Source organism: Castanea sativa, chromosome 5, assembly GCF_040712315.1.
Source record: "Castanea sativa cultivar Marrone di Chiusa Pesio chromosome 5, ASM4071231v1".
NCBI classification, from domain to species: Eukaryota; Viridiplantae; Streptophyta; class Magnoliopsida; order Fagales; family Fagaceae; genus Castanea; species Castanea sativa.
Genome location: NC_134017.1, coordinates 72,822,936 through 72,895,024, shown reverse-complemented (window position 1 = coordinate 72,895,024; position 72,089 = coordinate 72,822,936). Strand labels below are relative to the sequence as shown.

Below are 72,089 nucleotides of genomic sequence, written 5' to 3'. Positions count from 1 at the left end.
TACTTTTAATTTACGAGGAATCTTCAAGCCCCACTGCTGTCCCTCTGCACTACTTGAACTCTCTACCCAAGACTCATTTGTCATCACCTTCCTAGCCTTATGATAACTTGATCGGACGGAATATACTCCATTTTTTGTGTGCAACCAAACCATAGAATCCATTCCCCTTCTTCTGCTTAATGGGATTTTACAGACTGCCTTGGCATCATTTATGTGAAACGTCTCCATTAAAAAATCACGCCTCCAACAGTGTAAGTCCGGGTCAATGAGATCAGCCACCATACATTCCTCTACATCTTCAACCACCGGGTGTAGCACCATATTAGAGGGATAATTGGGGATCCATTTGTCCTTCTTAATCCGAACCTGATCACCACTACCCACCCTCCAACCCTCCAACAACAGCCACTCTTTAAAATTGGCATGGCAGCCCAAACAAGTTGTTTTAAAATTGGTGGGTGGTAGATCCCACACTTGAATTTATTGTTTTGCTATATGTTCTAAATACAAATTTTTTTTTTTTTTAAATCCTATTTTCCTAGTTTAGAATAGGATTTTGAAAACAGCTAAGAGGGTGTTTTCAGGATATAGAAAATGTTTTTAATGACATAGTTAGAAATAACTTAAAAACTAGATTCCACATATTTGTCCAAACTCTTTTGTCTCTTAAATTAAGAGACTTATCTTTATTACAAAAAGAATTCCCACACATGCTTCAAATTTGAAACTTATCATTAAAAAAAAAAAAAAAAAAAGTACATGATGAGCTCTATTTCCTTATCATTATCCACAAGAAAAAAAAAAGTAATCTATACATTCTATACGTTACTTTTTGTAAATTTTTTTTTTTAAATCTCAAAAATAAAAAGGGTCTCCCAAACAAGTATTTTTTGTTTTAGTATTTTGAAAATTTTTCTTAAAAGTGGGAGCCAAACATGTAGAATATAAAAATCAGTATCTGAAAACTAGTTTCAAGTTCAATTTTTTCAAAATTATTTTTACACTATTTTGAAAACAAAAATAAAAATCTTCCTACCAATCAAGCCCTAAAGCGCCACTCTTCTTGGAGAAATGTACTTATATGCCATTGCAACAAAAGATTGACTTCCTCGGAATCTACTTTACAGACTACACTATCATTTTCTTGTAGAAACCTAGTATGTAAAATCATATAATACATCATTGCGAAAAAGAAGAAACTGTATAATACGACACTAAAGTTCCTATCAAGTGCTTTGAAAATTAATACACCAAGAATTAAATGCGTATGAATGTGGATAACTTCATTGGTTTTCCAAACAAGATGTCCAAAGAAGAAAAACACAAGCGAAATCTATCAGGCTTTAGAAAAGGAACACTAACTGCATAATGTACAAGTAAATTTTAATTTGGATTTTAAGGTGTTATAATCAAAATGGAATAATTATCTTTTGAATTGTGCTATTAGATGTTAGATATATTAGCCTAATATAATAGGCCCAAATCCATACCTACTTGTACTAGTAGTCTAGGATTCAATCGCCTATATATACTCATGTCGTTATCCATTGTAATACAAGTTATTGTACTATACTCTTACATAATAAAAATGTAACCCTTAAAGGTTTCCTCTATGGACGTAGGCCGACAAAGCTAAATCATGTAATCCTTGTATTCTCAGTGTTTCTATTTTATGCTACCTCCACATCCACTCTAGCATATATAACATGATATGCACATCACATTGCTAATATATTTAACGTGCAAAGTCTATTGGCATGCTCTGCCTCCTGCATGACTGATACGTAACTTAAAAAATAACACCTAAACAAAATTAGCAAAAAAGTTAGAACGACAATATATAACTCAAGGGTAGGTCATCCTTGTATTGCATGATAAAGTGTGAGAGAAATAGGTAAAAATAGTTTTAATAATTTCATTTTGAGAAATGCTAGTACCACAAAATACTTTACAACTTTTGCCTCAATTTGCTACGTGACGAGTTGTGAGTAGTTAAAATGTGGATTTACATGAATCCATTATTTTATCTCCACTACTCACAACTTGCCACATAGAAAATTACGGCAAAAGTTGTGAAGTATTTTATGGTACTGGCATATCTCTTTCATCTTTTTTGCTTAGAAGGTACAATTCTACTTTTGCGGTCAATTATTTGTGTGGGCCTAAGCACAAATTAATTGTTTGGATTTATAATTTAATTTGGTGTGAGGTGGAGTGTAAGCCTCAATTCACAGATTCATGATAGGTGGATATCTTTTTTTTTTTATATATATAAATGTTGATTCTCTTGTTCAATTTAACTAATCGTTAACCTGTACAATGTACTTGAAAGTAGTAAACGCTACAATTTTAGCAAATCAAGTGATTTTATGCCAAGTTGGTGAGAAAATTAATGTCACTATTAAGTATTAACAAAGCTTTATTAAGAATTTATTAGATATGCACAAAATGCTTGGGAGTTAGGATGGGAGAGGTTTGAGTTGTATGGTTAGTAGCATATTAAATTATATACTTCTAATTATCTCAAAAAATTAATGAATTGGATTTTAGAAACTCTATGATAGACTTAACTATGAACTTGCATATTTATTATCCCAAACAATATAGTAACATACTCAAGAAATACATATATCCCCAAAAGCAAGAATTTTTAAAACTATTGGGTTATGAACTTGTGATCTTGTCTTCATGTCACATGTGCATGTTCAAAGTGGTAGTTGTTGTTTGAGAGTTCATGTTTAAGTGATAGGCAACCACTCATTATCTATTATGTTAGAATTATGACAAAAAATTGTGAAACAGTTTGTTGTTTTTAAAACCATTCTATTGTTCACATGTTTTTTGGACATCTTTTGGATACGTCACTATTATCTGGTTCTTCTCGTCTGTTCCCTTTTACGATAGAGAGATGATTTTATTATGATGTAGCTGTATGAACCATGGGCAAAGGATGGAAAATCAGCTTCAAAATTTAGCCACATGGCATATAATTAGTATTATGATTAAATCTTTCACGTTAGATAATTTGATTAATTTCAGATATTCTTGTGATTCCACCTCCTCTAACCTACAACATATAAAGTAACCAATAAGAATGTTGATTTTTTATGATTTTTTTTTCTAGAGTTAATTTTTGTAATTCTCTAGCCATAGAGCATTAGTATTGGTGGAGGCATTTAGCTAAAATGCTAAATTTATCATCAAAATATAGCAAAAGTCAAGTACATCAATGGAACTAAAGGCATAATATTTTGCTGTTGAGCTATAGTACGTGCACAACCATTCACTATAGCTAAGAAGGTGAAATATATATATATATATATATATATATATATATATATATATATATATATATATATATATATAATATTTTATCAAAAGATATATTATTTTATTATGTTATTTATATTATTTTATTGTATTGAACATTAAAATATAACCACTAATGTTAAGTGTTTTATAAAGTAAAATGATAAAATAAATAAAGCAACTTTTTGTAAAGTCAAATTGCTAAGTTTTTAGCACCACCAATGTTAATGCTCATAAGTAATTCGCCACACAACTAATAGTGTAATTTGGAAGTACTTAAAAAAGAGTGTTTTGGAAATTTGAAGGAAGAAAATAGCTAAAAGTTAGGAAAAGATGGAGAGAAAAGTAAATGGTGAACCATTTCTCTTATCTAGATATTTTAAAAATTAAGTATGGCGAAAGAAAATAGACATCACTCACCTGTATTTGGACATTTAAAAAATTAGTCACAGGGGGAGAGGAGGGGATTTGTCATACAATTTGGTAATTATGACCCTCTTTTGTAAAATTTAAATAAATAAATATATATATATATATATATATATATATATATATATATATATATATATAAAAATTGGCATCATAAAGACAAAATTGATAATTTAAATTCCTTTGGATTCTTCCTCCCCTAAAAAAAATATCCAAACAATATTTACTAAACCTTCCCTCTACTCCCCCTTATAGGCCTCCCCCATCCAAACATAGAGTAAGTTGTGCCTTTCACAAATTTTTTTTTTCTTTTTTTTTTTTTCTTTTTTTTTATTGTTGCTTCATGAATGGGTCTGCTTTTAATTTGTTAGATTTTTCTGTTAAACAGAAAGTAAATATTCTGTAAGAGGCTTATAAATTTTTTTTTTTTCTTTAAAAAACACTATTTTGTAAGAGTTGATTTATGAATAACATCTCATGAGCTTTACAATTATAATATAGGACTTCGTTTAGAAAATTGACAATTTATTTACAAGATTCTTACCTGGTTGATACAATCAAATGAGAACATTAGAGAAGTCACGTTGCAGAAAACATCCGTAAACAACAAACTCCATCAAAGGAAACAAAGTAAACACCAAACTTTCATTGATTTTTACAAAAACTAGTTGCAGCCATTTGACATTTCTTAAGGCAACGTTGAAATCACAATTTCCAACCATTGAAAAGATGCGAAACAAATGTGTTAATGAAGCAAGAAAGATTGAATGACATACCAACCCATAACCCCCCAGCACACAATCTTTTGACCACAATGGCCTACTATAGTACTACGGTTGAGAGTCGTAAACTATAGCAAGTTTGGAGACTCAAATTTATCAATAACTAAAGTTGAACAGTCAACACGTTTGACAAAAAAAATGTATAATATATATTATCGATGTTAAATGCTTCATTTCATTTTCGGTTGTGCTAAAACTAGATGAATGACTAAAAAAAAAAAGCCAAAACTGGTAACCACAAGGTAAAAAAGATTTTAAAAAAAAAAAAAAACACAAAAATAAGGAGAAATGGGGGTTAACCATGTCTATTTATAAGGAGCTTCCTTAAATCAAGAAAATCATCACTAAAGCAGTAGTGATAGCCTGCTCACACTGTAGTGAGATGTCAAAGTTGTAAACATGGCACCTTTGACATCAGCAAATTAAGCCCCTACACAAAAACCTACTTCTAAGTTCTATCCAAAAGACTTCTGGTGGTACAGAACACAATCATCCTCCATTTATATCAAGCAACATTGAAATCAATTTTGAACCATTCTAAAGATAAGGAGTTGCAAAAACATGAAAATTTGAACTTAACTAGCTATGATTCCAATACCAACCAATAACCCTTACCTTGCAGTTGTAAGCTATTAATTCCACTGGATGATTAAGTGTCACATTTGGTGACAGAGAAGAACAAACTCCATCAAAGGAAACAAAGACTGTAAAGACTTGTCAATACTTGCCATATTATAGGCATACAATTGATAGCCATTCTCACTCCTCCACCAGCATACTCTCTAGCAAGTTCTTTATAAAACAAAAGATTTTATCCAGCATGCTGTACAAATATCAGAGAGAGTTGGAGAATGAAACACCAACCAAAAAAATTGAAAATTAATGAACATCCACCCATAGAAGCATAAGACCCATGCTGCAATAAGGAGGTATTTCAAGAAAAATATTGTAAAATGCAACCAAGGACATTAACAGAGCTCCTCTTACTTGTTTAGCCCGAAAATTTTATTCAAATGTGGACACATTTTTTATCATTGATTGCTAGGGTCCTCATATGCATACCAAAAAATATATAATTGAAATGTCATAAAAGAACAGAGCATATATACAAGCTAATAACTCCGATGATAAATACACAAAAGAATTAATTAAAGAAATCCGATGCATTGAATTGAATGAAAAGTATCAACAACACTATGTTACATTCTCTTCAATAATTCACCAATAAATTTTAAAAAAATATAACAAACTTAAGAGAAACCAGAAGGTTTATTTTGCATGACCATATGTCAGCACCATTATTATGACTAAGACAACTAATAGTCATTAAATTACTCTTAAAAAGTTATCAGAAAATATCACTAGATTTGATAACTAATGTTAGGAATGCATGGGAAGGCACATAATGCAGCAAAAACAAAACAAAAAAACCTAGTTTAGGGGAGGTACCAATCAGCATTCCATTGTCAGATTGGTCCGAAATTCGCGTGGTGGTTCCCTCTCACTCCCATGCATGTGATCCAATCCTAAGCTGGCAGCATGGAGCTCAGTTGGATGAGAATCAAGGGTTGCAGATGATAAGGCTGGTTAGTTTCAAGTCAGTTATTACGAGATACGCTAGCTTGAGTTAGTTAATGTTAAGAACATATATCACATTAATCACATGTTTAAAACCATAGGATCACCCGCAGAATTAGTAAGAGCACATGGGGAATTAGTAATCCAATAATGTGGAGCCATGTGGGCCAATTAGATTAGGGCTATTGTTGTATAAGTAACAGCTTGTAACTCTCATTAAATAAAGAATACTCATTTGTGTGATTAGACTTTTACATAATCTTGCTTGGAGGTAGAGGCTCTCTCAAAGTAGTCTCAATTGGAGAATTTGACTCTGTCTCAAAGTCACAACTTTCAATCATTCAGCAACTTCATACTTTCTATTCTCTAAATCTTTCATCTAGCAAATTCCATCTTCCAATCTCAAACCCTAGTTACATTCCCAATGTAGAACCAATATTAATCACTACCATTCCTAATGCCAAACCTTCAACTCACCATAATCTCACATCCAACATCAATTCTCTCTCATTTACAAGCCAAATCCAAAACCCCAAGTCTTCAAAACCCTAATTTTCCCATCTTTCCTCATCAAAATTAACTTAAAAGTAAAATCACTTAAAAACACCAAACCACAATTGTGTTCTTATTAACTTAGAGACCAGCAAAATCAAAGTTGAAAAACTAAGGCATAACCTTTAAAGGAGAAACAGAATGTAGGAAAAAATTCTTAAGACACCACCTTTGATTGTTTTGATTTGGCAAGAAACTAGCACACATATTCCCTCAAACCAAGACATCACCCACCACTCCCATTCTTGGGAAAGAATAAATTATGTCCATAAAAGACAACAAAGAGTCCAACTCCCAATCATTCACAGGTCATGAAAAATTCAATTGCCAATATTTAAAGCAGCCCACATACACTTTCTGTGTACATGGGTTGCGATGTTTCTCCTTTTTCTTTTTTTGATAAAAGTCATTCACATCCCTAGTTTAGAAAACAAATACAGCAGGATTTTAAGAAAGCAAACCAATCATACTTCTCAAAAAAAGCAAATGATAAATCTCAAGGCATTAGCTACAAACTCATTTCCATAAAGATGATGGCCTAACAGTTGTTTCCTATCAATATCAACATTCAAATTTAAAAAGTCTAGATTGCAAGCAATCATGAGCCCCAAAGGATGGTTAATAATTACCACAACAATTAATATGAACCATATTCCAACACCAAAAAAGCATTGTCATATTATAGCATTGTCATATTATATGCATCAATACAGGAACTATCAAGTATAACAACATGGCATGATGAGAAAACAGCTAAATATTACAGAAGACACAAATAATGCAGCTTCTCTTATATGTAGGTAGAAATGATCATACTTCACTATTTAACGGAACAAGCTCAAAATCAAAGAACGGTATCCATTCATTTTGAAAGATACAGTAGACTCAACAATCACCTCTTTGTCGTTCTTCTGTTTCATTTATTAATCAATCACTCCTTTCACCAACGGATTAAGACCCTCTGATGGACTTTGATTCCTGGCAAAGACCAAGACAAAGACGTGTTAGCAATTGAGTCAGCTAGATGATTTATTTTATCATTAAAAATAAATTCCCATATTTTTTTTTTTTTTTTGGTAATGAAATTAGTATCTTTTTCCATGAGTAGTCTTTTCTCAATAAAAGTTTTCTTACGTATCCAAAAAGAAAAGAAAAATCCCAAAAAATTACATAATCTAAGAATTATAGAGGAAAAGAGAGAGAGCAAATAAAATCTACAACAAAATGCATACCACTGAAACAATGATCTCAAGCCCTACATAAAATTACATAGAATTCTCCCCTATCATTCACAACCACCACTTTACTAATACTTTAATAGAACCCATGACTGGTCTTCAAGAGACTTGTGCAACCAAAAATTATGACACAATACTAAGACAGACAATTAAGCAAACAAAAACAAATTCACTAAACTATAATTGTTTTACCTATTGTTCTTTTGTGTTGGATCAATCACATTATCACCATCAAGCAAAATAAGACTCCCTATACAAGTTGCCGTATCTGAAACACCGCCGGAAGCTTACGAATCTTAACCCTCTTGCTTGTTTTCTTTTCTATGTCATACCAAATAAAATAAGAATATTCTTATCAGAATATTCTTCCCATTATTCTTGGAACACATTATGCTAAACTGATAGGCCAAGAATTTGAAAAACCAGAAGGTTTCTCAATTGGCTCGCGAGGCAATTTCCTATACTTCCTTATCAATGGATTCCAAATCGCGATCACTTCGCCCCATTGATTATAAATGCAAACCAAACCATTGCAACAGCTCAAGGTGTCGGTGGACGTATTTGAACAATGCAGTGGTTGGTAAATTTCCAAACGCTTGCCGAAGCGATTCTCGTCATGGAAACTGACTGAGAAGAAATCAAAGGGAATACCGGCATTTTGTTCCTGGACGATGAGGGTGCGATCTGTGTTGGACTTGAAGGAGCGGTGGAGGTGCAGCTTGATGAAATCTTGACCGTTGATTTTGAGGGCGTGCCATCCCTTGGAAACGCAGTGAAATCTTACTAGGGATTTCACTGGTAATCGGGAGAGTATGTCGGTGATTATCTCTAGCGGAAGATAACACATCACGGTGGTTGGACTAGTCAGCATAGAGGTTAGGGCTAGGGTTAGGGATTTGGGACGGGTTTGGATACGGATGAAAAAAGGGGCGTCTGCGACTTCAGCGTTTTTTTTTTTTTCCTTCTGCTGCACGCGTTTCATAGGAGACAGGAGTTAGTGTTCATGTAGGGTTTGTTACTGTTCACGTACTGTTTGGCATGGTTCATGAAACTCACAACTACTTTATTAAGAAAAATATTAAAAATGAGTCTTACTGTACTATTTACACATTTAAAATTATTTTCTTATAGTATTTTCAATATTTTCCTTTCTCTGAACTTTTTTTTTTTTTTTGATAAACCTTTCCCTGGACATTGGAAATGAAGTTACAGTAGACTGGTAGAGAGTATTAGCCAATTTCACTTTTTGCCTTTTTTGTTTATGAAACGTTGATGAGCTTAGAGCAACACATCACTTCGTATAAATTTTCTGTCTATTTTGCAAGGAAAAACCTATTTTTTCTATTTTACACATTCATTTTTACAAACACACTAACATCAGTTTATTTATTTTACACATTTATTCAATAAAATATTCATTCTTTTTTACATTTTTTATTATTTCCTTTCCTTTCCTCTTTGGAACAAACTCACAAACTCGTCTTCTCCGTCAAGCCACACCCACACTCATCCTTCAACAAAATCACCCACACCTAACCAGCCACCGTCTTCTCCGTCGAGCTACAGACCCAACACAAACCCAAAATCACCCACACCCAGCCACCATTAACAATCAAATAGAACAAATCCATCGGAATCACCGGCATTCACTGAGTCAAGGCCTTGGATCGCAGGATCATGGTTCACCGAGAAAGCCAGTTGTTTTAATGTGATCGGAATCAAGGCTGATCGTTTTCATGATCCATCAGAATCACCACTGTATTTGATCGGAGAGGCTGATCGGCTTTAAGAGAGAGTTGATCGGTGAGAGTGAGGTGAGAAAGGAAATGAGAAAAAGAGAGTGAGGTGAGTCAAAGGTAGAGAGAGGAGAGAGAAAAAAAGAATAAAAAAGTCATTTACACAGTGAACAATAACAGTGCATATATGCACAGTTACTGTTCATTTACATGACCATGGTGTATATTTGCATATTTTTACAAAGACCGATATGAGTGTTTTTTGGGTTAGAATGTGTAAAATTAGTACTTTTTTTTTCCTATTTTAGGAGATTATAGATGAGCTGATGTGGTTGCTCTTAGAAGTTAAGAGCCCATTTTGATAGATTAGTTTCAATAATGTTGTTTGTATTTTTTGAAATACGTGTGTTGATGCCCATTTTTGCAAATCCATGAGGAAGAAAGCCCAATGAAAAGCAAGGCCCAAATGGCCACTAAGAAGACCAAAGAGCAAGAGAGGCCCAAAGAAAGAAATGCATGGGAAAGTGAGCTGCAGCAATACAAATCTACCTCAGAATACGAATCTGCCGCAGAATACGAATATGCCGCAGAATACAGCTCTACCGCAGAATACAGTTTTTTGACAGAATGGCTTTGGCAGATGAAGATAAATTGGGCCCAAGACCCTTTTGATCCATTCAATATTATTTGGCCCACAAAGACCCAAATCCTTTTGTGAAAAAGAGATAGGCGTGAAAGTTAATATGAAGAAGCACTATGAAAAGAAATGAGGAACGGCAGGATTTGTCAGCAGCAGGAATCATGTGAAGAAAAGAAAAGTCAAACCAAAGAAAATGACAAATGCAGTAGGAATGCATGAAGAAATAAGACAAAAAATACGCAGCAGGCTGAAACAGGACTCATCTGCTATGGCAGAAACAACGTGGGATTGAAAGGAGACAAAAGCAGTAGCACAGAAGGGCCAGAGCACCACCAACCTATACCCAGCCAATACAAGGGAGGTGGGCCCGTGGTCAAAAGGATTCAGAGGGTGTGGTTTGGTGGTTGAGGGAAAAGGGGGTCTATATTTGGTTTCCTGCCATAACTTCTTTTGGAAAAATGCCTTGCTGGGATGGTATCTTACCCAAAAGAAGTAGTGGATGGTTGGGACCATTTGATGCATGCCATATAGCTAGGTAGTGAGGTAGCCCAATCCCTATCCGTTTGAACCTAGAGTAGAAGTATACAGCAAGAACAAACAAAAAGGAATTTTGTCGTGAAATGAGGAATGGTGCAGAAAGCACAGTAGTTGAGGCAACCAATGGGTTAGTGGCTGGTCTCGAATGGATACCCACAAGGAACCAAAAATAATTGGTGAAGCCCTAAGGGTAAAAGGGAGAAATCTCATTGAATTAGCTCACTATAAAAGGAGATAGTCATGGATGAAAGAGGGGGGACCCAGGAGAGGGAGGCAGTAAGCACAGGTTACCCAATGGGAAGGGGACCCAATAGAGGAAACACCTAAAGGAAAAGACCCAAGTGAGAAAAACAACTTACGGCAAGAGAGTAGTAAGAAAACTAAAAGTAAAAAAAAAAAAAAAAGGAACGGAGAGTGGTAAAAAGAAGAGAGAAAACACGGCATAAAGAGGGGCATGCATCAATAAACCATCTTCTCCCTCCCTCTTAGCAAACTCACTCTTTAAAGTCTCCAAAAAATGATAGCTAGTAGCCATTTAGGCCTATTCTCCAAAATGCACAACTTTAATGGCAAAAGCTTATGGCAGGAGTCTATAACAAGGTTGTTCAATTTGGGGTTTGGGTTCCTTCTTGGCTTACTTATTTTATGGGAAGACTCCATATTTGATTTTAATCACAAATATATTTGATTTCACTCATTAAAACTTATATCTGCTATATTTAGTTATCCTGCTATAACACGTTTTTTATCATGTCTGCCGCATTTGTTGTCCCGCTGTGGTATTTTTACTTGTTGTACTAGTTATTCTGTTATAACACCTTTTTATTGTATTTACTGTGTTATCTAAACCTTTTTGGCTGAAACTTTCTTCTTTATTTGTTGCTACGTGTTTTAATTTTGACCCATTATCCTGCCATAAGTATATATATATATATATATACATATATTTTGTTTCTCACGTTCTGTGCACCTGTATAAGTATATTTATGAATATGTTTATGTCTATATTTGAGAATATGCTAACCCATGTAACCTACCATTTGCTCGATTGGTATTTTCCTTGGGTTTTAAATTTGTTTATGTGTAGGAAGTAGAAAAGCTTTTCTGCAGCAAAAATGAAGAGTAGTCATTCATATTTTATAAGGCTTTACTGCACGACAGAAGGCTTAAATGCACAACAGACAGCTTTATTAGTACGGCAAAAAGCTTAACTTTCTTACAGCAGACAACTTTAATGCACAACAGACAACTTTAATGCATAGCAGACAGCCTCTGCAGCAAATAGTTTTACTGCACGGTGGACAGTTTTACTGCACAGCAGAAATGTTAGACCTACGGCAGAAACTGGAGAAAAGTTCCTTCTGCGGCAGAAATAAGGAATAATCCCACTTTGTAGCGTCTTCTCTTGGGCTTGGACTCATCATTTGTGCACAAGCTGGACCAAAGAGGATTGCTCTTGGACCAGTCCCAACTCCCTGATCCAGAAATCTTTGGACTTAGTGTAGCGGCAGGCGGCCCAGCCCAACATTTGCAAAAAAGGCCCACACATTTAAATTGGTGACTTCACTGGGGAGTTGGGATCAAGATGGGGAGAATGAGATATTTCTCCCTCGCAAACATGTTTCCAAGTCCTTACCAAAGCAAGACATGCAGATGTTCTTAAATCTTCCAAGTTATACTCTCAGAAAAGTTTCCAAAACATCACAGCAGTATCATAGTAGAATTCTATGGTGGAGTATCACGACAGCATTACAGCAAAATGGTGTTGCGGAATTTTATGGTAGAATATTGTAGCAACGTTACGGCAGGATAGTGCTGTAGCAGAATTCTATGGCAAAATATTGCAGCAATGTTACGGCAGGATAATACCGTAGCAGAAATCTGTAGTAGAACACAACAATGCTAAAACAGAGCAGTATCATGAGCAAAATGCTATGGTGAAATATTGCAGCAAGATGTTCAATGGTGTTGCCTCAAAATGTGGTAGCAAAATATCACTACAAATACTTAGTCCTATCCTTTAAGTGCCACTTGTCCTTGTCATGCATGTAAGACATGTGGCAAGCCACTTATTCAAACATGAAACTCTCCTAAATGGCCACCTATCACTTTTTGCTCTCATTTCTTTAAAGGAAACACTAGAAGCTTTCTAAACTCTCTTCATGTCCACCTTTGGGTCCAGCACTTACAGGAGATAAATCATTTCATTCCCTCACAAGGTTTCAATCATTTTTTTTATGCTAGTGATTCTAGCTCTACTTCCCCTCAAGAGCCAAAAGCTAGAAGAAAAAAATGAAGCTATAGAAGTTAAAGGAAAACCTTCATCATTATTACACTGTGGCGAATAAATTTTTTCCTCTGTGAAGTATCCTTCAGCAGACTTGTGCCAAATGTCCTGCCACAAAAATTTTGTAGTAGGAAGTGCAGATCCTTCAGCAAAAAGTACAAATCTTTCGGCAGACTGTTTACAACAGGATCTACTAAATTTCAAAAGTGCAAAATGTTTCCTCCAGCAGACTTTTTCAGAAGTGCAAAATGTCCTGCCGTAGAAATTTCATAGCAAAAAGTATAGATCCTTCGGCAGACTATTTATAGCAGGATCTGCTAAATTTCAGAAGTATAGAATGTTTCCCCTAGCAGACTTTTTTAGAAGTGCAAAATGTCCTGCCGTAGAAATTTCGTAGTAGAAAGTACAGATCCTTCGATAGAATGTTTATAGCAGAATCTGCTGAATTTCAGAAGTGCAAAATGTTTTCTCCAGCAGACCTTTTCAGAAGTGCATTAATGTCCCTCCGCAGAAATTTTGTAGCAAAAAGTACAGATCCTTTGGCATACTGTTCACAGCAGAATTTTTTGCCGCAAAATATTCAGCAGCTGAATTTTTTATTGAATTTTAGCAAGTCTTTTCGTAGACTATCCTACCACAAAATTATTGGATTCTTGAACTCTTTAAGTGCAATCACAAATCCAACGTGATTTTTCGTCTACAACAAAAGTAACCATTGCCCCATAAAGAATTCATGGGAACACCAACAGTGTGAAGATGTGAAGATGTGTAAAAGGCAAATATATCAGTATCAATGAAGGGAGGAGGGAAAAGTAATCGATTAAGCAATATCGAAACATCCGCTTTCAACCAAAGAATACATTGAAGGCATGTGACAGGGTAGTGAAGTGTCCAAATTAAATCCAGACCTTGGGATGAAGCCAAACACTCAGTTGTTGCGTACCCTCCATAAAGAAGCCCACATCTACAAGCTGTTTGGAAATTGCTCTTTGTCCATTATCTGGTCTAGCAAACCGATTCAACAACCTTGAAGAGTTGAGAAGTTTTCTTTGAAGCACCTTGGAGGATTTATGCCTAGAGTGGCATTAATGATCATGATCTTTATGATATTTCTAAGAAAGAATGTATCAGATCACTTGTACTACAAACTATGCAACTCCACCAGCACTCTTCAAGTCATGAAGCTCATTGATGCCCATGTCTCATCCTAGAAGAACTTTGCAACAGTGACAAACTCAAAGCTCCTTCTTTGAGCTTATGTACAAGAGGGAAGTAACAGAAAAAATTGCTCACATTCTACCGTAGATAGAGTTGCTTATCTTATTGCTGCAGAAAATTATTATGTAGTTTATTGAAGACATTCTACCACAAGGGCATTCTGCCACAGGAATAAAGAAGCATGTTGTCCCAGGAAGACGTTGGCACGTCATGGGAAAATTCTACATTAGAAGCCTCTACTCTTGGCTATTACTAGCCAACCATGAAGCAAGAGACGTAGTAAGCTCCATCTAAATATGCCCATACTCAAAGTAGACGAAGAAGAAATCCAAGGAATGTGGATCTTAGTAGCAAAAGCCAGCAAAAAGGTCGTGGTCATGAATTCTTGGCCGGAGGCCAGCAAAGGAACTATGGTTGTGAGTTCTTGGCAAAAGCCCATAATGAGGGCTACACTCAATTAAACCCGCAAAGGAGTCATGATCACAAATCTTTGGAAAGAATCTGCAAGAAAACTATAGCCACAATCATATGTAGCAGAAAATACATGGGAAGAAATTGTGCTTGCGGTGGAACGAAGCCAAAGCATGCTTGGGAAGTAACTCTTTCCCAAATTCTCCAGCAACAAAGAATTTCTACAATATGGCAACTCGTAGATCTATGGCATCTAACTTTTTTACTGAAGAATGCCTGAACCACATGATGGAGCATCAACACCAAGAGAGGGTGATATCAAGCTTATCCAGTTGTCTCACATATTAGGGGCTAAAGCTCATCCTGCAGCAAATATGGGAAGTCTTCTGCTGAAGGCTAAGGGGTTATTCTCATATGCTGGGGGCTGTCTCATTTTGCAACAAAATTTGGGAAGCCTTCTATAGAAAGCTAAGGACTCATCCAGTTGTCTCACATGTTGAGGGCTAAGGCCCATTCTGTAGCAAATTTGGAAAGGCTTCCACGAAGCGCTTAGAGTATCAATATGTAGCAGCGACATAATCTATCTTCTACAAAAGCTTGGTGTGTTGCGTAGTTTAAAAAAGCTCGAAGGAGGAGAATAATGAAGTGAAAAACAAAGAAGTTGTGGCAAAAAAGGATGTACAAGTTGTGGTAGAAGAAAAAATTGGAGGAAGTTAACCTGGGGTCGAACCCACTGGAACTAAGACCCATCTCAATTAGCTCAAGACTGTCAAAAAAAGAGAAATCATAATTGATACTGCTGCTGAGAATTCAAAGATGTCTTCGCATGGGATTACAATGAATTGCTAGGATTGGATCCATGGCCAAGCCAATGGCTGAGCTTGCTAGGGTAGTTTACGCTAAGATAGAAGGGGTAAAGCTTTGAGTAGAAAGAAGCACGGCAGGTAGCCTTCAAAAGCCTACAACAGATCATGATGAACCTTCCTACTATGCAAGCCCCAATTCGTAAAAAGCCATTGTTACTCTACCTAGCCATTGACTCATATGCCATAGGTGCACTGATTGCCCAAGAAGATGGAGGTGGCATAGAACAACTAGTTTACTACATTAGCCGTGCCTTAAAGGATACAGAAGCTTGTTACCCAATGGCGAAAAGGGCATGCCCAACCATAGTATATGCCTCGCAAAGACTACGCCATTATTTCCTGGCCTACGAAGTGTGGCTGATGACTAAGTCTCATGCAATCAAAGTTTTGTTGCGGCAACCAATTCTTTCCGGCGGAATATCCCAATGGTTGTTATAATTGTCACAATAGCATGCTTGAAAGCGGGAACGCCCAAGGCAGTAAAGAGCCAAGCTATGGCAGACTTGCTGGCTCAATTCCCAGGAGAAGAAGAATTCTAGCTAGATGATGAAGTCCCAAGAGAAGAAGCTGTGGCAGAAGAAGTCAGAGAACAGTGGGTAATGAAATTTGATGGGTCTTCTACCACTCAATCAGGGGGAGTAGGAGTGGTTTTGTATCATGAAGAAGACAAGGTCGTGGCATTTTCATTCAAATTAGAATTCCCTTGTTCAAACAACACGGCAGAATATGAGGTCTACCTGACTAGGTTAGCCAAGGCCCTGAAAATGGGGATCAAGCATTTAAAATTAATGGGTGATTTGAACCTGGGAGTCTATTGTGGAGATGTTGAAGGAAAGGTTCCAAGAGGAACAATGTGAAGAAGATTGGAGGATTCCTATAAAGAAAGCTTTGACAGAGGGAGAAGATACAACAAAAACATATGTAAAGGCGAACCAACAAGCACTACAGTAGAAAATAAATGCTCTTCATGAGACTTTAAGGGTTCAAGAGTGCTTCGTAGAAAAACTGAGTGACAAAGGAACTCACAACAGGAACAAAAGGTAGAAATCAATGATAAAGCCCAAGCATCTCTCTAGCAACGCATTCAGTGGTAGGCCACCCTCCACAAGAATTGGAAAGACACTGCCAAGCTTAGCAACATGAGAAAGAAGAATTGGGTGAAGTAAGATCTGCGTAAAACTAAAACGAAGTTAAGTGATCTAGTGCACAACAACATCTATGCCTTTTGTCAAAAGGCAGTGATATACTCACCAACAGCGGCTGTGGCAAAATGACAAGAAGAATATGTTAAAGAAGAAAAAAAGAAAAAAGAAGAAAAGCAAACACAGAGGAATCAATAGTTGCTGTGGCAGAATGACAAAGAAAATGTTTAGAAAGTGAAGATTTCTCATGAAAGCATCCTCATTTCCCTTGGAAAAATATCTATAGTGGCACCACTTGGCAGACTCAGTCACGTCTGTGGAAAGATCAATTTTGCAACAGGATCAGAATTTATGGTAGAATCAAAAACAGCCCGCAATGCAAACAGCAAAGGTACAAGAGTATTGATGATCTTGGGGGCTAAAAGGTCCTCTATTATTGCAAAAATACATTTTCCTATGTTAGTAGTAGCCCCGAATAAGGATGCCCTCCATAAATACATCATCATTGAAAGAAACTTGCCTTTCTACAAGGCCCAACATCCTTCTCCGCAAAAACTCCATCCTGGCAGAAAATATTATCAGCAAATAAAAGAGTACTCTACTATGCTGAGGGCTTGCAATGTTAGCTCTACGCTTTATTTTTAAGCCAAAAAAAAAAAATTTGAGATACGTGAATGCAAAGAGAAGAAAAAGGCACAAGAAAAGGGAGTGAAGCCACCCTTTGATCTACACACTTAGAGGAAGCTTTTCTCTTGTGAAAGAACTTTACTTGAAGAAAGTGATATGGTAGAGCTGTTTTGATGAAACTCTTTTCAGTTGTCAGCTTATACGCGAAGGTAGTGGAAGACAAGACTTTCTTTTTCTTTAGAGAATGAATGAAGCCCAAAGTGAAGCAACCTTAGGTGGCTAAAAGAAAAGAAAAAAGTGAAGACTGTAAGAAGGATCCTCGCTCCACAAAGTTCTATTCACGAAGTTGGCAAGAGAAAGAAGAGTCAAAGAATCCAAAGAGCCAATTTTAAGCGTTTTACAAAGATGTAGAACATCATAATGGAGAAAAACCCAGCAAGGAAAAATTCCATGACATCTATGTCTTCTGACCATTCTTAGAGAGCAACTACACTTATGGAAGAATAAAGAGATGATAGTAAGGAATACATGGGGAAAGTAAGATAGCTGAAGTAGTCAAGCCTAATCCTTCTGCTGCAGAATCTGCTACAACCTTCATTTCCTACAGTATAGATGCTGCTCTGGCAGAAGCAAAGTAAGAGGTGCATTAACATAGAGAAATAAGAGCATGTATTACATATTCTGCGAGAGCAGAAAAATGAAAATTTATCCCTACAGAAGCAAAGAAATGAGTACCATTATAGAGGTCCAAGATCACAAGGAATTTCTAAGAAGCAAACCAAGAAACAAGCAAAGGAATGATGAAGAAGAGAATGGTACACATCATCATCATCACCATTGACAATCCCTTAAAATGAGGGTAGTGTTGATGCCCACTTTGGCAAGGAAGCCCAATAGCAGGAAGAAGAAGCCCAACAACTTGGGTAAAAGACAATTGGATAGAAAAATCATTAAGCCCAAGAGGCAAGAATAATGGATCATAGGTCCATAAAGCAAACAAATGGACCTTGAGAAAGCAAATGGGCCTAAAAAGGCTCGGAAAGAGAGAATTAGCAAACTCATGGGCAGTATGGATGTGAAAAAGTGAGAATGGGCCACAGCTGCTATAGCAGGCCCAAAGTAATGTAAGTAAAGAAAGTAAGAGACAATGGAAAGTCCATAAGCCCCAAGGATAAAGTATAAAGTACTTGGGCCAAAGAAGCCCAAAGACTTAGTAAAAGCCCATGGGAAGCACAGAATTAGAATGGGACAAAGGAGCCCGAGTGGGATGAAGGAGCCCGAATGGGACGAAGGAGCCCAAAAGTGATGAAACAGGCCGAGGATGCCCAAAAGAATAAAATGGGACAAAGGAGCCCGAATGGGACAAAGGAGCCCAAAAGCGTTGAAACGGGCCGAGGATGCCCAAAAGAATAAAATGGGACAAAGGAGCCCGAAAGTGATGAAATGGGTCAAGGAAGCTCAAAACAACATGAGTACAAGCCTAATGATAGTACTAGGCTATTGGAATGTAGCAGAAGGAAAGCATACAGCGGGCCCAAAAGAGGCCCAGCAGGCACAAGTCAAATAATAACATATAGGCAATCAGCAGAAACAATTGAGCTAAAAAGAGGCAAAGTCTTCAGCAAACTCGTTTCAGGGTGACAGCAACAAAACCACCACCCTCATGAACAACAACGTTTTGGCTACTCTTGGAGGACTATAAATTTGCCGAAAGAAAGAGAATGATTTTCCTAAGGAGAGTAAAGATTGAAACAACAGGCACACAATGAAAAGAAAAGAAGCATTCCCATGTGAGTTGTGAAACAACCTGCGAGATAAAACCGCATGAGTTTTCGCATACGAATTGCAGGAGCAATCCATATGCTCAGGGGGCTGAATGTTGATGCCCATTTTTGCAAATCCATGAGGAGGAAACCCCAATGAAAAGCAAGGCCCAAATGGCCCACCAAGAATACCAAAGAGCAAGAGAGGTCCAAAGAAAGAAATGCATGGAAAAGTGAGCTGTAGCTATACAAATCTGCCACAGAATATAGCTCTACCGCAGAATACAGTTTTCTGATAGAATGGCTTCGGCAGATGAAGATAAATTGGGCCCAAGACCCTTTTGATCCATTCAACATTATTTGGCCCACAAAGGCCCAAATCCTTTTGTGGAAAAAAGATAGGCGTGAAAGTTAATATGAAGAAGCACTATGAAAAGAAATAAGGAACGATAGGAAGTGTCAGCAGCAGGAATCATGTGAAGGAAAGAAAAGTCAAACTAAAGAAAATGACAAATGCAACAAGAACACATGAAGAAATAAGACAAAAAATACACAGCAGGCAGAAACAAGACTCATCTGCTACGGCAGAAACAACGTGGGAACGAAAGGAGACAAAAGCAGAAGCACATAAGGGCCAAAGCACCACCAACCTGTACCCAGCCAATACAAGGGAGGTAGGCCCGTGGTCAAGAGGATTCAGAGGGTGTGGTTTGGTGGTGGGGGGAAAAGGGGGTCTATATTTGGTTTCTTGCCATAACTTCTTTTGGAAAAAAGCCTTGCTGGGATGGTATCTTATCCAAAAGAAGTAGTGGATGGTTGTGACCATCTAATGCATGCCATAGAGCTAGGTAGTGAGGTAGCCCAATCCCTATCCGTTTGAACCTAAAGTAGAAGTATACAGCAAAAACAAACAAAAAGGAATTTTGTCGTGAAATGAGGAATGGTGCAGCAAACACAGTGGTCGGGGCAACCAATAGGTTAGTGGGTGGTCTTGAATGGATGCCCACAAGGAACCAAAAACAATTGGTGAAGCCCTAAGGGTAAAAGGGAGAAATTCCATTAAATTAGCTCACTATAAAAAGAGGTAGTCATGGATGAAAGAGGGAGGACCCAGGAGAGGGAGGCAGTAAGCACGGGAGACCCAATGGAAAGGGGACCCAAGAGAGGAAACACCTAAAGGAAAAGACCCAAATGAGAAAAACAACTTAGGGCAAGAGAGTAGTAAGAAAACTAAGAGTAAAAAAAAAGGAACGGAGAGTGGTAAAAAGAAGAGAGAAAACACGGCATGAAGAGGGGCATGCATCAATAGACCATCTTTTCCCTCCCTCTTAGCAAACCCACTCTTTGAAGTTTTCAAAAAATGATAGCTAGTAGCCATTTAGGCCTATTCTCCAAAATGCACAACTTTGATGGCAAAAGCTTATGGTAGGAGCCTATAATAAGGTTGTTCAATTTGGGGTTTGGGTTCCTTCTTGGCTTACTTATTCTATGGGAAGACTCTATATTTGATTTTAATCACAAATATATTTGATTTCATTCATTAAAACTTATATCTGCTGTATTTAGTTATCCTGTTGTAACACGTTTTTTATCATGTCTGCTGCATTTGTTGTCCTGCTGTAGTATTTTTACTTGCTATACTAGTTATTCTGTTGTAGCACATTTTTATTGTATTTATCGTGTTATCTAAACCTTTTCTGCTGAAACTTTCTTCTTTATTTGTTGCTATGTGTTTTAATTTTGACCCATTATCCTGCCATAAGTATATATATACATATATTTTGTTTCTCACATTCTGTGCACATGTATAAGTATATTTATGAATATGTTTATGTATATATTTGAGAATATGCTAACCCACGTAACCTAACGTTTGCTTGATTGGTATTTTCCTTGGGTTTTAAATTTGTTTATGTGTAGGAAGTAGAAAAGCTTTTCTGCAGCAAAAATGAAGAGTAGTTATTCATATTTCATAAGGCTTTACTGCACGATAGAACGCTTAAATACACAGCAGACAACTTTATTAGCACGACAGAAAGCTTAACTTCACAACAGACAGCTTTGTTGCACAGTAGAAGGCCTTACAGCAGACAGCTTTAATGCACAGCAGACAGCCTCTGCAGCAAACAGTTTTACTGCACGACAGACAGTTTTACTGCACAACAGAAAAGTTAGACCTGCGGCAGAAACTGGAGAAAAGTTCCTTCTGCGGCAGAAATAAGGAATAATCCCACTTTGCAGCGTCTTCCCTTGGGCTTGGACTCATCATTTGCACGCAAGCTGGACCGAAGAGGGTTACTCTTGAACCGGTCCCAACTTCTTGATCCAGAATTCTTTGAGCCTAGTGTAGCGGCAGGCGGCCTAACCCAACATTTGCAAAAAAGGCCCACATAACGTGTGAGTGAAAAATGTGTAGAAATACATGTAATGTCATTTAAAAACTGAAAATATGTTGCTAAAATGCTCTACCAAATGGGGCCTAAAAGTCTTCTGTCCTATCAATCACAATGTTATTTCCTTTTCTACCAAAAAAAAAAAAAAAAAAAAAAAAAAATCCTTGTCTAAAATTAAAAAATTAAAACCATAAATTGATAAAAATTAAATTAAAAAAAAAAAAATTTAACAGGTAAAAATTCCTCATTAAGCATCCGTTTGGATACCACTTAAAAATGAAAATTATTAGTACTATTCATGAGCCCTATTATACTATTTCAACTAACTTTTACTTTTATCTACAGTACTTTCAGCAATAAGTTTTTAGTTTCAGCAAAATAAGCGGTATCCAAACAGACCCTAAATAGCATAGATAGATACAAAGTACCAGTAGAGGAAAATTCTCTCTTCTTGTTCGAGAGCACTTTACAAGAAAGAGTTAAAAGGAGTTTTAAAAGGTAATTCTAAAGTTATTTTATTTTGTAATTGCACATTGTTCTTTTTAATGGCATATTTATTTTCTTGTGTTGTTATCTTTAATAAGTGAATTAATGTTACAAAATTTTTACCAATCACAAATTTATAAAAATTTATCTTTTTTTTTTGATAAATTAGTTTATTTTAGAAAGTTAATAGGTATTTATAAAATTATTTATGGTGGGAAATTATTTGGTATTAATAGAAAATTATTAATTACTTAGTTGGATTTTTTTTTGGGTCTTATAGATTTAGTTACCTCCTAAACTAGGGGATATTGGACTTTTGCTCTTATTTTGCAAAAATAACAATAATATGTCCCTGTTTTAAAACAATTTAGGTTTGTATTCCTATTTTTAAAACTTGATATTCCTAAAATCGAGTTATATGTAAATTTTTAATTGATAATTTTTTTTTTAAAATTAAGTGGCAAAATATGCATAGAACTCGAGTTTCAAAACAGAGACATAGACCTAAATAGTTTCAAAATAGGGACATATTGTTGTTATTTTTGCAAAATAAGGGCAAAAGCCCAATATCCCCCCTAAACCATCTATTTTTTTATTAGTTTTTTTTTTCTAATTTAAAATTTACGAATTCTTAATTATTTATATTGACCTTTTTAGCTATATCAAGTCAGATAGTTTCTCTTGGAGAGATCCTAAAGATTGAAGCTTTTGTTGATATTCTTAAGTGCAAGCTATCTAATTTGGTTGTTGCCAAAAAAAAAGGAAAAGGAAAAGGAAAAAAAAGCTATCTAATTTGATTATGAAATATTTAAGACCGCTATTAGGGGCTAAATAATAAATATAAGTCCAAAGCACCGTGAGATCCAATTTCATACAGGTTGGAAGGGTGATTGGTAGGTTGGAAGGAAATTTATATATCAAAGGGAGGGGAGAATCACTTTGATCAAGAGTACTCTTTTTAGCTGAAGAACCTATTTCCTCTCTTTGGCTCCCTTACCTATTAGCATGTCACGAGATATAGCTAATTGATTTGAAAAACTATTTCATATGATACTTAAGGATGAATTTCCAAACCTATTTTATATTGCCCGAGCTAGAGGCCTTTATGGTGGATTACATTTGCTGCCACAATGGGCATGTTCACTGGGATATTGTCTTTATCAAACCCTTTCATGACTAGGAGTTGAAAATCCTTCAATCTTTAATTGATCTCCGATTTTCCTTCAATATCAAGAGTAATTTATCAAACCTACTATGTTGGAACTCCTGCTAAAAGTAACACATTTGAGTTATAATATTTTTAAAGGATTTTTCTACTAGAGATCATCCCTCTTCACAAAGATTACTTGGAATGTAAAGGTCCCCACTCAAGGAGTTTGTTTGTTTGTTTTTGTTTTTGTTTTTGTTTTTGCATTTGTTTTTTTTTCTTACACAAGAATTAAGGAGAAAATTCTTACAATGGATAATTTTATTGAGAATTTGTCCAACAAACTAGTGTTGTATATACATGTACAAGAAAACTAGAGATTTCATTGATCATCTTTCCTTTTTTATGATAGGTAACTAAGAAGTCATGTTTTATGTTGGCTTTATTTAGTGACAAAACTTTATATGTAATACATTTTATTGGTGATGCTTTGTTTTATGGGTTTCATGTAAGTTGGGGTAGTGTACTTGAGACTTTTCTTAGAGACTAGAAGTTGCATCCGAAATTTAGTGGCCTAGAAGCTACCTGCTCACGACCTAAGCTGCCTGCGAAGTCCTCGTGGCAGATGTTTTTTAGAGAGTGCAGACGTGCACCTCACGACCACCTCGCAACCTTAGGGGGTGACTAGGTCACAAGTTGCACTATCTCTATACTCTACAAATTACATCAACCATTTTTTTTCTGCTAGCACACTAACAGTTGTGAGATGTGGCAAAGGGCTTCAGATAAATATTGACCAAACCCTAGAAACCCTAAGTTTGCCAAGAGAGTGAAGCCACTCCTCTTTATGAAAAGAGAGAGTTTTTTTCTAGAGAAAAACCAAGTTCTTCATCTCCCTTTTCCATCTCTTTCATTCCATTTATAGAGGTTCTATAAACACATTCCTCATCCACAAACACATACTTGTGAGTGAGTGAACGAGTAAGGAAACTTGAGAAGCCACAACTTAAATCCAATCTTCATTGGCAGTGATTCCATTGGAGCTCCAATGGAGGGTCTCCAGTAAGCTGGGAGAAAAAAAGGCTCTGTAAAGTCGGTTGCTAGCTTGAGCTTGGAAGGCTCAAGGACATGTAGGAGATTGGACTTGGAGGGTTCATTGTATTCCTTATGTACTACAATTATCTTGTCTAGTGGAGATTTCCGACAGGTGGTTGGAGGAGAGGTTTTTATGTCTAGGGCTTGAGTTTTCCTCTTCCATAACACTTGTGGTGTTATGTGTGGTTTGCTTGCCTTCCTCTCTCTTTCTCCTTTAGCTTTCTATATTACCATGCATATGTAGTCTAGTTTGTGTTTTGAAAATTCGCTAAGTCACTTAGACTTTAACTTTTGATTAGTTTAGTGTTAAAACTAACTTAGCTGTAAAATCTCATGTTAAGGGTGGTAAATACTTGCTAGGACATATATAACATATTTTCAGTAACTATATTCATTACCAAAAAAGTGCAATCCCCATACACAAGCCGTGTACAGAAAATACAAACAAAAAGTACAACAGCAAGAATAGAGGAAAACGGAAAAACATCTAGCTAACGTACAAAGAATCCATGAAATCTAATAACCCTCAACCGAGAAGATTACAAGCGACAGAGTTCACTCTTAGAGTCTTCAAAAAGAAATACTTTAGCTTCACAATGCTAATTTCTTGGTCTCAAAGCAGTGAGCATTGTGTTTTCTCCCAAGGAGTCCATTGATCATCTGCAACTTCATTGAACCTATTCTAGTAATCCATGGTCACTGGTGTTTTATTCGTTTGGGATAAATTGGACTAAGCCTAAGCATGCTTTGGATTAGTTGGAGATGGATTTTCATAGCCATCACAGTATTGATATATGGGATGTATTTTCTGTGCAAATGCCCTCCAAATTTTTACATTCTGATGTCGTCCAAAACACATTTGCCAACAAGCCAACAGCTCTAGGACACATTTCAACATTACCCTCTATACCCTGAACAAGATGATGACTAAGGTCCAAACTCTCAAGCCAAAGATCTATGAAGTAGTAAGTGATCCGCAATCACTTGGCTTCTTCTCCACATACAACACCAATCAGTTACACTAAAGTGTCCCTTTCTCAAAATATCGATTGACAAAATATTCCCTAATGTTGCAGTCTGGGAAAATAATGCAACTCTCAGAGGCACTTTGGTCTTCAAAATACTTTTCCATGGAAAAATAATATCAAATTTTTTTGACCCCTAAACCCCTACTCATACCAGACTTCCAACAAAGCAGCCCACTCCCTCTCATTGGGATAGAATAAATTAAATCCATAAAAGACAACAAAGGCTACCAAGTCCCAATCATTCACAGGTCTTGAAAAGTTCACTTCTCAATATTCAAAGCAAACCAAGAATACTTTCCATGTACATGGATTGTGATGTTTATCTTTTCTTTTGAATAGATGTCATTCACATCACCTGTTTAGAAAACAAATACAGTTGGACTTTAAGAAAGCAAAACAATCAAAAATTCAAGGCATCAGGCACAAACTCATTTCCAAAAAGATGATGGCCTAAAAGTTGTTTCCTAACTATAATTAGTATTTACAACCTCAATAAAAAAAAATAAAAAAATAAAAACAATCAGGATTGATATTTGAAAACTCTCAAATGCATGCAGATATGGTTCCTTAAGGATGCTTAAGAACTGCCACAACAATTAATATGCCATAGAATAACACTAAGCATCTAGCTTTATGTTAAGACACCAAACCTGTGCTGTTGTGTGTGCTGTGATGTGAGTGAGATAGCTAAGTGGATAGCTTGTAGTTATCAACAGACCCAAATTCCATTACCAATGTACTTTTTAAGTCCTTAAAAAAGTTAGGATTCCCTTGGGATCTGAACACCCTAATAAGACCTGCTTAGAGCCTAAGACAACCATTCAAGTATATTCCTCCACCTAAAAAACATTGTCATATTAGATATGCAACAATATTTGGACTATTAAGCACATAAGTTTCATAATAAGATTGGCAAGATGAGAAAACAGCTAAATATTCTAAAAGACATGAATATTCCAGCTTCTATTTTATGTAGACAGAAATGATTACTTAACTAGCTATTTAAGATAACAAACTCAAAAGTATCACATTTTGAAAGATGCAGTAGATTCCACAATCATCTCTCTCTCTTTTTCTTTTTTTTTTCTTTTTTTTAAATCACCTCTTTATTCTTCTTGCCAATCACTCCTTTAACCAATTAAGACCCTCTGATGGACTTTGATTTCCTAACATAGACAAAGACTAACACGAGTTAGCAATTGAGTCTGTTACGTGAAATTCTTTTTATAAGTAAAAAGAGAAGGAGATAATAAAATCTGCAACAAAATGCATACCCCTCAAACAACGATCTCAAGTCCTGTACAAATATTCACATAATTCTCCCCTAATAATACTTTAACAGAATCCTAGACTAGTCTTCAAGAAATTGTGCAAGCAAAAAAGATGACACCAATACTGAGACCAACAATTAAGCAGACAAAAACAAATTTATTAAACTCACTTTTTAACCTATTGTCCTAATGTATTGGATCAATCACATTATCACCATCAAGTAGAAGAAGACTCCCGATTCAAGTTGTGGTATGAAACATGCCATGAAAATTTCGAAACTTTACCCTCTTGCATTTTTTTTTTTTTTTCTATGCCATACCAAATAAGATAGGTATGATCCCTATGCCACTCTTCCACGAGAATCTTCTTGTCATTTTTGGACAACATTAGAGGCTTCCAATAATCAAAACTCCAAGACACTACACGTTGCTGAATTTTATAATGCCAAGTCCAAGAACTCTCGTCCCCATGTTCTTTCATCAACCAAACATAGCTATTCCATTCTTTAACATCCTCATGCATCATCATATTCCTAACAAAACAGAGATGTCCTTTCAAATTTTCCAAATACGTCCTCCAATAAATGGGTGTTTGAGGCTGCCTTGTAAAGACCCGAAATTTCTTGGTGGCAAGATCGAAAACAACAATCCCTGCAGTATTCACCCCAGTTGCAGTTACTACAGTTACTAACCAATGGAAAGCTCCATTCAAGCACACCGAGTCAGAAAATATCCTCCACTCCTTATTTGGCCATTGATCATCAAATTTTTTCCAAGACCTTGATCTATGACTATAAACATTAACTTTGAACTCCTTGCGAGACTCACCTCTATTAGAAAATTCTACAATCCTCAACACCTTATAATCATGTTATGCAGATCATTCACAAATTCTAAAGCAATAGACGAAGAATACTCAAAACCTGAACGTTTCTCTATTGGCTCTTTAGGTATTTCCATGTACTTCCTAATCAATGGATTCCAAATTGCCATCTTTCTGCTATTACAAATAAAAACCAAACCATCAAATAATCGAAGATGGAGGTGGATTCAAATCGAGAAATTGAATGTATTGGCTGGAAAATTTTCCAGGGTTTGCCAAAGCGATTATTGTCAGGAAAACAAATGGAGAAACCAATGCCATCTTGTTCATGCTGGACGATGATCACTTGTTAGCCATATCCAAAGCCTTCATTTACACAAGAATAATAAGCTAAGGGCAGGGTGAAATGTCAAAGAACAAACTCTAAAAGCAGCAAATCCAACTCATTTCATTTCAAAACACAAATTCTCTATAATTATAAAATCTACAAATCACAAAGTGCAACAAAGCATTTCCTTGCATGTATGAACAAGCAAATGCCGACACATTATGACAAAGATATATTACCAACTAGGAATAGGACACAATGGTGCATAAAGATATTGTATAATGCAACATTAATACCTGATTTGCAGGACAGGGATAGAATTGTTTGTCAATATTTTTTCCTGTTTTTGCAACTAGAACTAGGCAATTGTTGTCAGTAGCATTGCTTAACTAGAGAGTTGCTCACCATTTAATATCTTTCTTCTTTTTCAAAAAGAAAAGAAAAGGAATGCTTAGAATTTAGTTAACCGTACAGGCATTACATAGAAGATAGACGTGCCTCTACCCCACTAATGCAAAATAGAACTGCCAGAACCTCAATAAACCATGTTGTCATACGTTTGTAAAGCATAAGCAAGAAACATGAAGAAATTTCAACAAATAGAATGGCTGCTGTTGTATTGATGTCTGAAACAACCAGCACCTTCCAATTTCAATGTTTCATCTGAACCATCCTGCAATTACATAAACAATCCATATATCAATTTAAAGAATCAGTGACTAATTTTGCAAGGATTCAAGCCCAACAAAAGATAATCCTCCAAAAATGCCAAAAAAGATCTGGAAAACCAAAAGATAACCTTTAATAGCTTGTCCTGCTCAATAGCTGCTTCTCTGGCACTCCATATGGACCAAGAGATGCGTAAGTGTTGTATTGGTCCACATGGAGTGACAGAGAAGCGGTTATTGAGCAGGACAACCAGTGGACGCAGAAGAGGGTATAGCTGCACAGACTTGCATTTCGCATTTATTGCAATTTGATTTGGTATCCTTTTCATATTTTAAAAGAGAAACATTTAATCCAGAACTCTAATGACTTGCATATCATCTTGGCAGCACTTTTCACCTCATCCAAGACACCAATTTCCTCAATATTGGTTCATTTGTATAATGAAGATTCTATCAAGATTAACTTTGCTCAAATTGATGCCATTAAGCTATGATTAAGAGAAGAAATCAGGTGCAGTGGAAGTGGAGTGGACTATTGGCTTAGAAAAAATTCACAATCCTTCCAAATGAGAGCCAGGTTTTTATGATGATATTTACAAACGGAGGTTGAAAATAGAAGCATAAGAGCTGTGCATATGAGTCTGTAAAAATAATTTGATGGCCAAATTTTCAAACAAAATCTTCTTAGGAAAAAAAAAAAAAAAAGAAGAAGAAGTAGTAGCATTAAAAATAGATTTGTATGACAAAACTTTCCATAGATATATGGAATCCATATTACTAATCTTTTCAAATTGTGAGGGTTCAAAAGCATTCTTGATGATCAAGACCCAGGACATGACCTTACCACACCGCCTAGACTCTTAATCATAGACAGACTTGCACTGAACTCAACATAAAAGGATGAACCTGGCCTATCTATTTGTATGCATTGGCTTCACTCACTCCTAACCTCATTTATCTTATACAGTCAAATATTGAAAGATACTGTCAATGAGCTAGGCCAGGGCCTGAGATTGATTCAGAAATATTAAGGGTCTGTTTGGATATAGCTGAAACTGAAAACTAAAAAACTGAAAAACATTATAGCAAAATAATTTTTTAATGTGTAAAAAACACTGTTCACACCTAAAATCACTATTCTGGGCCAATGAACAGTGAACAAAGCATGTCCCAGAGAAGGGAAAAAAAAAAAAAGGGGGAAGGGGCTGAAACACAGACACTAGGCGTTTCAGCCCTTCCCAAACGCATTCTAAGGTAGGCCAGGGCCTGAGATCTCACATCCATCATCAATTATCTCTCTTACAAGCCAAATCCAAAACCCCAAGTCTTCAAAACCCTAATTTTCCCATCTTTTATTATCAAAATTAACTTGAAATCACTTAAGAACACCAAACCATAATTGTGTTCTTATAAACTTAGAGACCAGAAAAATTAAAGTTGAAAAAATAAGGCAACACCTTTAAAGAAGAAAGACAGGGTAGGAAGAAATCTCTACGACGCCACCTTTAATTGTTTTGATTTAGTAAGCAACTCAAACACATATGGGACTCAAACCAATGACATCGCCCATCAATCCCATTCTTGGATAGAATAAATTAAGTACACAAAAGACAACAAAGATTCCAATTCCCAATCATTCATAGGTCTTAAAAAGTTTAATTTCCAATATTTAAAGCAACACACATACTCTTAAAGTAGGCTTGGGTGTTGAGATGTTTCTCTTTTCTTTTGAATAAAATAAAAATACAGTAGGATTTTAAGAAAACAAACCAATCATAAATCTCAAGGCATTAGCTACAAACTCATTTCCAAAAAGACGATGGCCTATTGTTCCTAACTATACTTGGTACTTACACCTTTAATCAAAGAAAACATCAGCATTGAAATTTGAAAACTCTAGTATGCAAGCAGCCATGAACCCCTAAGGATGCTTAATAATTACAACAACAATTAATGTCATAGTATATACTATATACACTAAGCATCTAGGCATAATAAGACCTAATCAGAAGCTAAGACACAACCGACCTACTATATTAAGTACATAAGCTTCACAACAACATTGGCATGATGAGAAAATAGCTATATATAGAGTTTCTCTTATATGTAGGTGGATATGATCATACTTGATTATTTAAAACAAGCTCAAAATCAAAGAACAGAAGGTACTACTTTTGAAAGAAGAAAACTGGTCTTAAAGAGAGCTATGCAACCAAAAATGATGACTCCAATGCTAAGTCAGACAATCAAGCAAACAAAAATGACTATCATTGTTTTACCTATTATTGTTCTGTGTTGGATCAATCACATTGTCACCATCAAGCAAAAGAAGACTTCCGATACAAATTGTGGTCTGAAATGACTTAGGAAGCTCCTGAAGCTTAACCCTCTCACGTATTTTATTTTCTATGTCATACCAAATAAGATAGGTACGATCCATATGGCACTCCTCCATGAGAATCTTCTTGCCATTCTTGGAAAACATTAGAGGCGTCCAATACTTAAAAGATCAAGCCACTGCACATTGCTCAATTTTATAAATCTGGGTCCAAGAATTCCCTTCCCCATATTCTTTCATCAACCAAACATCATGATACAATTCTTTAACATCATTATACGTCACAGTATTCATAATAAAACAAAGCTTTCCTTCCAACTTTACCAAATTCGTCATCCAGTTTTTGGGTGCTTGAGGCGGCATTGTAAAGACCCGGAATTTCTCAGTCGCAAGATCGAGAGCAAGAATATTCTCCGGACGCTGCCCTTCCTCAACTACTAACCAATGCAAAGCTCCATTTGAGGATGCCGAGTCTGAACATATCGACCATTCCTTTTTGGGCCATTGATCTTCAATTTTTTTCCAAAACTGAGACTTAAGACTATACAACTTGACTTCAAACTCAATCAAAGACTGCCCTTTTTTAGGAAATTCTACAAGACTACAGCCCTCAACACCTTATAGTCATTGTTAATATGATCATACCCAAATGCTAAAAAAACCGCGGCTAGTTTCTCTTTAGTTTGAAATTCTACAACTCTCAATACCTTATAGTCATTGTTCATCTGAACATACCCAAATGCTAAAAAAGCAGCAGCTAGTTTCTCTATGGGTTCGCTTGGCAATTTCCGAGGAAGCACTGACGCGGCTGCGAGGGTGCCGCACCAGAGTCCGACGCAGCCTGATGCGGGGTGCGGCCACCAACGTGGCTGCCCGCGCGTCAGTGCCGCGTCTGAATTTTTTTTTTTTTTTTTTTTTACAGATTCGCGCCGACTCGGCTCCGATTCACGCTGACTTGGCTTCAATTCGCGCTGAACCGGGCCGATTCGGTCAGAATCGGGTCGTATTGGCCAAATCAAATCATATTGACCGACGGCCGAAACTGACCGAAACGGTCGAAACATGCTGAAATCGGCCTTGAATCATGCCGGAACAGCCGAAATCGGCTTTGAATGAGGCCCAAACATCCTAAATCTGTCCTTCCTCAATTTTATTCTGAATATTTGTTGCTTCTTTTGTGTTTTGTTTTGTGTTTCTTGCCTTTGAAAATATATTTGAAATGAAAAGGATAACATATAGAAAATATATAGAAAAGAATGTTGTTTGCATGCTTTCCCAGCAGTGAAATATATTTGTTATCATTTGTCATTTGCATGCTTTCAAAGGATGTTTTTTGATGAACTTCAAAGGATGTTGTTTGCATGCTTTCCCAGAATAAAAATATATTGTTGCCTTTGAAATATATAGAAAATATAAATAAAAATATTTTAAATAATTTTTTAATCGCCACACCTGCACCCTATTTTTAAAAAACTTGCCGAGTCCTGCACCCGCACCCAAATCCGGAAACGCACCTGTGCTTCATAGGCAATTTCCTGAACTTATTGATAAATGGGTTCCAAATAGTGATATATTCTCCCCATTTGTTAGTATAAATGCAAAGCAAGCCAGGGAAACAATCCAAGATATTTGAAAAGTGTGACAATGGCTGGTAAATATCAGAGGGCTTACCAAAGTGATTCTTGTCATCATCAGTGAAACTGAGGGAGAAGTATTGAAAGGAAATGGCGGTGATTCATTGCTGGCCAATGAGGGTGTTGTTGGACTCCATGGAGCGGTGGAGGTGGAGCTTGATGAAATCTTGATCGCTGATCAAGGCGTACCATCGCTTGGAAATGCATTGGAAGCTTGTGAGAGACTTCAATGGTAATCTCAGGAGTATGTCGGTGATTATCTCTAGCGGAGACTTCAATGGTAATCTTGAGAGTCATCAGGACCACTACTTCAAGATCTGAATGCCTTTCTTTGAAACTGGAAAGTGAAGTAAGGTTGATTACTGTGAAGTGGGCATTTCTCTTTCCACCTTTTTACTCTTTCATTAATAGCATCAAGTCTTATTTCTAGATATATTGAAACTACTAATGGTACACAATATGTTAAACATTAGTAGTGGCTAACGAAGAGGTATATTTAAAGTCACTAGATCTCATTTACAAGTTATAGTAATCAATTAAAATGAATTTGCTGCCATTCTTTTTCCAAATGTGCACACACAAATAGGCGTGGCTAAACACAAACAGTACAATGTAAGACAACTGACTTTAATTCCCAATGCCCTATTCCATTTGACATAGTGAGGCACTTCGTTCATTCATTTCAAAACCTAATGCCCATCACCTTAGTGCTAATTTTAAACAATGTCATTGATACATCAGTAAACAAAGGCAGTTATTTAAGCAAAACATAATCATAGACCACAAAAAGACTATAGTATAGCTATCAGGTTGTATTTCACAGGTTGCCTTGGGGTTGTCATTATATGTATCTAATGAGCATGGGTTTTCCACCTTGCATTTTTTGAAGCATTATTATTCTATTGCTAGTGATTTTGCTCCAATAAAATTAAGGGTTCCTCAAACAATAAGATAAGAGAAGCCAGGGATGGCATCTAGAAGCATAAGAAAGATCACTCCCCCCACCCCTACCCATCATTGCAACAGAGTACATGCACTTGATCAGCTATACAGACGTATATATAGAAACTATTGAATTGTACCTCATGGCAAATTTTAATTTACTAAAGCGAAAACATGGAAAATTAAGTGGCCTATCTAAAGCCTTTGTTAAGTTCAGCAAATTATCCACTGAGAATTACTGCTAATTTGTATGTTCCTAATTGGCAAAGGGGATTTTCAAAAACCAAAAGTGGAGCATGGATATGATGTATACACAGTTTCTGCATAAATTTGCGTAAGGCCTAAGAATGAGGAATCAGCATTCTTATCATAGAAACAACCAGCTAAATACAACCAGCTATTGCATAGAAAGAATTCAATCAGACAATAGACTTTGAGACATTATATAATACAATAGATAGATGATAGACATACAGTTATAACCCCATCATACTAAAGTTAAAGAACACAACTTGAAAACAGAAGAATAGTTTCTGCATTTACAATAGGAACATCAGCAGATTTTTCTACATGAAAGGAAAAAGAAATTGAATAGAAGAAAAGTAATGTTTAATATCAAGGCCGTATTAGATATTGTATGCACAACGAGAAGAAGCTTAAAACTGTGGCTAGAATACTGGCTTTAATTTTAATAACAGCATTGAAGTAATATCTTACTAAGATCACTTTAAAGATTATACTTCTCAGTAATTTCGATGCCGAAGCAGGGCTACTGCAGACTCTGCAACCAAAATAAAAAGGACGAGTATGTCAAATAAGATAACATGTAAAACTAGCCAAAGTTTTGTGGAATTTAATATGCAAGTGATGAGCATGACTTGCAGAGAAACTAGTGATGCTGTGTTGGATATAATAATCATGTTATCCTGTATTGTAAATGGACTAGTTTGAGTTCCAAAAATTTCCAAGCCAGATTTAGAACATGGGCATGGATCTTCATTAGAAAAAACATTTAACTTATCCTTATCTACACCTTAGATGAAATATGGTACAATGCTGCATATTTAGTCATAAAATGGTAATTCCCTTGTCAATAACTTCATCAATTGCTTAAACTACAATTCTTTTGATAGAATTCTGTATTCTCTCATTTATAATGTCCATGTAAACAAAGCATGGATCAAGTATTCTTAGAAAATTTCTTGATTACAAGGACTCCTGTGTACCTACTTTTATAATGCACTCCTTTTGCCAACTTCTATTTGGTCAACATGCATCATTTGGACAAATTTTATATTCAAAGCAGAAAGCCAAAGCAATTCAACATAATACACACATACAATATGGCAATAATTGATTGAAAAGATCCATAACTAATACCCAAGTTCAAACGCATACAATATAGCAAACATTGATTGAAAAAATGTATAACTAATATTAACTAAATTCCTAGTTATTGAACGTGCAAATTATATTAGGAAATAAATTAAGGCCATATGCACAGAAAATTATATTAAAAAGAGCAAAATGATCTTATAGGGTGTCTAAAAGCACATTTCCCAAACAACCAATACTAACAATCTCTTGGATTGAGCCTTGCAATCTTGTTGTGCCTGTACTCACAATCAAAAGAAAAAGAAATAAAAATTAAAAATTAAAAAAACTCAATTAATATTTGTAAAGGAAACAAAGATTAAGATTAGAACTCGAATAATGAAATCACAAAAGTCGAACAATTAGAACTCGAAATAGGGAAATCAATGATGAGCTCAGTTTTCCAAGAAATGTGAAACGAAAATGATGGGGAAATTGATGAAAAAGTGTCGGTAAACTAAAAAACAAAAAAATCAAAGACAAAATTAGGGTCTGTGACTTCCATGGTCAATTCATACCTAATCGAAGTAACTTGTATGTTTTTTTTGTTGCTGAGAACACCACGCCAAGAGAGATGAAGAGTCACAAATTGCAGAGATCAATTTGTACCTAATCGGAGCTGTGCGATTTCCATGATCATCAAGCTCTAGAGGTTTCGAGATTTCCATGATCGTCGAGTCGAGCTATGAATTTGGATTTGTGCTTTCTCAGTTTCTGTGAGAGAGTAAACTAAAGTAGATTTTTTTTTTTTTTTTTTTGATAAGTAATAGGACTTATATTCATCATGAAAGAACATAAACAACAAATACAAGTGTTCATGATGGTGAACACAAAAAAAAAACAGCCGACAAAATACAACAAAAAAGATAAAAAGGAGTGCTGCTTAAGGCGCACTTCTAAGTGAAGAAAGAAACTCCAAAACAGAAGAACAGTTTGAAGAACCCTAGCACCTAGCCCAATCAAAAAGAGTATTTTGGCTGGAGCTTGTAATTGTTTAAGCCTTCTCTCCAAATCCTCAAAAGATCGCCGGTTTCTTTCCAACCAAACAACCCACGAACCATATTCTATATGTCCAAAGAAAATTTCTCCAACCAATTACTCCAACAGGCCACCAAACACTCCACTGAACCTGGCATGACCCATTGGATCCCAAAAGCTTGCAACATATGCACCCACAAAGAATAAGCTACAGGACAATGGATTAGAAGATGGTCCACAGATTCCGCCGAACCGCGGCACATACAGCACCTATTCGCCAAAGGGAGGCCCTGGAGCATCAAATTATCCAAGGTAAGAATCCAACCATAAGCAACGGTCCACAAGAAGAAAGCCACCCTCTTAGAAACCTTGACTTTCCAAATCCCCTTCCAAGGGAAGCAAGAATGGGATGTACCCCTGATCTTGTAATAGAAAGACCGAATATCGAACTTCCCATTGCCATTAAGACACCAATGAGGTCTATCACACCCAATACCTCTTGGGATACAAGACTAAATGAGATTTAGGAAAGAGAAGCCAGCCTCAAATTCCCTCTCATGGAAATTCCTATAAAATTTGCTTTGTGGCTATCTTTTTAAATATTTTTGTGGGCTTTTTCAAGGACTGAAAATTTTGTCATATTTTATCAAGGGTTATGGGCTGAAAAATGTAAACATTTTGGTACAAAACTCGCTCACTCTTTTTTTTCACAGTTATTTCAAGGGCGTGTTTAAACTTATTCCGAGGGAATTTGTATTTATAGATTGTAAGAATCTGTATTTATAGATAGTATCGACAGATTTTAGTAAACCCTCTTGGAATAAATAAAGTTTGTTGTAGTGATAGTGCACGGCAATGTGCAATTCAACTGATGATAAGCACCCAACTAATAACATAAACTTGCTAACAACTAATTAGCAAACAACCCAATCCTATCCTCTACAATTCCAAAAGTTTAGGACATAAGTAATTAATTTCTATCTCCAACTAACAAATCCAATTGTTATAGTATTTAGTGTAGTTCTCCAACAGTTCTGAAATTATGCACATGTGCTGTGAAATTGGAAGCGCAATCAGCTACTTGGAAGAGTATTAAAGATTATGTGCAGGAATGGGTTTTTTTGAACCTTGTTATAATTTGTTGAAGGCTGTTCTGGTATTTGATGTACTTCTCCAGCAGCTCTGAAATTATGCATATGTGCTGTGAAATTGGAAGGGGCAATTGGCTTGGAAGAGTATTAAAGATTATGTGCAGTAATGGAGTTTTTTGTATGCTGGTCTGGTATTTAGCAGTGCTGAAACTCTGCACCTGTGCTGTGATATTGGAAGGGGCAATGGAGAACCATTAATTCTGTTTTGAATATTGTTATAATTTGTTGAATGTTGTTCTAGTATTTGTTATTCTGATGTATTTCTCTCTAGAAGGCTTGGAGTTTGTGCGCCTGTGCTGTGATGGCCATGGTGCTGTACCTTTATACTTGCCTTATATAAATAAAAGTTCTATCTTTATCTCAAAAAAAAAAAAATGTTCATCAATTAAAATCTATTGTTTAACCGCTTCAGGGTAACCTCTATCCAGTATCCACCATTGCACAAAGTATCCATCATTAAAATGCACACAAGTTTGCTAACAATATAAAGACTTGTCAATCTAACTCTACTTAATAAAATTATAAAACTCAATAGTAAAACGGGCAATGCAGAAGGCATAACACTAATGATTTAGTACCAATTATTACCTTTAGTTGTGAAAATAAGATTTTGTTCATAGCAAGGATAACTGGAACTTCATACAAGGCATAAAAGTCAATATCCGAATAGCTAGGTACTCAATGACACCACATTAAAAGCCACGGGATTGGATTCTTTCAAATTCCCTCAATTTCTCAGCAACCAACTAGAGCACAAAGTGATAATTTTCTTATTAGTTTACAAAAATGGTCTCCAATTGAAAATATGTCTAAACACCACTGCCCATGTATGTATGCCAAGAAAGCATTGTGGCAAAATCAAAATTTTGCAAGCAACCAAAAAACAAATGCAAATGAATGAAATTTCAAACACAATGCTCAAGAGTTCACATGATAACGTGTCTAAGAATGAGTCTTGATGATTTAACTAAGCTTCTCTCAAGGGAATAAACAAGTTTCATGAAAGGTCTATACCCAAAATCTTTAAAGATGACCAAGTCTTTTCCTTGGAGCATTTTATCAAACACATTCAGTACATAACGAATATACACAAGTTGTGATACCAATTGGCCATGAATTCCTAAATACCCAAGACAAATATCATTCAAGATACACATACCAAAGACTTAACCATAGTCATCAAAGAGATCAACATGGTTATCAAGGAAAAAAAAAAAAAAAGAATTTCATGGTCTCTGTTTTATATATAGAAGAACAGAGGTAGTGAATAACTAATTAAACACGTAATATTTGGGATTTTTTTTTACTGTTTAAGTGAAATGAAAAAATTTCAAAAAAATAAATAAATTGAAATGTGAAACGCCACCGTTTCTTGCTATGAAACACGTGTCTTTTTTATAGGAGAAACACGTTTTAAAAAAAAATATATAAAAGATAGAAAAGCAATGCAGCATATTCATTTCAGATAAAATTTAAAAAAAAAAAAAAAAAAAGATCCTTTCTTTTTATCTTTCTAGCAGATCAAGCACGAAGTTCTCTCTCTCCCAGAAAATTCTACAGTCCTTGTATTCTAGGTAACAATCTAAATTGTGTCAATTTCTATTATATAATCGTTTAATATATATATATATATATATATATATGTTTTATATAAGTTTAAAATTGATCAAACGTGTATCTTGGCATCAAAGAAAATTCAGAATTTCAACTCCCTTAGAGAACATTTAGGCACACATAATATATTCTAGGGTCTTTGATTTGCCAAAATACCCCAAATTATGTTGTTCAACAATCATCAACTCCCTTAGAGAACATTTAGGCACACATAATTTCAACCCCTTGAAAAAAAATCCATCCTTCAACCGAAAGTAAGACTTGGCATGTTGCTGTCCCTGCTGCAATTGTTGGTATAGATCACCAAAATGTGGGTCATCTTGGTAATTCTCCTTGGAAACTTCAAAACCAGCGACCTTAGCTTGCATTTCCACCAAGAAATTAATCCTCCTACTCAACCCATCAGCCACTTTGTTGAGAATTCCCGACTGATGTTTCAATGAGAAAGTGAATTGCTGCAAAAAGCTTACCTACTTAGCATGCCTCTTGTTCACATTAGATTGGCTATAGAGATATTTCAAAGCCTCATGATCGGTGTGTAGGATAAACTACTTGTAGGCCAAATAGTAACTCTAATGCTTGATGGCTTGAGCAATAGCATAGAATTCCTTGTCATAGGTAGAATACCCCATTTCCCACTCCTGATGCATCGCAATTAAGATCGAATATCTTGTCAAAATTGGGCAAGGCAAGGATAGGAGCTTCGGTTAACTTCCTCTTCAAAAGTTGGAAGCTTTCTTGGGCTTCATCGGTCCAAACAAAGGACTTTTGTTTGAGATAATTGGTGAGTGGTCCTGCAATGGTGCTAAAATTGCTAATAAACCTTCTATAAAAGGTAGCAAGACCATGGAAACACCTCACCTCATGCACGCTAGAAGGTGTAGGCCAATCAACAATTGCCTTAACCTTGTTTTCATCCATGAACACTCCTTTGGAAGACACAACATATCCTAAGAACACCACTTGATCCATCCCAAAGCTACACTTTTCATGTTACCATAAAACTTCTCCTCAAAATGTCAAGGTAAATGCACCAAGTGATCCTCCAAACAACGGCTATACACCAAAATATCATCAAAATACACAACACAAACCCCCAATAGTGGTTGCAACATTTGTGTCATCACCCTCATGAAAGTGCTAGGTGCATTTGTCATACCAAATGGCATAACAAGCCATTCAAATAATCCATGATGTGTCTTGAAGGCCGTCTTCCATTCATCTCCTAGGCGAATTCTAATTTTGATGATACCCACTTCGCAAATCAATCTTGGAAAACACCTTTGCACCCGCCAAGCAATCTAGCATGTCATCCAATCTAGGAATTAGAAAACGATACTTGATTGTGATCTTATTGATGGCTCTACTATCCACACACATCCTCCAAGAGCCATCCTTCCTAGGAGTTAAGAGAGCGAGTACCGCACAAGGGCTAATACTAGCCCGAATGTAGCCTCAATCAAGTAGCTCTTGAACTTGTTTATGCAACACTTCCTCTTTTTTTTTGGAGCCATACGATATTCTGCCTTGTTTGGAAGGGGTGCACCCGGTACCAAATCAATGGCATGTTGAAAGTCTCGCATAGGAGGCAAGTTGGGAGGTAACTCATGAGGAAAAACATCACCATACTGAGGAAAAACATAATGACAGCACTAGGAACATCAGTTCCAGCCATTGTATTGACTGAATTAATGCCAAAATATTGCCACTATCTTGACTTTCTTGAATGAAGCTTTTAGAATCAAGTAAAGAGGTTGTAGAGGATTTAGAAGTCACATTTTCCTTCATTGGCAATAGAGTAAGTTGCTGATTGTCTTTGCTTAAGGTATAGGTGTTCTTCTTCCCATCATGCATCGTTCGGCGATCATATTGCCAAGGTCTCCCAAGAAGGATATGGCACGCATCCATTGGTACTACATCACACCAAACTTCATCAAAATATTTCTTCCGAATAGAAAATGGCACCAAGCAACGCTTTGTTACTTTCACCTCATTACCTTTCTTGAACCAAGAAAGTTTGTAGGGATGTGGGTGATCTTGATTGGCAAGCCTCAATTTATCAACCACCTCCTGAGAGACGACATTTTCACAACTTCCCCCATCAATGATCATGCTACAAACTCTTCCTCCAATGCTGCAAGTTGTATAAAAAATATTGGTTCTCAACCAATCTTCTTCAAAATTGAATTTAGGAGCAAGAGGAGTCCTTCTCATCACAAGTGTCAAGCCCTCTTCTTCTTCAAGATCACCACCAACCTCATTTGAAGGTTGATCAAAAATGGGTTCTCCATCTTCATGTTCAAGCTCTTTTACTTCCTCCAACATAAGAGCCTTCTTCCTACAATCCGAAGATCGATGCCCCGGCTCTCCACACTTGAAACATTTGAAAGTACCCACTTGTTGCTGTTTACCCCCGCCAACAGTGGCTGTTTGGGACTGTTTTGGGACTGTAATAGCAGATTTAGAACCTGCTGGTTGCTGTTCAACCCCAGAAATTTCTCCTCTCCCATTTGTACTTGAATTCCCAACCTTATATTGGCTAGAAATCCCCTTCCCAGACCTAGAACCCCACTGTCCAGACCTTAAAGCTGGCCTAGTTTGTTGCTTCTCTACCAGTAAAGCCCGGTTGTAGGCTTCCGACACATTCCATAATGATTGAAGACTAAGGACATCTTAATGGATGGCTTCAATCCACTCAAGTACCTTGCAACCATTTGTCCTTCACTTTCATTCAAATCTACCCTCACTACAAGTTGGTGAAACGCCTCCTCTCCTCTACACTTCCTTCTTGCTTATGGTTGTGTAGATATTTGTAGAGTGATTGGGTGTAGTTGGAAGGAAGAAATTGCTGACGGAGCTTTTTCTTCATCTTCTCCCAACTCTTGATCTTGACTTTACCACTTCTTTGGCAAGAAATTTGTAATTGTTCCCACCAAGCGGAAGCTCTCCCTTTAAGGCGAATAGCGACTAACTTCACTTTCTTTTCATCTATAACTTCATAATAATCAAACACCCTTTCAACGGTGTTAAGCCAATCTACAAAGTCTTTTGGTTTGAGACTCCCTTGAAATTCCAGAATTTCAACCTTGAAGTTGTAGTCAAGCCTTGGCTCATTTCTTTCCACAGAGACAATGCACAAAGGCACCACTAACTACTCATCTTGGCGTTGAACCTCATTCAAACAGCTTGGTCTCTATGGAAAATTATGTGCATACCTCATGGAACATAAAAAATACTACTCCAAATGCACAGCACTGAAGTGATATGAAAGAACTAAAACATCAAAATTTTCAACGGCCTATGGGAGAAAAGTGTATTTGGTTAAGGAGGGGAGGGGGGAGTGAAATGGTGGGGTCCAAGAGTTTATTCCATGGCCTATCATTTGGGTGAAATGGTTTTCACCCCATTTTGGGGATAAAATGGGGAGGAGGGAGTGGGTTAGATGGGGAATTACCCATCTGCCCTCTCCCCCCCTATTTCGGGTTGCTTTCCTTTTCTTTTTACTTTTTAACCTTGTATTACGTTTCAGTTTTTTTTTTTTTTTCCACCCTTGGTTAACTCACAAAAGATTGGGGACAGGCACTGTTTTCAACAGTGAGCAGCGTAATACAATACACTCCATCATAACATCCCATAATGCAAAATCTCTGTTAGGACTCTTCAAGATATCTATGATTAATCACTAAGAAAGAAATTTTCTGGTTGATTTCAAGGACAACCGGGCCTCCTCAAGAAACAGTGGAGATTAGGAGTGGTTAGAAACTAAGAATGCATCATACTATTCATTGATCCTTGCTTCACATTACAATCCTCTCTTATACTCTCATGCCTTGCCTTCTAACTACCAAGTAACTAACTAATCAATACCAAGCAACTAACTGCTTAACTGCCAAGGACATCAGCAAATGCTTAATACAATCAGCACATGCTTAATACAATCAACACATGTCTAAATACAATCTCAGCACATGCTCCTAATCCAATACAACTGCTATACAATACAATACAATACAATACAGCTAGCTCTCCATCAATACCCCCCCCCCCCCCCTCTCTTAAAACACCTTGCCCACAAGGTGAGGGAACTGCTTGGAAAGAGAATGCAGTGGCTCCCAAGTGGCATCTTCTGCAGAACCACCTTACCAATGAACCAACAACTCAGCAATGACCCTTGATCAAAGATTGAGCTCCCTTCTGTCCAAGATAGCTACTAGTTCAGGGTTGAGAACTCCCACATCATTCACAGCTGGTAAAGTAGGAATTGGAAGGATATGTGGCCCCAATTGCTTCTAAAGACAAGAAACATAGAAAATTGGATGAATTCTAGACTCAGAAGGCAACTGCAACTTGTAAGCAGCAGCTCCAATCCTCTGAAGAACCTGGAAGGGACCATAGAACTTAGGAGACAACTTGTGAGAAGCCCTATGAGCAATGGATTGCTGTCTATATGGCTGCAACCTCAAGTAAACCCAGTCACCAACTTCAAAAACTTTATCTGATCTATGCTGGTTTGCTTGTAGTTTCACAGCAATCTGAGCTTGCAGCAAATTGTGCTTCAAAACAGCAATCAGTTCTTGCCTAGAATGCAACCTTAGTGGTACCACGGATATAATCAAGGAGTTTAAGGGGAGGGACTACATATAAAGCCTCAAAAGGAGTGCATTTAGTTGAGATATGATAGTTAGTATTGAACCAATACACACACAGTGGTAACCACTCAACCCATTCAGCTAGTCTATCACTAGTGAAGGACCTAAGGTACTGCTCAAGGCTCCTATTCACCACCTCAGTTTGGCCATCAGTCTGAGGGTGATAGGAGGAAGACATGGCCAATTGAACACCCTGCAACCTCAGAAGCTCAGACCAGAAAAGGGATGTAAATCTTGAGGGAAGTTTCTTGGAGTACCAAAGGTTCAAGTTGGTACTTCTTATGTCTTGGGGGGTTAAATAAATAAATAAGCTTATGCATATGATACCCACATTCTCCTATTTGGAATTTGGTAAGTTCATTTTGTTTTAAGCCACATTTTTGTCTAATCTTATGCTTCATCCAGCAATTATTAGTCCAGTTTACCTGGTCATATATAACAAATGCAATTGGATTTCAATATTTTTATTTGAGAGTAATGTATTAAATTCTAAATACTAAACAAAAAAATCTAATTCAATTTTTTATTATGTTATTGACATGGTTCTAATCACCTTCTTTGTTTCGTCAATTTGTAAAATTTGTCATTTTGACTTTTTGTAATAAAATTGATCATGACTTTAACATGACTCTTCTCTTCTATCCCTATTGATGCTCTATTTGTTGCAAAAATTTTAAATGCTAGATGGCCCAGAGAAGAGCTTGTTTGCATCTTATTATAGTTCTATTGCACTTGGGATCTTACTTTGAGAGCACTTCGGCAAAGAGGTTTCTTGTTGGAGGTTCTACGGGCTGGACCTACGACATTAGTAATTGGCCTCCAAAAGGAACAACCTTCCATGCTGGAGATGAACTCGGTGAGTATATACTCTTTTTTTATTGCTTGATTACACTTAATTATTTTTAACATAGCATGACATCCTAATCTAGAAACACATCAGATTAGATTAGGCATAATTTCTGTACATAATCTAAGTTGATTTTGTCAGTATTACTCTATTAAGGCAATTTAAAGATTCTCAAATCTCCAACTAAGATTCTAGATTTTCTCCTTGTTTTTATGTTACAGAGTTCGTATATGACCCAAGGGTTCACAATGTGGTGGTTGTAGACAAACATGGTTATGAAACATGCAAAGCACCAAAAGCTGCATCTGAAAAAAACAGTGGAAATGATCAAGTTTTTCTCGAGAAAGGAGCAAACTATTTTATTTCCACTAAACGTGGAGATTGTGAAAAAGGGATGAAAAAAGCGATCAATGCAGAGTAGGCAAGACAGGCAAGACAAACGGGAAGGGAAAGGTCAGGTCAGTTCAGGACAATCGGGCTAAAATTTGGGTTGGGTCAACTGGTATTTTTCACTTTTTTTTTTTGATAATGTGAATTTGCCATTGAGGAAGAGTCATGCAGCAAATTAATTAATGTAAAATGCTTAAATTAGATTCACCCATGTCAAGAAAGAGCTCACCTCAACAAATTGATACTTGTTCATTGGATTCAGGGTAAAATCCAATTACCAATTTATGCTATGAAATCCATTGGGTCTTGAGCAACCATATAAATTTTTGTTGTTCATGTGATTGTGAATTTTAAATTGGATTTTGGAATAGTTTTGCCACATGTAGAAAATGTGTGTAGTTATGTGGATAGTAGATGAAAGTGTTAATCATGGATTTGCTAAAGTAATGTGAATATGTGCTTGATGTATGCCAAGTGTTTGAGAAATTACCTCCATAAGTTAGGAGCTTGGGTTGCTTGACTCATGATGTGACAAATATTTATATGAGACTGAATTTCATTTTAATTTAAAATTCAGGTATTTATCTATGACTAGTCTTGGTGGCACGAGCAAGACACATGCTTGTTTTATAAGAGAACTTCATTCTACCATATTTGTGAATAGTGGTAGAGACCACTAAATTAGGTCTTTCCTCCAACCAGTGCAGCTTGTTTGATAGCCCTAAATTAGCATTGGGATTTTTTCTAGAATAGTCATTAAGAAACTTCAATTATACAAAAGGGTCATTCTACGATATCCTACTTTTTTTTGTGGTTATGGTACTCATTTAAATTTTAGTCATTAGATTTTACTTGATTTAATCTTCGTTGTTTATTTAATTTTAATGGAATACTAGTTACCTGTCAATCAAGTTAACACACTGTTCCTCTCAAAAAATAAAAATAAAAATATAAATAAAAAGGTTAACATACTGCTTATTTAAGTTAGATGACTACTTTTCAGTCTTCCGAGGCCGAGTAATACATTACATCACATGCAACACGTTAATGTCTAACCACATATCATAGTTGCCATAGTTTACTCCTTAGAGGAGCTATCACCTTGTAGTTTTATCAGAGAATAATATTCTCCACCTCAACCCAGAGAAATTCAATCATTATGTGACCCCTGTTAATACAAAGATTAGTATTCTTGATTAGAGGGTTGATTTGACACTGGAAATAAGCATTTTTTTTGTATTTGTCCATATATAATATATGTAATCCGATTATGTTTGCAAACCATAATTCCATCAGTTGGCTTTTTTTTTTTTTATAACTATTATAAGCTTTTTTTTCTTTCTTGGGTAAGTAGTAAACTTTATTGATAAGACACCCTAGTATACAGGAGTGTACAGGGTCAACAATCAAGAATAAAAATTACGAGAATCAAGCTTTGTTTTCTGCACTCTTGGAATGCACTGGATAAGGAAAAATGGCAACTACAATTGGTTTAGTACTATTTTTACTTTTAAAGCAACCATGCGCAAGCAAGTCCATACATGTAAAAATAAAATCCCAAGAGTACCAACTCCACATGATGTTTTCATTATGGTGCTAGTTATACCTCTATTACCCCTCCCTAAAAAAAATTCAGATTTGTTCATTCTCTGTTAATTACACCCAAGTGATTTTGTTTTGTATAAGAGGCTCTAGAAAGATAAAGGAATCCTCGCGTTCGGTATGATTTTCAAATAGTTGCATTAGGCTCAATTAATAAAGGGAATTTCAGAGATATATATTATCCATTACACATTTCCTAGGGAACCAAATAGAACATGCGGGTTACTGACGCAAATGGTTTTGACTAAAGTCAGTTTATGAACAGATCTAGAAGAAGTGAAAAAGAAACAAAGAATACGAAGAAGAACAAAGATCAGAAGGAGATCTGATAATTTTTGGAGGTGCTTAAGCTTCACTTATTCACAATCTTCAAATCTGCTGCAGAGAGAGACAGCGAGCTCAAGACGGTAGAACAAAAAGGAGATCGATTGAATAATGAAATATGGCTTCAGAGGTCAAAAGTAAAGAAAGAGAAGTGGTCATGTGGGGTAGTAACTGTGGTAGGTGGGAAAATTTATTGGAGTTGCCACGTTTTGCTTTGTTAGTGGTTAAAGCTTTTAACTTTTTCTGTTTTGCTTTTTATTTTAAAAAAAATAATTGATTCTTATATTCCTAGCGAGCCATGTTGTAGACATGCAATCCAGATATCATCCGTCCATCACTTTTATAAAAAAAATATTTAATGCATTGTAATTTCATAGTGTCACGTTGCAAACATGCAACACAATTACACAAATACCATTTTATATTTTTTTTTATGCTAATTATTAAATTATTAGATATTATCACAAGTTTAACCAATCAATATAAAAAATATTAGAATTTAATCGGTATATACTAAGAGGATTCAGAAAATTAATTATTACTTTTTATACTGTCAAAAAATACCCCTAAATTAATTAACTAACAACTTAAAAAAAAGGTTAAACTAGTAAATTGACAAATGAAAATTAGTTATTACTTTTTTTTTTTGTAAAAAATATCCCTACTTAAAACTTAAAAATGGAGTTAAAATAGTAAATTGACAAAATAATAAATTCCTACTTCTACTCAATTGCTTAAAAAAATCCCCACGTATTTATCTTCTCCACATTTTTTTAATAAAATTTCTCAGAAAAAAGAAACGCGTACAATAAAACTTCACCATTTTTCTTCTCAAAAGAAAAGAACTTCCCACTACTCACATTTGAAAGAAAATAACTACCCCTCCAATACAATAAAGAAAAACGGTCCATGTTAAACTATCCCATGTTTCTTTTTTAAACTATTATATTATCAATTTTTTTGGATTTATTACATTATCAATTTTTTTTGATAACTATTACATCATCAATTAGATTTGAATAAACACACAAAAGCTTCTAATTGAAAAATGAATCCTATCCGCTTTGAAAAAAAAAATCCTATCTATTTTTTCAAATTATGATGAAAGAAAAATTTTAATACTAAATCAAAAAAAAAAAAAAAGCCTCATCATGTGCGCTTTAATTATAATGCGTGTTTATCTATATATATTTATGATTGAAAAATATAGTAATCCCAAATTATAATAAATGCTTTAAATTAACCCTTACTCAAAAAATAGAAGAGTCTCTAAGCACACGTGTGAGCGCGTGCTCAAAGGCTAGTATTTCTTTAAGTTATGATATAGAAAATACATTTGAAAGATAGATCTCTTTGTTTCTAAGGAATAATAGATCTCTATATTTAATTGCACTATTTTAGTTAATTTTTTTTAATATTTGTACTAATTTAATATATTTATTTATATTTTAAATAATTATTAAATTAATTATAATGTCATTAGGGTTTAATCTCAATCTGACCTCAAAAACCTTCAACCCGATTTATTAAACGGTCTGAATCTGAAAAACATTATTTAGGCATACTTAACTAATTTGCCCATAAGACAAGCAATTTTGTTGTTTGCACTAGATATTATTTGGTACTCGTGTGTCAAAGATTTTGTTAGATGCACTGTCATAATCCAGTTCAACCCCCCCTCCCGAAATATTGAAATAAATTGATGTCCATCTTCAATTTAGTTTAAGTTAGGGTTTTTACTACTACAATACTACGTATATTTCCACTCATAATTTGAATTACTTTTATGTACAAGAAAATGTTAGAAATACTGAAAACCAGTTGCCAATATATGGTTAAAAGTGTGAAGAAATTCTATATAATAGGTGAAGCAGAGAAACTCCAATTGCAATTCCAAATTAAAATTCTAATTTATATTGTGTCACGTGTCACTGTAAATATAAAATTGGAGTCTAATTTTCCTCCCTCTGTTGTAATTCCGATGTGCTTTTTTTTCTTTTCTTTTTTTTTTCTCACCCGTGTATTTTCTGGTTCACCTCCTTTTTTCACACTCACGTATTTTCAGGTTCACCTCTCTTTTCCACATCGATTCAAGCACCTTAATATATAGTTCCCCTCTTCTTTAATCAATGCTATGGAATTTCAAAAGAATCTCCCGGTATCAGTGATACATGTATTTGGATATTTCTGTATCTTATATAAGAAGAAGGTCTCTAGATATTCCGACTGTATTTGTCTTTACAATTTTCATGGTCGTAGTTTATGCTCTGCAAAATGAATACCAATCATTCCCAAAGTTTGATTACTACTTTCTTTCATTTACATATACTGTCATTCATTTTTGGGTAAATTTTTTATTGTTTAATTATAATAATTTTGTGGTTTTCCTATTATTAATGTTACATGTTTATTTTCTTTCATATGTCTATACTTTCTTTCTTTTTTGTCAATAATTTTTATTGTTTAATTATAAAATTGTTTTGTTTTCCTATTATTGATGTTGCATGTTTTTTTTTTTTTTCATAACACGTTATCAGTACGAATCTCTACCCAATTTCGAAATGAAGTTGTAATCTCATTATTCTTCAAATATCAAAAAATTATTTGTATAGTTTTCTCAACTCACTGTAAATTTTCTTTTAAAGAATTAGTATTTATACTATTTATTTGTCTTTACATTTTATGCTCATAATTTTCGAGATTTTTAATAGATTAAAAAAATTATGAGATTCACATTCTTCTATTGTTATATATTGTTATGAGATGCACGTTATAAGATTCACATTTAATTGATTAAAATATTTTGTTAAAAATGGTTTGTGATAAAGTAACTAAATTATAGTTATATATACCGTGTATAAATTAACCTTAAATATATATGTCTATGTAACATTCTTTCATTAGAATTTTGTATAATAAAAATATTTGTTAAAAAATTTCATAATGCTAAGTTTTATTAAACATGAATAAACTAAGTCTTTTAAGCATGACTAAACTCATGATTAATAAATAAATAAACAAAACCAATAGTATTACTCAAATAATAAAATGCAATATATTTATTTCTATTATTTTATTAAATTATATCCATTTTCGTGCAGTAAATATAATCAATTCAAGCAAGTATATCTGCGTTTTGATGATATTAATTAGCCATTGCAAATATTATGTTCTTACCAACTCTCCAATTGGTTTTCCACTCCTGTCCACTGTGACAAAAAACAACATACATAAGTACAACATCATAAAATCCATCTAGTATATGAATTTAAGGATCATGGTTTTCTAATTAGACCAGAGAATTTAATTTAGTAACATGTAGGGTCTGTTTGGATAGAACTTATTGCTGAAAACTGAAAACACTATAGTAAAATAATTTTTAAATGTATAAAAAATATTGTTAATGCCAAAAATTACTATTCATTGGCCCAAAATCACTGTTCATGGTCAATGAACAGTGACAGACGCACTTAAAAAATAAAAAATTAAAAAAAAACTCAAACGCGGCCGTGGATGCGCAATCCAAACACCCTCGTAATGGCCAGCCTGAGTTGTCTAGGATGTTATCTGTCCTTGCACATATGAAGTACAAGCAGTCATAATAATCTTCAATATATATTGATGCGGAGCATGTACCTTTGAGATCGACGTATTGGTACTGGTCATGGCTTTGAGGTGAGTCATCTGCATCGATTGGAAGAGTACTTGCATTACGCGAGGTATAATAATTGACACCAACAAAATCATAGGCACCTTTAACTAATTCTTTATCTTCTTCTGAGAATTTTGGAAGCGCATTTCTAACCAAAGACTTCATTACAAATGGATAGTCTCCATAAACTAATGGATCCATATACCTAATTAGCAGAGCATAAACTTCCTTAAGTTAAAAAATGGATACAAATTACCATTAACAAGTTAATTGTGATTAAATTTCAACTGACCATCCCATCAAAAAGTCCACAGCTCTATCTGCAGCATCTTTATCATAATGATATCATGTTTCTGGCTCAAACCATTGGCACACCAGTGAAATTCCAATTTCACCACCTTGTGTAGCCTGTTAAAAATGTTAGTAACACAAAATAAAACCAAGAAGTACAAGGCAAGTAACTTTCTGATAAAAATTACCTGGTACTTTTCCTTGTATAGCTTTGCAGCAGCAGCATGGGCAATTATGATGTGGTGAGTAGCAAGGTAGGGATCTGTGGCAGGGTTAGGATTTGGATTTGAACTTCCCATCTTATAGCCATATTGACCAAAAACTTGTGGCTCATTGATTGTTGTCCAATGTTTAACTCGATCTCCAAAGGTTTGGAAACAAAGGTCGGAATAGTTCTTAAAATCATCACTACATGGTATACACAAAATGATGTAACAGTTCAAACTCCAACTGATCATTAAGCAAAATTAGTATTTATACATATTTCAAATGTGTAAAAAAAAAATTGCTTACACAATCTGGCGATTCAAGAAGCCATCATACTCATCTTGAAGAGCTTGTGGTAAGTCAAAGTGGAACAATGTCACAAAAGGTGTTATGCCTTCACAAGTAAAAATTAAAACACGAAATAAGTACAGATTGAGAGCGATAGCCTTCATGATATAGTATAAGAATAAGCGGCATTGAAAATAAATATACATTGTGTCCTTACCATTTTGAAGTAGTTCATTGATAAAATTGTTGTAGACATCAATGCCCTCCTGGTTAACTCCCCCACTCACAGTACCCTCTGCAAGTTTTTTGATGAAGAATAAAATGATTACTAAGATGATTTGCTGATCTTTTGCATTTTGGACCCAAATTATCATTATAATTATTTTATTTACAAACTTGTTGTCTTTATTATTATTATTGAATATATGTGGGCATTAATGTATGTGGGCATTATTATTGAAGTGCATGGACATTAATGTATTTTCAGAGAGAGCTTTCGTGATTATTTAATCACTGCACCGCCCAGGTGACCCCTATCCTAAGTCGGCAACATGCAACTAGAAAAAATAATCATACAATAATCTGTTGAAACGTGGCTTGAATACAGGCACCATGCTACAGTACTAGTTTGTTAAAACTAGAGTTAGCGCGCCAAATTAGAAATTTAGAGAGACGCTTTAGAATTTAAACGTTTTAGGTCAGGTCTAAAAGTCAACACAATACTGGCAAGGATCAAGCTGGCTGCATATACGGTACAGGTATAAAATATCGAGCTGTACTTGTATCAGTTGTTGGCCGGAAAAAAAAAAAAAAAAAAGTTATTTAAACTAATAATACATCAGAGCTAACATATATTAGGCTTAATTTTCATCAAAGAATGCAAAAATGCTAAATCTTAAATTTTAGCATCTGAAACCCAAAAAATTTGTCATCTTGCTACAGTGCACTCTTATTTTTGAGAGCACATTATAGCAAGATTGTATAATATTTTATTGATTTTTAATTCTCTCTCTCCTCAGACACGGCTCACTTTCTCAAACTCTCCCTCTCGTTCTCTGGTTCTCCCTCACAACCCAAGCATCATCTCCCTTCCCTTTTCATCATGCCACTTAATTTTTAATTTTGTAACAAGTGAATTATTGTGTAAAAACCAAATGAGTTCAAATCCAATTAAATTCTAAATTGAATTTCAATTGGAGTCTAATTTTCCACCATGTGTCGATCTAAGTTTTTAAGTTTTATGGAAAGTAAATTATTGTGTTAAAAAACCGAAGAGTCTAAAACCAATTAAATTCTAAATCATATATACATATATATATGAAAGGTGCTACGTCCACAACATTTAAACTATATATATAAACTATATATATATGAGAGGACATATCATTTCTCTCTCTCTCTCTCTCTCTCTCTCTCTCTCTCTCTCTCTCTCTCTCTCTATATATATATATATATATATATATGATTTAAAAAAAATGTAAACTAATACCATATATAATTTAAACTATATAATTATGATTGTTTTTAATTATATTCGTATATATGCACAAATCTACACACTAATTCATACAAATATAGAATTGGCCTACTACTATTCTTTTGGGATGAACTCTTATGTTATTAATGTTCATTTCATCAAATAGATATAGTAATAGAAGTGTCCTATGATTCTTTAGGGATGGAATTCTAGGTGCATAGTGCACTTATTAATGACTTTGCCCAAAGGGCTTGGATGCTTATAGTTGGTAATTTTGCTTATTCGTTTTGGTATTTGCTACATTATCCTTGATCTCTATCTCTAATCATCCCCATACAAAAACCACTTCATTTTGAATTCTTAATATTAAGAAGGTGAATATATTTTTAGATTGCTAGTGAGTAATAAGTGTTTGTATTATTGTATGCTTGCAGCAAAAAAAATTCTTTACGAGGCTCATGAGCAACACTACCAATCAAAAATTAGAGTACTTGAAAGTGAAACCCTTTCGAAACGAGCCACTGAAGAATTTGAGATAATTTCAGTTTCAGGTGTGTGCGTTTTATATTCATCACCCAATTGATTTTAACTGTTCATGTTTCCTAGAGGGTGCTATGAAACAATTTAACCGTTTGTATTCAAAGATAACGAAAGAAATTTCTTTTGTTAATCCTTGATTTCGATGGTTGTCTTATACCATTAGAAATCCAAAGTGTTTCATATGACATTCACACTTGTGTGTTTCGTATCTTATGTTCTCTAATACATATGAGATCTTTCTAAATTTTTACTGATCCATATCTACTTGCCTTTATGAATGTTTTTAAGTTGAACCACTTACATTTTTATATATAAAAAATACATAGATATCAGAAACTTACCTTCTTACTCCTAGAGTTGTAGGATGACATCAAGAATATTGAAAACTTTGTTGAGCTCTCTTATGATAAAGTTTCTTATCCATATTAAGAGCAGTAAGATTTGACACCCTTGGAGAATCACGAAAGAAGTTGAACATGGTCTTCGCTCATAATCCACCCGAAGAAAATCAATGAACATGTAATTTCAAGTTTTGTAAAATCTCGAAGGCACTATTTTTCAAACTACCTTAAAGGATCAATTATATAAAGCAAGACAAACCAATACATTATTACCATATTGTGTGTACTTCTTTCAATATTGGCAACTAAAATGTAATAAACATATGACATCTTTTGTTAATCTACTTTGTGGCTAGCTTTATGATGCATCTAGTTAACGTTATGATGTATTACTTTTCAAGCACGTGTATATATTTGAAATATTGTATAATGTTGATTTGTGATGTATTCTGTGTCCTATTATAATCTTTATGCTTCATTCTTATACATAGTTAAATTAATGTCTCATTTAAAGGTACAATTTCTAAGCACTTCAATCATTTTTTTCTGATAAGTAATAAAGCTTTATTAAAATTGAAAAGAGAGAGATACCCAAATAAACAAGGAGTATACAGGAAGCACTTCAATAATCAAATGACTATATTTTTGGTTTGTGTTATAAATAAATATAGGCTCCGAGGGGTTTTGGATAAATTGATATCTGACTCTCAACATTCTTTTGTGGGAGGGAGAAAAATTCTTGACTCGGTTCTAATTGCCAATGAATGCTTAGACAACAAGTTGAAGAGTGGTACTCTTGGTGTTATAATTAAGCTAGACATTGAGAAGGCTTATGATCATGTGAATTGGAATGCACTATTTTACCTTATGGAAACGATGGGCTTTGGGGCAAGGTGGAGTAGGTGGATTAAGGCGTGCATCTCTACAGTTAAATTCTCTATTCTGGTTAATGGATCTCCTGCGGGTTTTTTTGGTAGTTCCCGTAGTCTGCGCCAAGGGGATCCTTTGTCTCCGCTTTTATTTCTTTTGGTTATGAAAGTGTTAAGTAGATTGTTGAAGATGACAGAAAATGGTGGTTTTTTTTGTGGATTTCAAGCAGGGTCCCACAGACAGGGGGGTATCCATATCTCTCACCCTCTTTTTGCTGATGATATTATTTTGTTTTGTGATGCTTCTAGGGAACAGTTATTATACTTGCAAATGGTGCTGATCTTCTTTGAAACTATTAAAGGCTTGAAAGTTAATGTAGGCAAGAGTGAGATTGTTCCTGTTGGTGATGTGGGAAATTTGAACGATTAGGCTCATATCCTTTGCTGCAAGGTGGGCATACTGCCTATGAGATATTTGGGCATGTCCCTCAGGGCACATTATAAGGATTCATCAATTTGGAATCCTAGTATAGAAAAGATGGAGAAACAGCTGGCTGGATGGAAAATACTCTATTTGTCGAAAGGTGATAGGCTTACTTTGTTAAAGAGTACCCTATCGAGTCTTCCCACCTACTTTTTATTGTTGTTTACTATCCCTCAAGCTGTGGCAGTAGGATTCAAAGGAATTTCCTTTGGGGGGCCTCAGAGGATGTGTTTAAGTATCCTTTAGTTGCTTAGGATAAAGTATGCTTACCACTTGAATGTGGTGGTTTGGGAATCCAGAGGGTTGGGTTGTTTAACAAGGTTTTGCTTGGGAAGTGGTTATGGCGTTTTGGGAAAGAAAAACATAGACTATGGCGTCAGGTTATAGTAAATAAATATGGGGAGGCAAGAGGAGGCTGGTGTACTAGAGGGGTAAGAGGTGCCCACGAGTGTGGGATATGGAGGAGTATTACATTAGGAACAGAGAAGTTCTTTAGCCAGATTTTGTATAATGTGGGGGAAGGTAGCTGTGTTAGTTTTTGGCATGACCCATGGTGTGGGCCTACTCCTTTGAAGGAACTATTTCCTTCTATGTATGAATGCTCTGTCTCTAAAGAAGCATGGGTCTGTGACTTGGTTGTATCAAATTCAGAAAGAGAGAGGAGCTGGAATTTATTGTTCCGTCATGGTCCTCAAGATTGGCAGACAACCACTATCTATTCATTCTTTGAGTTTATTTATTTTCTCTATGCCGAGGGGTGAGGGGAATGATCAGTTGGTCTGGAGATTGACTACATCGGGTGTTTTTGATGTGCGCTCTCTTTATAAGCTATTATCTAATCCTACCACTGATGCCTTTCCTTGGGAGTGTATCTGGCGTATTAAGGTGCCTAAACGGGTGTCTTTTTTCTTATAGACAGCAGCTAATAATGGGATACTCACTATTGACAACCTTATTAAGAAAGGTCAGTTTTTGATTAATAGGTGTTGCATATGTTGTTGCTGCGATGGAGAATCAGTGAATCACCTACTTCTTCATTGTAAGTTCTCTCATGCCTTATGGTGTGAAGTTTTTGCAGTGTTTGGGATTCAATGGGTAATGCCAAGGTCAGTGAACTCTTTTTTCATATTTGGAGAAACTAGTTTGGAAAGCATCGTTCAACCATTTGGAATATGGTCCTAGCGTGTGTAATGTGGTTAGTCTAGCAAGAACGTAATGCTCGCATTTTTGAAGATAAGGAGAGAACTTTGGAACAACTAAAAAGTCTACTTTTTCGTACTTTGTTTCTTTGGGTTCGTGTTTAGGGGTGTATGAATTGCACTGTTGTATCTGATTTTTTAGTTTCTATTTCCTGTACTTCTTGATTTTCTTGTATTTGGTTCATTGTTCAACGTGTTCACCATCGTGAACATGATGTTCAATTCTTTTCAATAAAGTCTTATTACTTATCAAAAAAAAAGTGCTATAAATAAATTCTATATCTAACCTTAGTGGCGCTTGGTATGGGAAAATTCTAATCATCCCTAGCATCCAGATTTCTAAAAATGTAATACCTAGCAATCTAGATGTCTGAAAATGTAACTTTTTCTACATTTGGTTTGATTTGAAATCTAATAAATATCCTAAAAATATGAGATACTTATATTTGCTTTATTTCTAAGATTTTTTTTTTCCAAAATGCCATTTGATTCATAAATACAATATCAAGTTTTTTTTTTTTTTTTTAAATCTTCTTCCAAATAAATTATGAGAAACAAAATATATGCTATAAATCATGGAAAATTCAAAAAAACAAAACAAAACAATACTATACTATACTATACTACAGTATAACTGTGGGGGCCCGAGGACGGAAGAAAGTACTATAGTGTTGATGTTGTAGCGTCTTACATCTAAGGAGGGAGTTCACCTGAGGAGAGGAGGAGAAGATACGAAATATTCTTAGGAGCTCCAGGAAGGGAGGATTGGTTGGAGAACAAGACTCATAGAGGTAAGAGGAAGTTTCCAGTAGGAAGTAGGTTGTTGCCTCCGCATTAAATGATGGACAATAGCTTTATCAGTTGCATTGATGAGGAAGTGACCTAAACAGTACAACTCACAACTAAGCAAACTCCTTCTACCACCTTCTTCAGATGTTTAAAGGGACAAGTGTCACCAGGATAAATTGGGTAGGTAAAGATGGGAGGTCAAGATAAGAAGTAGGTGGAAGTATATAAGAAATAGATGGTTTTCAAATAAAGGGATCTGGGCAAACAATATCAAAGGAAAGAGAGTTAAAACCAGAGAGAAGAAAGTGAAGTGTCTTTTATTGTTTATCCTTGGCCTCCTCGGGCAAGCTTGTATTAAGACTATTTCCAATATATTTGATAATATAAAGTCTCTCTTCCTTATTTTCATCCTTGGGCAAGACCCACACTTGTAGTTTGATTCCATCTCTTACAAATTTATTAATTTGGGCCAAAGTTGAACTGTACAAATATACTGTTCTAAGTGGGCTTAGGCTATTAGATTCTATGGTCCTCACAATAACATATCCCAAATGATATATATAATACAAAAATAATTATTTAATTTATCAATTTATAATAATAATATTTTTATTTTATTTCTATTGGTTTAAGGCTAGGATAAATAGGTAAAATTGTCAAAGGAAAATGCTTGTTTTTTACCTTTGTGCCAATCTTTATGATTGGAAAATACACGTGGTTTATAAAAAGTGTCAAGGACATATTACTCATTTTACAATATAAAAATCAAATCAATCTTAACCATGCATTTTCTTATGTTTCAAATACATCCCCCTCCTTTATCTCCTCTCTTGTGTCAAACAACCTAGGGAATCAAATCAATCTCATGTTTCCTTTTTGTTTCTTCAAGAAAACAATCTTATGTTTCCTTTTTCTCCTCTCAACCTAGCACTGGTCTCTAGAGCGGTGTCTCTAGCCACCAAACCAGGTAAAATATTTTTACATCTTTTTATAAAGGATTTTACGGTCAATAAAAAATGTTTTACAAGTTTGATTATTTTTTATGTGCAAACAAACACCTGAAAATGAGAAAAAAAAAATTTCCGAAATTTTTTTATTTTAAAACAAACAAAGCGTACAATGCATGAGTTATATGATCCTACATTCTTTCTCCAAAAAAGAATAAAAAAATCCTCACGTTCTCAATCCTAATATATATATATATGTAACTTACCCCCCTTAGCCTGTAACTTACCCCCCTTTTGGTATCAGAGCCAAGTTTGGCCCGGTCGGATTGTAAGTTACTGTTTATCATATAAACAAGTTGATTGGCACTGCCGCCATAGTTATCCAGATTATTTTGGCATTATAATTATTTTGAATTATTTTATGGATATATCTCCCATACCCCATATTTTGTTTTACATCTATTTCATGATAACTCTTCCATTCCCTTTTATTTATTTCTTCGTCTGCTATTATTTCATCATTTTCTATTACATCTGCAACTGGTAGGCTGAGCCTCCTTCTAACCATTCTATTCGTTATTCTGTGATTATTTGTTCAGATTAACCTTTGCTTCCTTGTTATCCCTATTCTTCCTATTTTTGTGTTTAGCCCTAAAGTTTGTTGCAGATTTATATACCTGTGAGATTTGTACCAAAATCTGTGGTGTGCCCTGTTCTATAAAGAGGCCGAAAATCTTCCTAGGTTTGGTTTGGTCAGCCCGTTGAAGCCGAGAGAAGGCGTGTTAGGGTGGTCCCCATTTTGGAGGAGAGTCCGGCGGAAAGGGGTTCACAGATCAGGTGTCTTTCCCATAGTTGTATACTTGTGCTTCTGATCTAAAGGTTAGAACCAGAAGTTTGAGGATAAAGGTGACTAGGTTGTAATCGTTGATTTAAACTTGTAACCCCAGAATCATGAATAGGTTGTTTAGAAGTTACTCTTCTACCAGCAGTAGATGTTCCCAACCTACATCCATTCCAGATATCCCAGCAGACGTAGGAGTTCTTAATTCGGAATCTTTTGAGCTATCCGATCTAGATCTAGACATAGGAGATTGGAATATCCCAAAAGTAGCCACCAGCCAATTCTATAAGTCTTCATGGTCTTTGAAAACAACTTTCAAAACAGACTACCATGTTAAGACCATAGAACAAGTCTATGGAATCAACAAGGAGTACGAAACGTGCTACTTGTTATCCCCTTCAGCTATCCAGAAGCATAAAGACAAAGGACATAACTTCCTACACATAGGGTTAGTCCAAGTTGGAGTGAAACCACTCACCAGAAGAGGTTTGAACAGCTCAATCCTCATGGCCCTTAGAGATGCTCATCACATCAGATTCGATGACAGCCTCCTAGGAACTATAGAAACCAGTCTTAGCAACGGACCCATCCATTTTAACTGTTTCCCAGATTTTAGCATCTATCTCCATGACAGCACAGTTATCAAAGCTCTCACACTCAATATCAAGACCCATGGAACCCTCATGACACAGGGAACCAGTCAGATCGCCTTGATATACAGAGTTTACTACAAGTGCATGAGTACGAATATGAATGTTGGAGCACTTGATAGGAGACAGAAAGGTGAGACAACTCTCATCCAGACCACTGACCCTAGCGCTAAGATTAGGGTTCCAAGAACCCTCAAATGGTCAGAAGTCCCTTTCCCAACCAACTGGACTTTAGAGAATGAGAACCATACTCTACAGATCCAAAACCCAGCCCAGAATCCAGATCTAGAATTTGTCCAACAGCTAGCCGACGGCATGGTTAGATTAAGTTTCGACGGATCTAGGCTTAGCACTCCTCTAGACTATGAGTGTAGGCAACCTCTGGACATATCCCGGTTTAGATCTCCAACCGATCTACATCAGCCCCGTAGGCAGTCACCTATCTACCTTAGAGATAGACCTGCATCCCAGTGTAGCTCAACCAAACCTTTAGGATCCCCTTTCCCAACGTCCAAAAGAGACTTAGGTGTTCAACTTCAGGGAGTTAGATCCAATTCCCAACTCACCACACCTTGCTACACAGCCAAACAGGATTCGATTGTCAATGAAGAAGACGATCGTGAGCAATCCCCCCCATCCCCATCTGGAACTGATATGGAACAGCCTCCAGACCAGCAAGAAGAATCTCTGAATATCTTAGTCCTAAACAGAGAATTCGTTTCTGACCTAGAAGAATTAGGTAAGGAGTTTAGTTCTGAGGAAAACATGACTAAGAGAGAAGCCTACAAAGCCAATTATACCAGAGATAAAAAAGAAAAAGTATTTGAAGCATGGACGGCATTCATGAGGGAAATATCCCGTAATGTCCCCTTTTTCATATACTTCGAAAGGTATTTTGGCCAGCACAAGCAGTTTTGTGTCTCTACCAGAACTTGGACCTTAGATGAACCCAACCCAACTAAGGATATGGTTAGCAATCTAACCCTTAAGCAGCCTCTAGTCAAGCCTCCTGCAACCAACCCCAGTTATCCTAAGGACAAAACAGCCTTAGAAATAGTTGCCCAGAAACTTGAAGAACTAGCAAAGAAACCAGCCGTTCCTTCACCAAAATGTACAAGTCAGCTTAAGGTGTTAAAAATCCGTACAACCTCTAGCAGTTCCTCCTCTGACACAGATGAAGAATCCCTAGAAGCCAAATGGAAACGCCTGAGATTGAAAAGGCCTGAAAGACGTGCTAGCAGAGCTCATCGACCTATTTCCAAAGCCTACCAAAGAACTAAGAACAAGCCTGGAAAATGTCATGGTTGCGGCAAGCGTGACCATTTCAAGAGAGGTTGTAGCGCCAAAACCTCTCACCTAAGAATGGGTAACCCCATTGTCAAGCCTCAGGAGCCTAGCCTAACCCACCAGCCTTCGGTACAAGAACCAAGTAAACCTGAACCCAGTAACCATCAACCCAAAAAAGATTTGGACCAATCCCACAATAGGGTTGTCCTGTCCAAGAAGGAAGTTAAGATCAACGACCTTCAAAGAGAAACCAAAGAAACCGGGTGTGAAATTAGGACCTTAAAGCAAAGTCTTAAAGCCCTCCAAGAAACTCAACCCTTGGAAAACACTTCTCATCAAAGCAATGAGGAAGGTCCCTCAGATAATGAAGTCGACCAAACTGTTAACCCTACAGGTGATCTTATCCAAGAACCCAGCAAAGAATTGTTCTTTGATGTTATCACTAGGATTAACTTTCATAAATGGCATTCCAAAGTCAGGATTGTTATTAGCAAAGATTTTGAATTCGAGGTTATAGCTTTAATTGATTCAGGAGCTGATCTCAACTGCATTCAAGAAGGAATCATTCCCTCCAAGTACTTTAAAAAGTCTAGGGAACGATTGACATCCGCAAGTGGCAGAAAAATGCAAATTGAATTCAAACTTTCTAAAGCCCATGTTTGCCAAGATAACATGTGTTTCAAAACCACATTTGTTCTTGTCAAAAATATGACAGACAAGGTCATCCTAGGAAATCCTTTCCTTTGCATCCTTTACCCTTTCACAGTGGATAGTAAAGGAATCACTACCCAACCCTTTGGCCAAACCATCAAGTTTAAGTTTAAGTTTATTAGTGAGCCAGTGCCCAGAAACATTAGCACCATCCAAGCTGACATAATCTCCAAGACCTTAAACTTGATTAGTGCCAAGTCCATACATCTTAAGTATCTTCAGGAGGAAATTAGATACAAGAGAGTTGAGGACCAATTAGCTTGTAAAACCCTCCAAGAAGAGATCAAAAATTTTGAGGAAGAACTTAAGCAGGAAGTCTGCTCTGATCTACCCACAGCTTTCTGGCATAGAAAGAGACACGAGGTAGCTCTCCCATATGTCAAAGATTTCAATGAAAAGGATATCCCCACCAAAGCTCGACCTATCCAAATGAATCAGGAACTTATGAATACTTATAGAGCTGAGATTGAGGACCTCCTTAAGAAAGGAATCATCAGAAAATCTAGATCACCATGGTCTTGTCCAGCCTTTTATGTCCAGAAGAATGCTGAGATAGAAAGAGGTGTCCCTAGATTAGGCATCAACTACAAGCCCCTCAACAAAGTCTTAGAATGGGTTAGGTACCCAATTCCCAACAAAAAGGACTTAGTCAACAGGCTTAGCAAAGCAGTTGTCTTCAGCAAGTTTGATATGAAGAGTGGATTTTGGCAAATACAAATCAGAGAGCCTGATAGGTATAAAACAGCCTTCACCACACCCTTTGGTCATTATGAATGGAATGTAATGCCCTTCGGTCTCAAAAATGCACCGTCTGAGTTCCAAAATATCATGAATGAGATTTTTAATCCATTCTCCAGTCATGCCATTGTGTACATCGATGATGTACTCATTTTCTCAGAATCTTTGGAAAAACATTGGAAGCACTTAAGAGCATTCCTCCATACCATCAAGCTCGATGGTCTTGTTGTTTCAGCCCCCAAGATCAAACTTTTCCAAACAAGAGTTCGTTTCTTAGGTTTTGATATTCATCATGGTGTTATCAAACCCATAGATAGAGCTATCCAGTTTGCGGATAAGTTTCCAGATGAAATCCTAGATAAAACCCAGCTTCAGAGATTTCTAGGTTCTCTCAACTACATCTCAGATTTCTATCAGAATCTCAAGCAACAATGCAACATATCAAACAATATGTCAAAACTCTTCCTTGTTTAGGAATTCCTGCTGACAATTCCTTCAAAATTGTCCAGACCGATGCCTCAAACATAGGTTATGGTGGCATCCTCCTCCAGCGTGCTTGTCCAAATTCTCCTGAACAGATAGTCTGTTTCCATTCGGGAATATGGACTCCCACTCATATTAATTATAGTACTATTAAAAAAGAAATATTATCTATAGTACTATGCATTTCAAAATTTCAAAGTGATCTTTTAAATCAGAGGTTTTTAATCAGGATTGATTGTAAATCTGCAAAACATGTTTTAGAAAAAGATGTTCAAAACATTGCATCAAAACAGATTTTTGCACGATGGCAAGCCATCCTTTCAGTTTTTGACTTTGATTTAGAATTCATTGAAGGAAACCAAAACAGCATCCCTGATTTCCTAACCCGTGAATTTTTGCAGAGTCATAGCCAAGATGTCCGGGAAGAAACCCATACAACAACCCCAACCCCCAAAGTTGATTAAACAGCAAAACCCAATTGGTACTAGCCAAACACAGACCCCAGGAAAGCTTGTACCAATCACCCCCAGTCAAATTGTCCCATCATCTCTAGCAAGAAAACCTAGACAGGATAGCCCTGCTTCACCATCAAACATTGCTAATCGTTATTTGGTTTCAACAATCCCAAAACCAAATTATGAGAGGCCGCCTTATGGTCAGCCCAGTTACAGCTCAGCCTTAGCCTCTCCAGCACCCAATACAATCAACCCTTATCAGATAGAGGATAGCCCCATCCAAATTCAAAGGCCTTCTTTCTATCCATCTCAAAGAGGACAGTCCTCTTATGTTAAAAAGACCTTTACCCAGCACATCTCTTATATTGAACCCCACCTAGTTCATATAACAGATCCCCTAGCCCTAGCTATGGAAGTTTTGCCACCGAATTGGCATTTCTTACCCAAACACCCAGAGAAAAATATCCAATTCTATAAGAGCATCCTCTCCCAGGAAAAGTCTGCTCAAATAGAAAATATCTACAGCAAAGGGGACCCCCAATAGTCCTCTACCACAAGTTCATCATCATAGGTTTTATCAGTAGTAAAGAATGGGGACAGCATCCTTCCTTGTTAAGGACCCTCAAAAATTACAGATCTCCATCAGGCTCAGTACTCCATTACAGTTATTATGACTACATGGATGCCTTTGAAAAAGTGCTCTTCTTCCAGAATCAGAAATTTAATCACTCATGGTTCTTAATGTTCAGCAAAGATTTTGATAGCCAAACCCCCTCCTGGTTCCTTAAGTAGTGGGAAATGTTTGGATCCATCCCACAGATCTTCCCAGAACCATTACAAGATGCTTTGAGGTACTTTGATTCAAGGTGCAGCTCCTCTAGGCACAGATCCCAGTTCCCAGTAATCTTAATCTTCTCCCAGAGGTACAAGGTCCATTGGATCAGTATGTAGAAATATACAATTAACAGCAACCTCTTAGACCGGGAATTCTCAGTTAAATGGTGGGACAGCCTTAGGATTAATCCAATCATCAATCAGGTTTATAAGGATTATCCTCCCCCAGTTCAGAAACCCATTGCCCACAGGACAAGATCTCAGTCTAGCCTAGACTCTGTCCAGATTACCGGAAAATCTAGCAAAGAGTTAAAAGAATTAGCCCAGCAGCTAATAGCTCACTCACAACAGCTAGAATCAGAAGAACAGGTCTCTCCCACTGCCTCTGAGGGATCAGTCAACCACGATCCACTGGATCCGTTCCAAGATTCCCAAGACCCTTACAGCGGGTATAACTTGGACAACAATTAGAGAATATCCTGACAAAGCAACTCTGGATAAAAATCCCAGTCCGGTTACTATTCAAAATCAGCACCAGCCACTGATATGAACAGTACCCGCATCATGAACAGTAACAGCATCCAGCAGATTCCCCGACAGGAGGTTACTATTTCAACAGTGACCAAATCAAGAAAAGCAAGGGGACAAATCATTGTAGCATGAACAGTGAAAGTTTAACTGTTCACCGACACAATCATCCGGAGTTCCTGTTGCTTTCGGTGAAAACAACTTTCACCTCAGTAAAAGCAATTTACTCTCCGTAATTTCAGCAATCTCCAGTCAGCATCCAAGGCCTCCTCCAGCCTATATAAGGAAGCCATTTCTCCATTCTGAGGGAGGTCCAATTTTGAGAGAAACTTCAGCAACTCCAAAATTCCCTCCTCTTCCAGCCAAGAGTATAGCACAGCTTTGCCTCCTCTTTACAACCCTTAGCATTGTAATCAGATGGCACTATTATATTTTCATATTTGTAATATCATGGCCTCAGCCGGCCTTTATCTATATTTTCCGCACATGGCCACAACCGGCATTAGCCTGTAACTTACCCCCCTTTTGGTATATATATATATTAAATTCTATATGGAGCCATTGTAAAACTCATATTTTACACCCTCCAAAACTATGACGCTACTAAGGCCAACAACACAAGATCCATCCTCACTACCTTATTTCAAAAAAAATTAAGAATGCATTTAGTTGGAAAAATAGAAAAGTGAGAGGATAGAAATAAGCAGAGGATAGAAAAGTAAAGGGATAAAAGAGATTTTAGTTTCCCTCGTTTGTGTTTGGTTGAGGGTGAAAAAGTGAAAAGATGGAAAAAAAAAAATTTATATAAATTTATTCATATGGTCTTATTAAAAAAATGTTCAATTAAAAAAAAATGGTAAACAACCAAAATAAAAAATAAAACAAAAAGTAATCACCCAAATTTATTAAAAAAGAAAAATCATGTCCAAAAAAAATTCCTGTCTAGTTAAACCTTTAAAAAAATAAATAAATAAAGAGGAAAAAATTAAAAAGAAAAGAGAAGAACAAGAAGAGCAAAACGGAAGAGCCTCCCACAGAATTGTGCCACACGCCCAGGAAAATGTAATCTAATAGTTGATTTGACAAAATTCATATCCAGTAAAAAATATATATATATTAAGTAGCGTTGTAACCTTAGTCTACAACCAAGAATGTGTTGCCAAATTTTGTTCAAAGTTTAATTATGCAAAAATTCTAAGACCACATAAATTGCTACAACTTGTGCCACAACTATTCATGTGGCAAACTATAAATGGTAGATAAATATGAAAATGAAAAGCTGCCAATCATAACCTGACACATAAGACAATTGTAACAAAAATTATGATATTTTATGTAATATTAAAACTATTCTTAATTATATCGGCACTTGGAAGTAAAAAAAAAAAAAATTTAAGCAGTACAGAGTTCTAAAATTTTTAAATTTTATCTATAATAATTATTTTTTCCCAAGGGTGGTCTTGTCCGGATAGCTCCATATGAAAGACCAGAGATGTTGGTTAATATATGTAATTTGGTCAAGGGCTAAACATTCATTTCAAAAAAGTAAATAGAAATCCTATATTTGTGAAAACGGTGAGACTCCAGCCAGAAATTTCCATCGCAGGGTCTCCAATATTTTGGATTTTGTTTTAAGAAATAAGGTATTAATGAGGAAGGATAAACCCATTCTTTGGCCGATAAAAAAAATTGTAACAAATAATAAATATCTAAAAAAATCTCAAATCTTTTTAATCAGGATTATTTTTCAACAAGATAATCGGAAACCTAAATGAGAGTACTCCAAAATCCAAAAATACAACTAGGCACTCTTAGCGCGATGGTCACTCAATAAGTATAAATGCATGTGGGATGTAGAAGTCTCTAAGATGGAGCATCACACATGTATACAATTAGCGTATGTTTAGTAGACTGTAATAGGCACTGCAAAATAATAGTTATTCATATAGTTTAACCATTCAGTAATTTGGTTATGTTTTTATTATAAAAAATAGTCTTTTCTTATGAATAGTTATTCTTTAAAATGAGGAATAACCATTCATCTCTAAAAGAGATGTAATAAATATAAATGCATGTGAGATGTAAAGGATAAGGATTGGGGTTCAAATCTCTAAGATAAAACATTACACATGTATACACTTAGGGTATATTTGGTAAATTATAATAGGCACTGTAATATAATAGTTATACCTATAGTTTAGCTATTCAGTAATTTGATTATTGTTTTTTTTTTTTATAAGTAATAAAGATGTATATTCAAAAACACTTCCTTATGCAAAAAGTCATAAGGCAGAAAAAAAAAATATAAAAAGAGAAGATAAAAAGAGAAAGAAAATATACTAATTACAAATGAAAGAACTAAGGAACATAGGGAGAGAATCACTAGAGGTGAGTCTTCAAGTCCTAAACCAATCAAAAAGGGAGCAACTAAAAAAAAGCCAATAGCTGGTCGTTACATCCTCCAATTTCACTCCCTCCAAAGACACAACATTAAGCATAACAGAACTAAATTTCAAATGCTAGACAAATGCCTTTTAGGCCATTAATAGTCATTTTTTATGAATAACTATTTCTTAAAATGAAGAATAACTATTCATCTCTAAGGGTATGTTTAGTTGGGGTGAAAATAGGGAGGATAAAAAATAGGGAGAGGAAAATAGGGTGAAAAATGGGGAGGAAAATAATCCCTCCAAGCCAAGGAAGTCAATACTGTACCGGAGGCTGTACCGGTTTGGCCACCGGTACGATATATATCGGATACCGGTCAATACCAGTGTACCGTTTCGGGTTTACCGCTATTATATATTATATATATATATATATATATATATATATATATATATATATATATATATATATATACACACACCAAAATCTTTAGAATCGTGGTTATAAGCATATAATATTTCACTTATATTATAGTAAATATAAAAATTTATCATAAAACATTACCTCAATTCAGAACAAATTGTTCATAGTTTTAGACTTTAGTATCAATTAAAAGGAAAAAAAAAACATAATATAAAAAATAAAAAGCTTAGTTGTTCATTGCATACTAAGAAAAAAAATAATACTAATAAGTTAGTGTAAATAAGTTACCATTATGTCCTTACAAAAATTCAAAAATTACAAAACTAAAAAAAAAAAAATTTCCTGTACCGGCCGGTTCGCTCGGTATCGGCCAGTATTTTCCGAAATTGGCCGGTATGATCGGTACGGCCGGTATTTTTTTCGGTACAAAATAGTAGTGTACCGGTACCGGTGCACTAACCAGTACCGGTACGATATCGACCACCCTACTCCAAGCCCACTTTTTATTGTTCTCTTAATTTGAGAGGAAAACTAAGGAGAAAAAATCCTGAATAATATAATTTACACAAATACCCTTCCTTCATTGCACTCACATACCCCTCTCACTTTCCCACTACAAGGACATATTAGTTAATTTTTTTAAACTACATTTTTCATCATCTCATTTTTCTCTCCAACAAAAAAAAAAAGTTTTCCACTCACACTTTTTCACCCCTCTAACCAAACATACATGAGAAAAACCAAATTTTTTCTATCTTTTCATTTTTTCACTCATTTTTCATCCTCCTACTTTTTTACTCTACCAACCAATCGAATCCTAAAAGAAATGTAATAACTCATCTACAGTAGATGTATTAATTTCTATAATTAATATATTTCTAAATAAACAATTTTTCATATGCACGTAATAATTATAAAAATAAAAAATTATAAAAAATAACTAAATTTTTTTTCAAATTTAAAAAATATTATTTTTTAGAAAATGTAATTAGATGAGGAAGATATTTTCTAAAATATATTTTAAGTTTGATTTAAAATAATCTTATTTTATTACATTATAATATTTCCTATGTAATTATCTGTGCAACTTACCAAACTTTCCCTTGAGTAAAATTTTTATTTTATATATAAATAAAAATATAAAGAATAAAAAAATCCAGATAGATTCTAAACAATCGCTACCAGACTTCACAAAACACAAAGATCTAAACCGAAGATATAAAATTAGAATATATTTAAAAAAAAAATTACCCTTGCTGTGCAGGCGAACGCATGACAAAACAACCAATAACAAATCAGCCACCACTCCAGTTAGGCCACCGCCGGCCCTGTCGCGTTAAACTATCTGAGGTGCTTGGGATCTCAGATCCAGACCTCCAGACTAAAAAGAGAGACGGTGGAAATCCTTTGATATAGCCCCTCATAGAGAACGGTTTTAGAAAAGAAACTGTTATAGAGTAGTGCTAACGGAGGCCATCAGGACGTGGCCAAGGGGCCATCAGAGGGCATCAGGACAAATAACAAGAGGCACTACTTTTCTATTTAAAAAAAGAAGAAAAGAAACTGGTCTCGCACCAAAAGCTTTTTAAAGACGAGTCTTTCTTAACAAATTACAAGACATGGGCCATCAGGACAAATAACAAGAGGCACTACTTTTCTATTAAAAAGAAGAAAAAAAAGGGACTGGTCCCACACCAAAAGCTTTTTAAAGACGAGTCTTTCTCAACAAATTTCAAGACATGGCCCATCAGGACAAATAACAAGAAGCACTACCATTCTATTAAAAAGAAGAAAAAAAGGGACTGGTCCCACACCAAAAGGACGAGTCTTCTTAGTAAATTACAATTTGACCATTTTGTTTTTTTGGGTTAGAAGCACAAAACTTAAAGTAGAGAATACTGTACCGTTAACTTCCCCCCAAAAAAAAAAAAAAAAGTGTGTAGCGTTACTTTAGCTCTTTTATATATATATATATATATTGGGAAAGACGATTCATCAAAACCAACTAAAAAGGAACATCATGATCAAGACACAGCCTGTTAACATAATCAGCTAGTTGAATAAATAAATAAAAAATTTCTTTTTCCTCCGTTACTTTTTCTTCTGCACCCTCTCCTTTTCTTCTTTTTAGAAAAAAACTGTTGGAAAAATAATGGGAATAAAAAATTGATATTTTTTATGTTCACTTAAAGATGTTATTAAAAGTGATAAAAAATTTTGAATCTTACACAAGAATGAAAAGAGATAATATATGAATTTATATGCTCATGAGTTGAACATTGGGTTAGACTTTTGGCATATGTGGACTAGACCTACTTATTAAAATAATAATATTTTATTTTTTTAATTTTTTAAGTCAGTTAGTCTGTACACGATAGTTATTACTGAAATAGAATACATGTTCAGTAACATATAATTTTTACATAGTCCTTCATACATAGAAACTACTTTTCAAAAAACTCTCCCAGTGAGAATATTTTGTGCATTTTTCATTTTTGTGTCAAATAGAGAGTAAGCGACATTGAGTAATTTGCAGAGCACAACTTTATGTGCTTTGTTTTCGTGCTGTAAATCATTTTATCCTGAGAGACAGACATCCGTGAGTCTTAAAGCATCACAGTAATTGTGTGATGGGCGAAATCTACTTTAAAGAGATTGTGTCAAATACAAGACTTGATCTGAATTGTTCATTCTTCACGCATTTGGTCTGTAAGTTTTTTAATTATTATTTGCAGATTTCTTTATATATATATATATTCAATATTTTTTTTATTACTTTTGCCTTTTACATTTATTTGTGTTATTGCTTATTCTTAGATCTGTATATTGTTCCTTTTGCTTTATCACAAAAATAAATTGTTAAAATATAACCAACAGTCTTAAAGCAGATTTCGAATATTTCTTTTATTTTTCTGATTACTGTAAGTATCGGCATGTTTTACTATGCAATTTTATAACCAACCGTCTTAAAGTAGATACGTTTTTCAAAAACGGTGTTTAATCTTTAACTTTTGCAAGTTGCTTTTGATTTGATTGGACGACAGGTTTGATTGATAAATGGTAAACGTGTATTGTTGCTAATCTTGCCATGGTATGTATATATATAAGTTTTGTCCTTTGTACGGTTGGTATGTAAGTGAGTCTCTTTGATTTCTGGGCAAACTTGGGCTTTTTGGGTGTAATTATAGTTGGGTTTGTTTTTAGTGCAGGATTCTTTTTCTTTTGACTTTTTTTTGTGATTCCTTCATACTGTACAGAATGCTTCACTATTAAATATCTTTTGGCTTATAATATATTGTATGTTATTAAGCTTTTTTGTGTTATTTGCTTGGTTGGGCATTACTTAGATTCTATTGTTTAGTTCATGTGCACTATGCTGCTATATTTTTGCAATTCGGAGTTAAAAGAATATATATATATATATATATAATCTCCTATGTCTAGATCTAGATCGGATAGCTCATAAGACTCCGAATTAAGTACTCTGCTTCCCTGTTATCCCGATTCTTCATATTTTTGTGTTTAGCCCTAAAAGTTTGTTGCAGATTTATATGCCTGTGAGATTTGTTACCAAAGTCTGTGGCGTTCTCTGTTCTATAAAGAGGCCGAAAATCTTCCTAGGTTTGGTTTGGTCAGCCCATTGAAGCCGAGAGAAGGCGTGTTAGGGTGGTCCCCATTATTGGAGGAGAGTCCGGCAGAAAGGAGTTCACAGATCAGGTGTCTATCCCATAGTTGTATTTTTGTGCTTCAGATCTAAAGGTTAGATCTAGAAGTTTGAGGATAAAGGTGACTAGGTTGTAATCGTTGATTTAACCTTTGCTTGTAACTTACACCTAAGTCTCTTCAAAACAGACTACCATGTTTACCCCCACTTTTGGTATCAGAGCCAAGTTTGGCCCGGTCGGAGTTGTAAATTACTGTTTATCATATAATCAAGTTGGTCAGCACTGCCGCCATAGTTATCCAGATTATTTTGGCATTATAATTATTTTGAATTATTTTATGGATATATCTCTCATACCCCATATTTTGTTTTACATCTATTTCATGATAACTCTTCCATTTCCATTTATTTATTTCTTCGTCTGCTATTATTTCGTCATTTTCTATTACATCTGCAAATGGTAGGCTGAGCCTCCTTCTAACCATTCTATTTGTTATTCTGTGATTATTTGTTCAGATTAACCTTTGCTTCCCTGTTATCCCAATTCTTCCTATTTTTGTGTTTAGCCCTAAAGTTTGTTGCAGATTTATATACCTGTGAGATTTGTTACCAAAATCTGTGGTGTTCTCTGTTCTATAAAGAGGCCGAAAATCTTCCTAGGTTTGGTTTGGTCAGCCCATTGAAGCCGAGAGAAGGCGTGTTAGGGTGGTCCCCATTATTGGAGGAGAGTCCGGCGGAAAGGAGTTCACAGATCAGGTGTCTATCCCATAGTTGTATATTTGTGCTTCAGATCTAAAGGTTAGATCCAGAAGTTTGAGGATAAAGGTGACTAGGTTGTAATCGTTGATTTAAACTTGTAACCCCAGAATCATGAATAGGTTGTTTAGAAGTTACTCTTCTACCAGCAGTAGATGTTCTCAACCCACATCCATTCCAGATATCCCAGCAGACGTAGGAGTACTTAATTCGGAGTCTTATGAGCTATCCGATCTAGATCTAGACATAGGAGATTGGAATATCCCAAAAGTAGCCACCAGCCAATTCTATAAGTCTTCATGGTCTTTGAGCAGAGCGTTCAAAACAGACTACCATGTTAAGACCATAGAACAAGTCTATGGAATAAACAAGGAGTACGAAACGTGCTACTTGTTATCCCCTTCAGCTATCCAGAAGCATAAAGACAAAGGACATAACTTCCTACACATAGGATTAGTCCAAGTTGGAGTGAAACCACTCACCAGAAAAGGTTTGAACAGCTCAATCCTCATGGCCCTTAGAGATGCTCGTCACATCAGATTCGACGACAGCCTCCTAGGAACCATAGAAACCAGTCTTAGTGACGGACCCATCCATTTTAACTGTTTCCCAGATTTTTCTATCTATCTCCATGACAGCACAGTTATCAAAGCCCTCACACTCAATATCAAGACCCATGGAACCCTCATGACACAGGAAACCAGTCAGATCGCCTTGATATACAGAGTTTACTACAAGTGCATGAGAACGAACATGAATGTTGGAGCACTTGATAGGAGACAGAAAGGTGAGACAACCCTCATCCAGACCACTGACCCTAGCGTCAAAATTAAGGTTCCAAGAACCCTCAAATGGTCTGAAATCACTTTCCCAGCCAATTGGACTTTAGAGAATGAGAACCATACTCTACAGATCCAAAACCCAGCCCAGAATCCAGATCTAAAATTTGTCCAACAACTAGCTGACGGCATGGTTAGGTTAAGTTTCGACAGATCTAGGCTTAGCACTCCTCTAGATTATGAGTGTAGGCAACCTCTGGACATATCTCGG

The 72,089-nt window shown here is 35.6% G+C and overlaps 3 protein-coding genes and 2 pseudogenes across 5 annotated transcripts; all 5 read right to left on the bottom strand.

Moving 5' to 3' along the window:
- Positions 1 to 4,772: 4,772 nt before the first annotated feature.
- LOC142635757 (putative F-box protein At1g47300) lies at positions 4,773 to 8,822 on the bottom strand (annotated as a pseudogene).
- A 17,849-nt stretch (positions 8,823 to 26,671) lies between these two features.
- LOC142635756 (F-box protein CPR1-like) lies at positions 26,672 to 30,809 on the bottom strand (annotated as a pseudogene).
- Positions 27,089 to 53,146, bottom strand: LOC142634091 (furostanol glycoside 26-O-beta-glucosidase-like). Of its 3 annotated transcripts, none has more exons than XR_012844035.1 (10): positions 52,994 to 53,146; positions 50,853 to 50,930; positions 50,654 to 50,741; positions 50,329 to 50,548; positions 50,142 to 50,257; positions 49,834 to 50,054; positions 49,375 to 49,406; positions 33,986 to 34,049; positions 30,634 to 32,663; positions 27,089 to 28,359 (listed from the first exon to the last, which is right to left on the bottom strand). XR_012844035.1 is itself a non-coding variant. In XM_075808368.1 (8 exons), exons 5-8 carry the CDS (start codon positions 50,147 to 50,149, stop codon positions 35,707 to 35,709), a joined length of 465 nt encoding a protein of 154 aa, XP_075664483.1. In that variant the 5' UTR covers positions 50,150 to 50,257; positions 50,329 to 50,548; positions 50,654 to 50,741; positions 50,853 to 50,930; positions 52,994 to 53,146; the 3' UTR covers positions 35,388 to 35,706. The 3 variants fall into 3 exon arrangements, 1 of the variants encoding a protein (XP_075664483.1); XR_012844036.1 differs by having other exon boundaries at positions 27,842 to 28,359; positions 32,364 to 32,663; XM_075808368.1 differs by lacking the exons at positions 27,089 to 28,359; positions 30,634 to 32,663; positions 33,986 to 34,049 and adding an exon at positions 35,388 to 35,910.
- Positions 30,864 to 31,410, bottom strand: LOC142635754 (F-box/kelch-repeat protein At3g06240-like). The gene is made up of 2 exons (XM_075809857.1): positions 31,400 to 31,410; positions 30,864 to 31,293 (listed from the first exon to the last, which is right to left on the bottom strand). The coding sequence occupies exons 1-2, from the start codon at positions 31,408 to 31,410 to the stop codon at positions 30,864 to 30,866; spliced, it is 441 nt and encodes a 146-aa protein (XP_075665972.1).
- Positions 50,195 to 51,009, bottom strand: LOC142635753 (cyanogenic beta-glucosidase-like). Its single transcript, XM_075809856.1, has 4 exons — positions 50,853 to 51,009; positions 50,654 to 50,741; positions 50,329 to 50,548; positions 50,195 to 50,257 (listed from the first exon to the last, which is right to left on the bottom strand). Exons 1-4 carry the CDS (start codon positions 51,007 to 51,009, stop codon positions 50,195 to 50,197), a joined length of 528 nt encoding a protein of 175 aa, XP_075665971.1.
- Positions 53,147 to 72,089: the final 18,943 nt, after the last annotated feature.

Excerpts from the sequence above, each read along its gene's own strand:
- LOC142634091 (XM_075808368.1), bottom strand. Across the intron at positions 49,407-49,833 it reads CCAATACGTCGATCTCAAAG|TGGACAGGAGTGGAAAACCA; the intron begins GTACATGCTCCG and ends TTTTTGTCACAG. Across the intron at positions 35,911-49,374 it reads GAAAACCAATTGGAGAGTTG|GGCCTCCCTTTGGCGAATAG; the intron begins GTAAGAACATAA and ends TTGATGCTCCAG.
- LOC142635753 (XM_075809856.1), bottom strand. The coding sequence starts at position 51,009 with ATGATAATTTGGGTCCAAAATGCAAAAGATCAGCAAATCATCTTAGTA. Across the intron at positions 50,742-50,852 it reads CAATGAACTACTTCAAAATG|GCATAACACCTTTTGTGACA; the intron begins GTAAGGACACAA and ends TTACTTGTGAAG. Across the intron at positions 50,549-50,653 it reads TTCTTGAATCGCCAGATTGT|TGATGATTTTAAGAACTATT; the intron begins GTAAGCAATTTT and ends TATACCATGTAG.